Source organism: Capricornis sumatraensis, chromosome 18 (genome assembly GCF_032405125.1).
Source record: "Capricornis sumatraensis isolate serow.1 chromosome 18, serow.2, whole genome shotgun sequence".
Taxonomy (NCBI): domain Eukaryota; kingdom Metazoa; phylum Chordata; class Mammalia; order Artiodactyla; family Bovidae; genus Capricornis; species Capricornis sumatraensis.
Genome location: NC_091086.1, coordinates 73624802 through 73696890, shown reverse-complemented (window position 1 = coordinate 73696890; position 72089 = coordinate 73624802).

Genomic DNA, 72089 nt, shown 5'->3' with positions numbered 1-72089 from the left:
CTAAGGCATTGAAGGGCTGCAGGGACATGCTTGAGCAAACTTGGGCAAACTCCGGGAGACAGTGAGGGACAGGGCAACCTGGCGTGCTGCAGTCCGTGTGGTCGCAGTCAGACGTGATGTAGCAACGGAACAGCAAGGGGCGTGCTGGGGGGGACTCTGAGAGACATGGTGCATTTTAAACTGGAAGTCTCTGCCTTTGTAACAGGCAAGCCCAGAAGTCCTTCTGACCACGGCACCCTCATTATTCTTCCTGTGGGTGGGCAGCATTGCGCCCTCCCCAGAGACACACGTGTAGCTGAAAACGGGGTGCCTGATCTCACACGGTGAGGGGTGCTGAGGTGATGGATGGAATCAAGGCTGCTAATGAGCTGACCTTAAGAAGGGAGATTCTCCTGTGCTCTCCTGGGCTCCAGGTCACGTGTCCTTCACAGCGGGAGAGGGAGGCAGACAAGGATGTCCGTGACGCAACAGGAGGGGCTTTGAAGATGGAAGACCATGAGCCAAGGAGGCTGGTCCAGCCCAGGCAGCTGGAAAAGGCAAGATTCCAGGAAAGGAAGCTGTCCTGCCGAGGGTTTTAGCCCAAGGAGATGCCCAGGTCCGGCCTCTGACCTCCAGAATCGTGCAATGACATATTTGTGCTGTTTTAAGGCACTTCATTTGGATACTTTTTTATAGTGGCCATAGAAAACGAATGCAGAGCTTAAGTTTTGATTTACTGTAGTTTAAGCACAAGGAGCCCTGCGTGGCCGGTGGCTCCCTCACTTATCCGTACACGGAGGCTGTGTCAGTCAAGACGCAGACGGTCCTGCCTTCTGTGATCCGGTCTTGGGCTGAAACTGACTCCTGCCAGACCCGGAAATCTGCCTCCTGGCACGACTTGTCACTTCTTGTCTGGCGTTTCTGTACAACGGTTCCCACCCTGCCAGTTCCATGAGGATCAAGCGGTTGGCCCCTGCCGTTCCTGCCCTACGGGACACCCTGAAAGGAACTCAGGATGAAGCTCTGTGCTGAGGGCACAGGGGCTCCTAGGCCTTGAAGATGCACAGCTAAGGGAAGATTCCAGCGCCCCCTCCCCCCACCCCACCCCTCAGCCTATCCTTGCATCTCCCCAGGCGTAGAAAAGCTCTAAAGTCCACTCAAGAGTGTCCCTTGTGATTAACCATCATCTCCTTATTCTTGACCACATGTATTTTGCAGCCGAAAGATGCATATATTTACTAGCTCCTCCCCCTATGTCTTGTAAACAATTTTTCAGAGCTAACAGCCCTGGATACAGTAAGGTCCCCAAATAAAACTAAAACTCACTGTTCTTATGTTGCATATATACTTTTATCAGCCGACATCTCTTTTGCAACTGCTTCTGCTCTCTGATAAGGCAGAGAACAGATGAGAGACAGGTTCCCCGCGGGATGCAGGCAGAGCCTGGAGATATTTGTCACCAGGAGCTCCTGTCTGCCCCATGCAGGTCCCTCTGGGACTCTCAGTCACCACCGGCCTGTGCCACAGGCGGGTCATCAGAATGAGCTCATAAGACCCAGGGACGTCCTTCACCTGGATGACGGGCTCTGCAGGGGAGTAAGGGATGACCTTGAGGGTGCAAATGAGGCCCAAGGGTGCCATAGGCAAGGACCGGCCTCGCCTGGAAGCAAAAAAGAAACAAACCTGCTGGAAACAAAAAAGGAGCAAACAGAACAAAAGAAAACCCAGGGAAACTGAGAGAGAAGAGGGTCGTGACAACCGTACTGCTTTTACTGCAGTGGATGGAAGGACAGGAAGCTATTCCAGGTGCCTAGAGCACAGATGCCCTCTGAGTGTCAGGACCTGAGCCTCTCCCGCTGGGAGTGTCGTGATCTGCTTGTGAGTCAACAGTCTCCTGATTTCTGCAATTTCCGGGGCTTCCTGCTTCCACGCAATCCCCGCTAAGGTGGAACAAAAAGGCAAAGGTGTTTGCTCTTTCCATTAAAATGTGTTTAAGTGGGAAAAAACACCTTATTTTCTTCCAAGAGAGGTCTCATTAACTCTTTTTCTTTATATTACTATAAAAGCAATTGCTACAGAGCTCATTATTTTAAAAATGAGGAAAATTTCCAAGAATTATATAGAGGAAAAGGTACAGAAGGATATATAATCAACCGTTTGCATGAAGCACATCATTATTAATGTTTTCCCGCAATAGTTACTCCCAGTCAAGAGAGGTATTTAGGAAAACAGATTTGTGGCTAGTCTTGTAGGGTAAGGAAATTAGGGAAGACGAGTTTCAGGAAAAGAATGAGATGGGCACTTTACAGGAACAGATCACCTTTAATGAGGTGGGAAGGGACAGCAGTCAGATTAGTGAGCTGCTGCACTAACCCAAGAAAAGAGCAAGTGTATATAGGCTAGTGTGTGGAAAGCTACTGTCTTAAGGGGGCCTGTTCTTCTCCAAGGTTGTTCTGAGTAGTTACCTCTTAAACAGCTGGAACAAGGAATTCCGGAGACCGGCTAGAGGCTGGGACGGGCTGGGAACTGGGCGTAATCAACCTTAATGTCCATTTTTTTCCCTTCAGGTGAGAAAGTTCTTTGTTTTGCATACAATGGTGGGGAGGACCTGGAGGGAGTCTGCACTCCAGGCTGTTTTGAGCGCGTAACTTTCCTTCAGGTCTTACTCCGTGGGGCTTCCTGGTGGCTCAGAGGTAGAGAACCCGCCTGCCAGTGCAGAAGACACAGGAGATGTGAGTTCTATTCCTGGGTTGGGAAGATCCCCTGGAGGAGGAAATGGCAACCCACCCCAGTATTCTCACCCATGGACAGAGGAGCCTGGTGGGCTATGGTCCGTGGGGTCACAGAGAGTCGGACACGTCTGAGCATTCATGAGTGTGAGCACTTACTCTGTGGCTAGGTCAGGCAAGGCCATGGAAGTCTTGCCCCGGGGGTCAGGCTCTGGGAGTGTACTCGGTGGGGAACTGCAGGTGTGAAGCCAGGCAGAGGCGGCAGTAGAGGCCGCTTGGGAGGGTCCTTGCAGCTGCAGGTGGAATGTTGGTGATGCTGGAGGCCGGGACTCTGCAGGGACCTGGGAAGAGGTGACACCGGGGAGCTGCCGGGCCGCTGTAGGTGTGCAGAGCGAGTGGCCGCAGACGCCCCTGCGAGGGCACAGTCCCAGGATTCAGCAATTTGGTGAAAGGATCAGCGTGTGAAGAACAGGGAGACACACCCCCCGTTGACGGATTATAAAGGGTGCTGGGAGACAGGCAGCCTTGATGGGCATTTTCCAAGCCAGCTCCTCCTATGTCCCCAAGCAACTCATAAAAGTAGGACAGGTGAGTCCAGAGGGCGGCTGGACTCTGGGGACTCTCAATCTGCACCTCTTCTTTCCTGCTCAGAGCTACGGGAAGGGGCATAAGGAGCAAGGCAGCGGGCGACCGCAGGGCCTGCGCTCCTTCCTGGCGGGCCAGGGAGGGGAGCCGCTGTGCACACAGTGCCAAGGGCTTCCCAGCTGGACCCGCCCGCTCATGGGGGCATGCCCCCTGTTAGCGTAGGGCCTGTGGAGGTCCAAGGGTCCACACAGTCCTGCTCCAGGAGAAGGTTGGAGAAGGACTGAGGTAAACAGACTCCACACTCAGCCAGGTCCCATTCACCATGGGCAAGAATAGGGGGGCAGTAGGTTAGGCCAGTGTAGGGCCTGGTGGAAACCCACCCAGGGAGGGAAGAAGCCGCAAAGGCAAAGGCGGTGAATGCACGCTGCTGTCAATTTGGTATCTTTATGGCAACGATAAGCAATGCTGGGCAAGACCTTGAACTGAAGGTGTATCGCATCCAAAGAACACGGTCAGGTGAGGGGAAGACGTAACCTGCAGTGGAGACACCTGGGCACACCACCCAACCGAGTGACAGGGTCAACACCATGGTTAACCCCTGGGCATCCTGCATCCCTGGCGTGAAGGGACAAGATGGGCATCTCACTCTGTGCTGTCCTTCCCCAGATCCATCAGCCCATTTTCAGGGAGGAAATGTCAGACCTGCCCAGACTGGACATTCCACGGGAGACCTGACCACTGCCCTCAAGACCGTTGGTGGGCACTGAGGAAATGCGGCAGGTTGCTGCGAGGGGGCCCCTGAGTGTGGTCCTGGAACAGAGAGGAGGCGGGGATGGAGAACTGACGGCAACCCATTTAGCCTGGGATTTAATAATAATAAACCTGGGAAGCCCTATTCCCAGGTTGCTCAATGGTAAAGAACCTGCCTGCCAATGCAGGAGACTCAGGTTCCATCACTGGGCTGGGAAGATTTCCTTGGAGGAGGAGATAGCAACCTGCTCCAGTATTCTTGACCGGAAAATGCCATGGACAGAGGAGCCTCTCCGGCTAAAGTCCATGGGGTCACAGAAGGAACCAAACAACAACAACAAATGTACCAAAGCAGATTTTATCCTCTGTATTTTTTTATTTCTTGAGAATTTTCACTAATGTGCCATGGCGATGTCAGGGGCTGGCCATGGGGACTGCTGGGTAAGGGGTACCCAAACTCGGGACCAATTTCTGGCGAGTCTAAAATTATTTAAAAAAATAAAACATTTAATACTAAAAACAGTACAGTGTTTAAAGCACTCAACATAGCCTGGCATGAGTAAGAAGCCAATATATATTAGCTGCTCTCAAAACAAAAATATAAACCATATTAAAGAAAAAATAGTAAACATTTTAAAATTTAACCTCTTACAATATTAAGTATTAAAAGTCGCACTTTGGATTGGTTATTAGTCCAGTCTAGTTTTGAGTCAGGCCCCCCTCCCCACCGCAACGTGTTCTTAAGGCTAGGCCAAGGTGTATGTGCTTTATTCTGAAGAACTGGAAGGGCTTCTCTGAAACGTTTTGAATACAGGTGTGGCACATTTAATTTTGGAAAGGTAATTCTGGTGGTGGTTCATAGAACGAAGGGTGGTCTATTTAAGGCCACTGAGATAGTTGTAGTGACACACTGTAAGTACGTGATCTCCGATGCGGGCAGTGAAGTCAGGGCAGAAAAGAGGAAATTGATGGAGAGCTTGTAGGAGGAGCTCACGGGACTTGGTAACGGACTCAATGAGGGAGGAGGCGAAAAGCGTGCTTGCCACCCCTACGGATGTATTGGCACACCCCCTGGTGTCCTGTGATTAAGCCCGCCTTCGAGTACAACCATGGCCTGGCTCCCACTACCATCTGACACCCTTGGGTCCCCAGCAAGGCTGGCAGGGGTGGGGGCCCAGGACCTGCATGCTGCCTCCCCAGTGGGTGTCAGGGGAGCAGAAGGAAACCCGTGAAGTGATGGAGAGGTTATCACCTGTTCTGGAGGCAGAGTCCAGAAGCTGGACTCCCCCTAGAGAACTGGCGCTGCCTCGAATCCAACCAGGACGTCAGGCCCGACTGGTAAAAATACCTGCTCTCCTGGTGGGTGGCACTCTGTGGAGAGTCTCCGCTCCAGGGTTTCCCAAGGGGGTCAGGAAGGGATGATATTTAATTCAGACCTCCAGAGCCCTAGGGCCAGAGCGCTGGGCTGGAAAGGAAACAAAAGGTGGAGAGAAAGTTGCTTCTCTAGCGTCACTCCCAGGGTGAACCTCCCCTGCTGCTGCTGCTGCTAAGTCACTTCACTCGTGCCCGACTCTGTGCGACCCCATAGACGGCAGCCCACCAGTCTCCCCCGTCCCTGGGATTCTCCAGGCAAGAACACTGGAGTGGGTTGCCATTTCCTTCTCCAATGCGTGAAAGTGAAAGGTGAAAGTGAAGTCGCTCAGTCGTGTCTGACTCTTAGCAACCCCATGGACTGCTGCCTACCAGCTTCCTTCGTCCATGGAATTTTCCAGGCAAGAGTACTGGAGTGGGGTGCCATTGCCTTCTCCAAACCTCCCTTGCAGACAATCAAATGGAAGCGGGGTCTGAACAGAAAAGAGATAAAGGCTACTGAGGTGTTTTCCCCACCGTGCAAAACTGAGTCAGGAAGCAGGGTGAAGGGGAAGCATTTAAGCCTGGCATTGGAACCAGCTGTGAGGAGCTACGGAAGCAGAGGAACCAAGGTGGGGTGTCTCTAACAGATTTCCAAGCTGATGATACAGACGGCATTAAATGTTGGCAGTCATCACAGCCACACTGGGCAGAAAGTCTTACGAAAGATTGTAACGGAGAAGTGGTTAGGGTCAAAGCTGGAGGTCTGGGAACTGTCTACCAGTGTGCTCCAGTTTAGAGGCAAACCACTGAATTTGCATTCGCCTGAGCAAAAAAAAACAACAACAACAACAACAACCAACAGGCTTTCTCTGATGTTAGTGGTAGCAGGGCAAGCATACCTAAGGGCAGCCCTCGCCCCCTTTTTCCCATTAAATGTGTCTTCAGCTTTGAGTCCACAGTCTAAACAAGGAGCTGGGCAGTGTACTGGGTTCAAATTACTCACTAGGTCTTTCCTGTCTGTGTTTTCAAACAGAAGTCTTTCTCGGTAGCTGTTTTGGGTTTCCTCTCAAATCATCTCACGTTGTCACAGTGCAGCTCAGACGACAGGAAGCTTCTCTAGAGCTGCAAGGATTCCTCTGCATCTTTTCAGTGCAGATTTAGAAAAGCCTGATTCAGGGCTATTACAGTCGCTTACGGAGCCAGTCTAATTCACCTTGAAGAAAAGATTTAGACAGAGTTGTTAAATGAGCTCAGCCAAAGCAGAATGATCCAAAAAGGAAGGAAAAAAAAAAAAAATCACAGCCCCTCTCTGTGTGCTCAGTATAAAGGCTAAACACACAGTTTGAAGGGAAAGGGCAGAATGGGCTTGTTTCTTTCTGCCCAAGTGCACACAGCATCTTGTGTCTGAATCCATGTGGACTGCAGAGAATGGGACATGCAAATCCACCTTCCTGTGCCAACACTGGTAAAGGGATCGTTTCTGGGAGGAAATCTATACACACCAGGAGCCCAGCATCTGTATCCAGAGGCTGCCCCCTACAGACAGCCTGAGCCCAGCTGGCAGAAAGCACAAGTTCTGCACGTTGCTTCCTCTGTTCCTGAAAAGCAGGGGGAGTGCTATCTCACAGTTAAGGCACAGCCTTGATACACGGTGCTGTGTTCCCTGCAAGGACCAGTGGCAGAGACTTCCTGTCTGGTGTGTGGACTTTGCTGAGGAGCGACCACCTTGAGCCCCGCAGGATCCCACCTGGGACCACGCTCACGCTGATTTCAACCTCACACCCTGGTCCGAGGCAGTAGGAAAAAAGCAGGCATCTCAGGTTACCTTTGGGCTAGCTTTGGACACTTGCTCTTCTTTTATCCCATAAAGGGCCTTCTGTACCTTCGTCTCCTCAGCGCCTGCTGCCTTCTGTCTGCAACTGTTCAACTGTGGGATCAACTGTTCAGCTGTTGGCTGCAGGGATCAGGTGCACACTGAGTGGCGCTGTATGCACAAACAGTCTGAGGAGTCACTTCTGGGCACCGCTCAGATGATGTAGACACACTCATGCAAGCTTGATGCACCCACACGCCCTGATGCTAGGAAAGACTGAGGGCAGGAGGAGAAGGGGGCGACAGATGATGAGATGGTTGGATGGCATCACTGACTCAACAGACGTGAATCTGAGCAAGCTCCAGGAGATAGTGCAGGACAGAGGAGCCTGGTGTGCTGCAGGCCACGGGGTCGCAAAGAGTTGGACAGGACTTGGCAACCGAGCAGCAGCCACAACGTGCACACTAGACCCAGCCTGTGTGCAGTCCAGCTCCTGGCCTGTGTGTCCCAGGACAGCAGAGGAGTTTGGTGAAGGCTCTTCGGTCACTGGGAGCCCTGGTGGGCAGCCTCGTTGGAACAGAGAGGAGCCGCTGAGGGGCCAGGCGTGAAGAGGACCCACCGCGCATGCTGCCTCCAGGATGCTCTGGGGCCGGTCTCCTTCCAGGCTCCTCTCAGCACTCGGCCAGGGCAATGGCAGAGAGTGGGGCAGGGGCTGGGTCAGACCTGGCTGACTTGCCCTTCCTGTCTCCTGCCTCCCTTCCAAATTAAAGATGATGAGTAGGAGGAGGGGGCGGGGCGATGTCTCTCCCTCCTTCCTGGCTGGGGGCTCTGCTCCAGGGAATCTCAGGGTCCTGCCTGGAGAGGTCAGATCTGCAGGATCAAGTTTAGAAGAAACGGCCTCTGAGCCAATTAGCACTTCTGGCTGTGGCCTTGTTTGTAATTTATCTGTGTGCCCCACTGCTTTCTCTTCCTGGACCTGGTAGGATCAATTATCACATTTCTCCTGGTCCTGAGAAAATCACCACTGACTAAAGGAAGTGGAGGCCCTGGCCTGAATCCATACACACCTTTAATGAAACGCGCTCAAAAGGTTTTTGAGTATTTCACAGTGTTACAGGGAAAACGCAGTTAAGAACAACTCAGCATCAGAATTGTTTCTTGGGATTTGGGTCTATGTTAAGCTGCTGTTAAAAATAGTTGATTGTTCTCACATAGTTTTTTAATTTTCACTAGATAGTAATATATCCAAACGGAACCTAAATCAATCATTTTACTTTATTTTGCTAAAAACGATTTTTTGGGGTAGTTTTTCCTGGATATGTGTAAGTCACTGAATATGTAAATGATGGACATTCATTAATTCTTAACAAGAGAAAGTGCAATTTTGTTAAAAATAAACCCCTCTGAGTTTTGGAACATAGAAAAAAAGACTTAAAACCTGATACATATATTGATTAGACATTAGTTCTTTCTAAACATAAAATAAACCTTCAAGAGTTCATGCTAGACAATAATTAGAGATGCTCCAAATTATATAAAGATATCTGGTTCAGTATTTTTAAAAAGCAAACTTTAGAAACAATTTGTAGACCTCCCAGGACCCTGGTTTAGTAAATGGCAGTGCAATAGATACTCATTAAAAACCGCCTTGTAAGAGAAACAGTGCTGTGGACAAACAGATGAGTTCACTAAGTTAAAGCAGGCGGCGTTCACCTTACAACGTGAAGCTTGTAGGAAAAACGTATATACAACCAAGGGAAAGAGGGTACCTGCAATTTTTAAAAGGTGCTTGTTCTGGAGTCATTTAATGATCGATCACTTTCATTTTTCTTCCCCGCACTTTCTTTATCTTCCCCAAGTCTACATACACTGACTCAATGGACATGAATCTGAGCAAAGTCCAGGAGAAGGACAGAGGAGCCTGGCCTGCTGCAGTCCCTTGGGGTCACAGAAAGCTGAACACAATTTGATGACTGAATAACAACAATAACGAAAAAATACACACTAAATTTGGCCAGCAAAATATAATACAAATTAAGCAAAAATTACATTTCTTTATATATAGTATTATTTGCTAAACAGCTTTATAGGATACTGTTGACATTCATCATACCGTATCTATTTAAAGTGTACAGCTTGATGCAGTTTTGACGTGTGAATACACTTGTAAAATCGTGACCATAATCAAGATAACGAACCTACACACCACTGTCGAATTTCCTCATGCCCTTTGGCAGTCTGCCCTCCAGACCCTCCCAGCCCCCGCCCTGCTCCTTGCAGCTAGGCAACCATTCGTCTACTTCCTGTCTCTCTGTCATCTTCAATCAGCTTGTATTTTTCAGTGGTGTGTGCACTTCTTTGGTTCTTTCTTTCACCCTGTACAATTATTTTGAGATTATTCCAAGTTGTGATGTATTTCAAAGGTCATCCTTTTTCTTTGCTCAGTAGTTTCTCATTGTAGAAAGAAATGGCAACCCATTCCAGTAATCTTGCCTGGGAGATCCCATGGACAGAGGAGCCTGGCTTCTACTGTCCACGGGGTCGCATAGACTGGGACACAACTGAAGCTAAATAGACAACGGCAACAACAGGACTGTGTTGTGTGGACCCACCAGCTTGTGTTTCCTTTCACCTGTTGGTGAGCATTTGCATTGCTTCCAGTGTTTGTCCATTTAAAAAGGAACTGGGATCAGACTTCTGGAGTCTGGTGGCAAAGGAGTATTTCTTGAGATTATTTTGACCCACTAGACTTTAAGACAAATGTCTTAAAGTCACTAATGTCAATAGTGTTCTCCTTGGGAAGGAAAGCTTCAGTGCTGGGCGCAGGCTTATGAAGAAACGCCGAGTGTAACACAGCGAACTCTACTCAGTACTCTGCTGCTCACTGGGTTGCCTGCATTGTCTGCTAAGTCGCTTTAGTTGTGTCTGATTCTGTGTGACCCCATGGACTGTAGCCCGCCAGCCTCCTCTGTCCATGGGATTCTCCAGGCAAGAACACTGGAGGGGGCTGCCATTTCCTTCTCCAGGGGATCTTCCTGACTCAGGGATCGAACTCATGCCTCCTGCATCGGCAAGGGGGTTCTTTACCACTAGCGTCACCTGGGAAGCCCTAGAAAAGAGAGGACGTACACATTCGGTGATTTGATCCTTTCAAATTAGAACACTTTCTGTAGTTCACGGTTTTTGAGAAACAAGGGTTCAGGAGAAGCAGCGAGGCTCTTAGGTGGGATCAGAGGGCAAGGACCCATGAGATCTCGGATGCCCACGAGTGGTGGGTCTTTCTACCCAAACCAGACTAGTGTCCCTGCTGGGTGGTTACTCCCACAGCAGAGGAAGCTGGACCAGGGAGAAGCTGACTGTTGTGGAGGGAGTGATGGGGTGAAAGGTGGTGTCCGGGGTACCTGGAGGAGCAGACGATCATCAGTGCTCGTGAGTCCAAACTCTGATGCTGCTGTGTGGTCACCCACATAGCATCCGTTCCCATAGTAACGTTTCAAGGCACGGTCATTTCCAAGGACAGAGCGGGACCCCTTGGAATGCCACGTGTCCTCTTCACTGGCTGGTTTGGACTGGTGTTTCTGGAGAGCAGAACCTCCTCCCGAGGGCTTCCACTGCCAGGCTTACCTGGGTATGTGTTACACTCTTGGCTCATCTGTGCAGCTTGCACTTCAGGTCCTTTTAATTTCTAGAGAAAATTTGGCTAAAATATATCTTATGTCTCAGTACATACATTAGAAAGTAGACCAGAAACAGTCATACCATATCATTGATTACTTTAAAATTAGAATAAGTTCATCGTGTCTTTGTTTAACACACAGTAATAAACAAATTGTGATTCTTAAGCACTCAATAAGTGTAATCATTCATGTGTAATTGGATATATACATTTTTAAAACCTTTAAATTTAACATTATTAGTATTATTGTTTAATTTAATACTGTTAATCAGTAAAGCTGGTAAACAATGCTGTGATAGTTTCAGGTGAACAGCAAAGGGGCTCTGCCGTACGTATACATGTATCCATTCTCCCCTCAATTCCCCTCCCATCCAGGCAGCCGCATGACGTTGAGCAGATTTCCCTTTGCTACACAGTAGGTCAAGTCCATTTTATTAGCCTCATTTTTTTTTTTTTTACTGGCCCTTTATTGTCATGTGTTAGGTTCCCTGATGGAAATGTCTGTGAGTCAAGTGGGGTGTTTTGAGAAAGAAGAGGACAGTTGATACTTACTGCAGGCCCACCACCACAGGGATGTGCATTTGCTCTTGGGTTTCCTCTTTATAATACAGGGAGTGGCTGTTCTGAGCCCATTTTACACATGCAGACACTGAGGCACAGAGTGCTGGGGAAGCAATGTACCTGAGTTCACAGAGGTGCCCAGTGGAGGAGACTGCAGTCAAATCCAGGTCTATTGTATTCTAAGCCAGCGTTTTTATTTGATGAAACAAGCATTGCTTGAACACTGCTACGTATCAGGCACTGTTTAAGGTGCGGGAAATATAACAAAGAACAGAACAGGTTAAAATTTCTGCTCTCATGGAGCTTCCTCTCTAGTGGGTGAGACAGACATTAAACAAAATGAATAGCGTATGTAGCATTAAGTTGGGAAGGATGGTGGGAAAACATGGACAAGGGCTGCAGTTTTAGGAGAGGTGGCTAAGGAATGAGGACAAGATGTGTGGCCATCCAGGAGAAGAGCTGTCCAGGCAGAGGGCATAGCAGGTGTGAAGGCCCTGCGGTGGACGTGCTTTACGGGAGTGGCCCTGGCGTTTAAGAAAGGGTCTCAGTATATTAGCCTGAGAGAGACTTTTTACACATGGGGTTCCCTCAAGGACTTCTTAAATGACAGGATGATACTATATTAAAGGTGCATTAAAATATAAATAAAATTTTAAAAAGGATCAATGATGGTTTAAAAAGAAGTAAATGTAGCACTCTTCCAGCACTGTAATAATGTGTAAAATTTCAGTTCATTGAATAATTAATTCAGAACAAGTATGTATATAATCACAGTATATTTTCATATTTAGGTGTCCAGATACAAATCCTTCTTTAAGAGACAAGTCTTTGGAATTTTAAAACATAATTTTTTTTTTTGTACCTGCAGTATAAGCTTTCTGTTTTCATTATAATTTCAGCCAAGTGACATTTAGCAAAGCCCCAGGGAAATGTCTGCACATTATGTTGGCACGTTTGACTCTGCTTTCTCACTTAGTTGAAATGGCAGACCAAGAGAAGGACCTAGACTCTAGACTGAAGTCTGACCCGTCCACTTTGCTGTGCTGAGCCCAGGTCAGTGGGGCTCGCCCGCAGGAAAGGGCAATACCTTCCTCCCTGCCACGGTTATCCCAGTGACCTGCCTCCGTTGTGCATGGATCTTTGGGTTTCATCTAAGAGCTGGGAGTAGGGAAAACAGCCGCAATGGGACTGATCAGACCATGTCTGCGTGCGCCCCAGGAGGGAGGAGAGGCTTGTGAACAGCTGTGCAGAACAGCACGGCAGATAAGGGCGGCTGACCCGCCAGTGGCGACGGCGGGGGGGGGGGGTGTGATAGGAGGTGGGAGACAGGTTGTGGTGCCCCCTGGGGAGTGATGCGTTTCTGTTTGGAACTGAAAAGTGAACACGGGACAAAAGTGAGAAGAGCCGCTGACACACTGGGACATTTCAAGTTGCTCAAAAGGGTGCAGGAGCGGAAGTGCTTTGTGTGTATGTGTATGTGAGTGTATGTGTGTATTTGTGTGTGTGTGAGGGTGTATATGTGTGTATGTGTGTGTGAGTGCATGTGTGTGTTTGTGTATGTGCATGTGTGTGTTTGTGTATGTGAGTGTGTGTGAGTGTATATGTATTTGTATGTGTATATGTGTGTGTTTGTGTGTGTGTATGTGGGTGTGTGTATGTGTGTGAGTATATGTGTGTGTGTTTGTATGTATATGTGTGTGAGTGTGTGTGTGCATATGTGTGAGTGTTTGTGTGTGTGTGAGTGTGTGTGTGAGTATATGTGTTTGTGTGTGTGTATGTGTATAAAGTACAGAAAGAAGTGGGCGCAGAACAGTTCATGTAGGACCTCAGTATTGTTCTGCGTTTTCCAGGCTTCTCTTGTAAGCACTGCGGAAGACAATGATGTTCATATAAAATGGCATGTCTCCTTTGGAAGGCCCATTATGTGAAAAAAGCAAATAGTTCAATAGATTATGCTATGCAGAAATTAAATAAAGCACAATATTGGACTCTACATTATTTGGTGTACTTGTATGTGCTGAAAGTACAAAAATCATGGACTAGAAGGACAAACTCCTCTGAAAAGGGGGAGATGACAGGGGCCCAGAATTTATTAAAATCTGTGAAGGCAAAATGAGAAATAGTTGTTGATTTGAGTGGTGCATACATGGGTAATTGTTATTGTTATTTTTCTGAATTGTAAAACTTTTCAAGAAAAAAAAAAAAGAACATTGGTATTCCTGTAACTTTCAGCTGGGAAGAGGACTGGACTGGGAGGATCCAAATGGTAGCTAGAGATTAAGGGGACCCTGACAGCAGGCAGAAAGAGGTGCGCACCCTGGAAATAGCAGGATGAGCTTATCATGGCTGGTGATGACAGGGTGGAGGGAGAGAGGGAAAATGTTTAGAGGCACCTCAGTTTTAAAAATTTTAATTGTATTATTATTTGTAATGTTTCATTTATTTTTTAATGGTGGAAAATCGTCTTACAGTTTTGTGTTGGTTTCTGCCCTATAACAACACGAATCAGTCATAAGTATACGTATGTCCCTTCCCTCCTGAGCCTCCCTTGCCTGCCGCACCATCTTACCCCTCTAGGTCATCACAGAGAGCCAGGTTGGGTTCCCTGTGTGATTTAGCAACTTCCAGTAGCTGTCTGCTTTACACACTTTATCTTGGGTGATGGGTCATGGAACAATTCTGCATGGAGAATGGGTGAGCCTGAGCTGAGAAGTAATGACCCAATCTTCAAAGAGCCAAGTGTCTATAACACTTCTGGGTGGGGACGTCTGGTAAGTTACCAGGCGAAGAATTCAGGAGTCCAGGAGAGCTGCGGACCAGACGCTTAGATTCAAGAGCCTGAAGAAAGGGGAACATTTTCCAGCAACAGTGGACAGAGGAGAAAATGGTTTTGGAGACTTCTTAGCAGACGACCAGGCCTTTGATGGAAGGAGAGGGGAAACAGGTGATGACTCGCAGAAACTGCTGTGTTTATAGGTTGCCTAGTTGATTTCCCATAACCACTCTTTTGGGCTGTGGTCCCACTTTTCAGAGGAAGATGAGGGTCATTCGTCCATAGCCATCCCAGGAACACGGGTGGTCTGGCTCCAGGTGGTGGCACTCACAGGGACAGTGGGAATGGCTGAGTCCAGAAGGAAGAGGAGTCTTCTTGCTTTCCCCCGCCACCCACACTCATTTCTAGTTGAGCTTTTGTTCTCTGTGGTGTGAACCCTTGACTTCAGAGAATGTCAGCTGGCGACTTCCCGAATTTCAAACGCCAGGAAGTGTATTTATGCCCTCTGATCTTGATATCACATTAAGTGTTGCCACTGGCTCTTCCATGTATGTGACGCTGCACCCTTACTTTACAGCTGCTGCATAGAGAAGGGCCCAGGCAGTGTGGGCACTGAGTCTCCATAGCTGCTGCATAGAGAAGGGCCCAGGCACTGTGGGCACTGAGTCTCCATAGCTGCTGCATAGAGAAGGGCCCAGGCACTGTGGGCACTGAGTCTTCACCTACAGTGAAATCACGGGGGTTCCAAAGAGAACTTTCTCAAGCTTGCTCCATTAAGTGCGTACATGTGCACACATGCACACACACAAATTCAAGAAGTGTTAACTCACAAAGCCTACTGAATTCTAGATAAATATGTTTTCTGGAAGCACACTCCTTGCATTATTGGAATACAATACACTGGGGTGGTGGGAGTACATTGGAATGAACATTGGTGCTGACCTAGGACGAGAGAAGAGGGGTCATAGCAGCAGCATCTTCTCCATGTAAGATCAGATATATCCCCCCATCCTTCCGCAGTTCATTAAATTGTTAAGGTAATAAAAACTCAATAGCCTTGTTGACCAAAATTTGTCAAGATGGAGCTTATTTTTGTGACGTTTAATGTAAATTTTCTTGGTTTAAAATGGGTCATTAACTCTCTTTTCCCCATTACTGTATAAGAAAATGGCACTTTCAGCTACATTATAAATGTTAATAGCAGGAGAGATAATTTAAACAAAAAAGCAAGCAGAAGGGAAATTGTGAGCAGAATTATTTTAATTTTGACTTGAGTTCCATTTGAGTCCTTGTTATTTCATTCTAATTAGGGGAGGAAGGAGTTTTGAATTTAGACATTCTGTATTTCCTTCAGTAATTTCAGCTATTTCTAATCAATTTTGCTTGCAGTTCAATGCTGAGTACAAAGTATTAAATTCTGTATGTGATCCTGTCTTGCTATTTTCTGCATTTATATAGTACACATCTTAAGAAATAAAGAGAAGTGTGAAAGATGGAAATATAATTTATATTCTTTGAGATTAGAATTTCATTACTTATACAGAAGCACTGTTTTAGCAGTCATTTCTGAGTACTCCTTTAAACGAAATCAAAGTGTATCACATTTAAAACAGATATTTAAAAATGATAACTATAAGAGTATCGTGGTACCATTTTAAAAATTAAGAAGGAGAACAGGTCCTAGAATGAACCACTACCTATCTATTCTCTTTAAGTGACTTTAAGACTGTTGAAGTTCTCTTCCCTTATATAGACTCCATCTTCTCCCCAGTTGTTTGGCAGTGGGTTGAATGATTTAGATGAGGAGAAGTCCTATCTGAAATTTTAATCCGTAGAGACCAAAAGTTTCCCCATTTGATAAATTGATGATTGAGCATGCACTCGACATTACTCAGTCCATCAGTGTGAAAGCTAATCCCAGATGAAGATCATTTCTGCTGTCCAACAGCAAAAGAGGGCTAGGCTGAGAAAGCCTGGATGAGGAACAGGCATCACGGGATGCCTGGGCTCTGCTTATGGCCAATGACCAAGGAACAGAAGGTCCCCAGCAGGCAGCACCACCTCTTGGCACTTTGAAGACAGGTATCTGACACCTCACTGAAAATGGGAAGACACTTGAACTGACATTATATTGAGTTGGCCAAAAAGTTCGTTTGGCTCTTTCTATAATATCTCATGGAAAAACCCAAACAAAGATTTTGGCCAAACCAGTATTCTTTTCTATCTCTGCACAACAGGGATTGTGTGTAGCTTTAGGGGGAAAAAAAGGCAATGACATTCGTTATAACTTGAGAGTTGAAGGTTTTATATGTCCTATGGGTCATTTAGATGAGAAAGTCTTCACAGGTTGACCAGATGTCCATCTGTTTCTAATGGAGTGTGCATAAGCAGACCCTCTTGAGGTGCTTGATAAAAATCAATTCTTACCTTGTACGTTACTGACCACCATCACCCTGTTAGTCACTCAAGTAGGAGCCTTCGTTCCTTTTGCTCCTGAAAGCAATCCATTGTGTAGCTTACAAATGACTAGATTCGCTTTTGCCTTTTTTCTCTTCTTCAGCTGCTACAGATCCTAAAGAATGTTTGCTTTAAATCCTTTCATTGACAGCTCTGGAATTCAGGACACTGATAGGCTGTAAAAGACACTCACATTCTTATGTGGTCCCCTTCCACGTGACTGGTGTTATTATGTGGCCAGCTATGGCCAGCAGAGCCTCATCAGGTTTTGGGGTGGTCAGTTACACATTCCTCGGTACAGGAAACACCTTCCCTTTTTTCTGTCTTCTCTCTCACCCCACTGCACTTTGCAACAAGCCTACCTGCACGTCACCTTCTCTTACTCCTCTGTGGACGCGCCGCTTCTCCAATCAGAAGAATGCTCACCATTCCCTGTATAGTAAGCCCCCTGCATTGAAAGTTCGAAGATGCAAACACTCCCTTGTACCCCAGCTGCTGTACTTCTGCACTTTCCAAGGTGCTGTACCGTTGGGGTTAAAAACGCACCCTTCGTTTTTGTGTTTGTTCTTTAGTGTACTATTTGTGTGAAAAATACTATACCCTTATTACAGTACAGTACTGTATAGCCCATTGTGTTAGCTGGGTATCTAGGTTAACTTGGTTGGATTTACAAATGCACTCTCTAAACAGAACTTGTTTGTAGGCAGGAGACTTACTGTGCAACCATTTGGCTCCTGCTGTCTTTCTTCTGCTTGCTGTGGCTTCTGAATTATCAGTCAGTGTCTCCTATGAACCAGTTCATCTCCCAGAGCCTTAGTTTCATGAACTCCCTAGGCTGGCCTGCTTTGCTCCGGAGCCGGGGGGCACCTTCTTGCTTATCACTGGCTCTCCCCTCTCTGCTCCTGCTCTGTGGATTGCTAGCTCCCAGAGTGTCATTCTGTGTCCTCACAAGGCCTGGCACATACTGAATGCATGTCTCTTGAGCTGAATTTCTTAAGTTGTAAACCACGGAACACAGTGCTCTTATAAGTACAAGCGTCTCAGTGAGCAGGAGAAACCAAGAGGCCACATAGGGAAGTACCGGCAGAACTGGCATTATGTAAGGCAGAAAACAAAGAGCAAAGAAACAATGTAATAACGGTCTCCACATATTGCCAAACCCTCTGTAACACTGGTGCTTAACAAATGTGATTGACACTGGGCTTATGAGTTTCCTAATTTTTAAAACATAGAAGTGCAATGTTTTCAAAGACACGATTAAATTCTGCAAAGTATTTCCAAAGGGTAAAGAGATATATTTAGACAGTCAGATAGGCAAGTAGGTAGGTAAGTAGATAGATGGATGTAAAGATAATAGATGGATAGATTCTTAGTATAGCTTCTTGAACACTACAATTTGGAGAACTAGAGTTAAAGGCTGAATGAAAAACAAACTAAGCCTTGCACGTGAAGAATGAGGGCCGTGCAGGCATTTCTTTGGTGGTCCAGGGGTTAAGAATCTGTCCAATGCAGGGAGCGTGGGTTTGATCCCTGGTCTGGGAGCTGAGATCCCCGGAACCAAGGGGCAAGTAAACCAGCACACCAGTACTGAGCCCGCATGCTGCGACTAAGACCCAATGCAGTCAAGAATAAACGGTTGTTTAAAAGTACTGCTGGAAAACTAAAGATATTAAACACACACACACATATATATAAGGATGAGGGCTGTGCAATATTATTCCCCAGTCCAGGACACTCAACACTAAAAGGCAGATTTTTCTGAAAGGTGCTCCAATGAGCTGAGACTTCACTCTGCAGCAGGAACTCTCTACCTGGTTTTGCTCAGTCTGGGGCCTGGGCTGTGGGTCTTATTTCTGGTGTAATAAGCCACATGGTCCAGGATGACTTGTGAGTATGTTGGTGTCAAAGCAATATTGTTTTGGAAGCCTCTAATTGTTCAATCTCTGTGCTTTGCAGCAATATAAATTTCATGGAAAACAAAATAGAGGCTGCATAAGGACCCCAGTATAGCAGAAAGCAAAGAGGAACTAAAGAGCCTCTTGATGAAACTGAGAGTGAAAAACTGGCTTAAAACTCAGTATTCAAAAAATGAAGATCATGGCATCTGGTCCCATCACTTCATGGCAAATAGATGAGGAAACAATGGAAACAGTGACAGATTTTATTTTCCTGGGCTCCAAAAATCACTGCATATGGTGACTGCAGTGATGAAATTAAAAGACACTTGCTCCTTGGAAGAAAAGCTATGACAAACCTAGACAGCATATTAAAAGGCAGAGACATTACTTTGCTGACAAAGGTTCATCTTGTTAAAACCATGGCTTTTCCAGTAGTCATGTATGGATGTGAGAGTTGGACTGTAAAGAAAGTTGAGCACCGAAGAACTGATGCTTTTGAACTGTGGTGTTAGAGAAGACTCTTGAGAGTACCTTGGACTGCAAGGAAATCAAACCAGTTAATCCTAAAGGAAATCAGTCCTGAATGTTCATTGGAAGGACTGATCTGAAGTTGAAACTCTAATCCTTTGGCCATCTGATGCAAAGAGCTGACTCATTGGAAAAGACCCAGATGCTGGGAAAGATTGAAGGTGGGAGGAGGAGGGGACGACAAAGGATGAGACGGTTGGAGGGTATCATCAACTCGATGGACATGAGTTTGAGCAAGCTCCAGGAGTTGATGATGGACAGGGAAGCCTGGCTTGCTGCAATCCATGGGGTTTGAAAGAGTCAGACACAACTGAGTGACCAAACTGAAGGACCCCAGTGGGGCTTCCCAGGTGCCGCTAGTGATAAAGAACTTACATGCCAATGCAGGAGTTGTAAGAGACTCAGGTTTGATCCCTGGGTCAGGAAGATTCCCTGGAGGAGGACATGGCAACCCACTCCAAGATTCTTGCCTGGAGAATCCTATGGACTGAGGGCTCTGGCAAGCTACAGTCCTTAGGGTTGAACAGAGTTGGCTATGACTGAAGCAACTTAGCACACACATACAAGGACTTCTGGAGAAGAAAATGGCAACCCACTCCAGCATTCCTGCCTGGGAAATCCCATGGACAGAGGAGCCTGGCGGGGTACAGTCCATGGGGTCGCAAAGAGTCAGACACGACGGAGCGACTAACACAACAAACAACAAGGACCCCAGTGGCAAAGAATGCCACAGCCCATCACTCTCTGTTCACGCCACGGAGTCTGCTTCCCCAGCCCTCTGTCATCACATGACTGTGCAACGTCAGTCTGAACACCTAAGTCTCTTCCTCCCCTCAGTTCAGTTCAGTTCAGTCTCTCAGTCGTGTCCGGCTCTTTGTGACCCCATGGACTGCAGCACTCCAGGCCTCCCTGTCCATCACCAACTCCCGGAGTTTACTCAAACTCATGTCCATTGAGTCAGTGATGCCATCCAGCCACCTCATCCTCTGTCGTCCCCTTCTATTCCTCCCTTCAATCTTTCCCAGCATCAGGGTCTTTTCAAATGAGTCAGCTCTTCACATCAGGTGGCCAAAGGATTGGAATTTCAGCTTCAACATCAGTCTTTCCAATGAACATTCAGGACTGATTTCCTTTAGTATGGACAGGTTGGATCTCCTTGCAGTTCAAGGGACTCTCAAGAGTTTTCTCCAACACCACGGTACAAAAGCATCAATTCTTTGGCACTCAGCTTTCAAATTTGCCAGCAAATTTGGAAATCTCAGCAGTGGCCACAGGACTGGAAAAAGTCAGTTTTCATTCCAATCCCTAAGAAAGGCAATGACAAAGAATGCTCAAACTATTGCAAGTTGAACTCATCTCACACGCTAGTAAAGTAATGCTCAAAATTCTCCAAGCCAGGCTTCAACAGTACGTGAACTGTGAAATTCCAGATGTTCAAGCTGGTTTTAGAAAAGGCAGAGGAACCAGAGATCAAATTGCCAGCATCCACTGGATCAGCAAAAAAGCAAGAGAGTTCCAGAAAAACATCTATTCCTGCTTTATTGACTATGCCAAAGCCTTTGACTATGTGGATCACAATAAACTGTGGAAAATTCTGAAAGAGATGGGAATACCAGACCACCTGACCTGCCTCCTGAGAAACCTACATGCAGGTCAGGAAGAAACAGAACTGGACATGGAACAACAGACTGGTTCCAAATAGGAAAAGGTGTACGTCAAGGCTGTATATTGTCACCCTGCTTATTTAACTTCTATGCAGAGTACATCATGAAAAACTCTGGGCTGGAAGAAGCACAAGCTGGAATCAAGATTGCCGGAAGAAATATCAATAACCTCCGATATGCAGATGATACCACCCTTATGGCAGAAAGTGAAGAAGAACTAAAGAGCCTCTTGATGAAAGTGAAAGAGGAGAGTGAAAAAGTTGGCCTAAAGCTCAACATTCAGAAAACTAAGATCATGGCATCTGGTCTTGCCACTTCATGGGAAATAGATGGAGAAATAGTGGAAACAGTGACAGACCTTATTTCTGGGAGCTCAAAAATCACTGCAGATGGTGACTGCAGTCATGAAATAAAAAGATGTTTACTCCTTGGAAGGAAAGTTATGACCAACCTAAACAGTGTATTAAAAAGCAGAGGCATTACTTTGCCAACAAAGGACCATCTAGTCAAGGCTATGGTTTTCCAGTGGTCATGTGTGGATGTGAGAGTTGGATGTGAAGAAAGATGAGCGCTGAAAAATTGATGCTTCCTCCCCTACAGCTTATGTAACTGGGGCCTTTCCTCTGCCCTTGCCCCTGGCAAGGATTTTAGTTTCAAATGGATTTTTAGATTAGGTAAGAAAGGAAGTACAGAGATACTAACTACTCTTAAAACTTCTATATCGATTTGTAAAACAAATTTCAAGCAAAACCCTTTATCAATGACGGTTTTAATGAGCATGTAATTCCAGAAGACACAAAACAGTTTTATTTAGCATTATGAAATTAGTAGGCATTCCCCTGATTATTATTTCTTTGCCATTATTAAGCAGATTAAAGCATGACTCTGTGAATTGAGGAAATGGGAGAAATTCATGAGTAGATGGAATGGACTTTTAATAGGATTTTGAAGTCAAACAGCATTAAGATCTTCAAGGAAATAAGAAGAGCTAAGGGGTTTAACATATGAAATGGTTTAAGTCACCTTCAAGGTTGAGAGCCCCATAGACCTAAATGGATTATTTCTCCTTCAATGTTCATCCCACAGCGAATTCCAAAATGCTTTTCCATTTTACTCAATTACTGCATACTTTTAAAATACGTTAAAATAAGTGGGTTGGAATGGCTTTCCAATTAGCTCACCAGACCTTCCTCGATTAGACCAGGATCCAGAGGCCCCAACACTCCAGCTGGGATGGCTGCTAATCAAAGGGTAAATAAAAGATTTCTCGGGAAATCACACTACAATCCAATACCGTAAATAGTCATTGTTCTATCAGTGTTTATAACATTCTAAAAATGTTGTCAAAGCAGATAAAACAGTTGTTTTAGGTGCCTTGTATCTTCTGTTTTGGAGAAGGAATAAAGACTGTGTACTGTCACTGCTATGTTTAAAGTGGAGACCCAACCAATAATGACCTAGGACATGAGCCTCTGCTCAATACTATGTGGCAGCCTGGATGGGAGGGGCGTCGGCGGGTGAATGGATACATCCGTATGCATGGTGAGTCCCTTTGCCATCCACTTAAAAAAAATAAAAATCTTGTGGGGGTTCCCTGGTGATCTGGTGGTTAGGACTCAAGACTTCCACTGCAGAGGCCGGGGTTCAATCCCTGGTCAGGAAAGTGAGGTCTCAGAAGCCACGCAGCCAAAAAAAAGGAAAGGAAAGAACAAGAAATTGCGCTGAAGTCTTGGTCCTCACTCCTCCTGGACAGCCTCACAGCCATGCCCAGCTTGACAGCATCTCTAAGCAGGAGTCCGCCTCGCTCGTTCTGATGACCAGCCTCATCTGTCCACTCCCACGTAAACACACGTTCTGGAGACGTGTACAGGATGTGAGATCTGACCGCCCTGGACACAGAGCTCACCCTGCAGTGTGAACACGTGGCGGGAATTCCCCTGGACCCAGTCAGCACCGTCACAGGCTGGTAGGAAGCCGCTGCTGCGGGCTGAAGCCCCACGTGCTCTTACCTGGAGAATCCTGTGGACAGAGGAGCCTGGTGGGGTGCAGTCCATGGGGTTGCAGAGTTGGACATGACTGAGAGACTAACACACACACACACACACACACACACGTGCCCTCTGTAGGTTTTCATACGCGACGTCTCCTCTGTCTGGAACACAACTGCCTCCCATCTCTACCTGCCATAAACAGCCCACCCTCAATGCTACATCTTTGGGGCAGCCCTGTCACTAAGCCCTGGAAACCTGAGTGAGACACCCTCCCACACGCTCTCATAGCAGCTGGGCCTTTCCAGTCCTGCTTGTTCCATCACCTTGGGCATCTTCACCAGCCCTACTGATTAGTGTCCTGGAGCAGGACTGATGTATCCATAGAGATCACAGCAGAGCTCTGTGCTGTCAGGCCCATAGCCGAGAATCAGGGGTGGCATCAGAGCCCCTGGTGTGACCGAGAGACGGCCTTTTCACTTGAAGTGAAAGGCACTGCAAATGCAAAATGCACCCGGGGCAAGACCTAGACCACAAAGAGGTATGCATGATACTCATCAAGTCTATTATCACATGCTGAAGTGACCCTATGTGGGATATATTGGGTTAAATAAAGTATATTAAAATAATTTGCTTGTTTTAAATGTCTAATGTGACTACTAGAAAATGTGAAATCACGTGCATGGTTAGCATTGCGGTTCTGCTGGGGACACTAGAATGGCACAGAGCAGGTTCTCTATAGATGCCGGATGAATGTCTAGACTTCATCTTTATTTTGTAATGGAGAGTTGGGTGGGCTTCCCTGATAGCTCAGTCAGTAAAAGTCTGCCTGCAATGGGGGAGACCTGGGTTCGATCCCTGGGTTGGAAAAATCCCCTGGAGAAGGGAAAGGCTACGTACTCCAATATTCTGGCCTGGAGAATTCCATGGACAGTCCATGGGGGTCTCAAAGAGCGGATACGACTAAGCGACTTTCACTTTCACTAGAGTTGAGTATAAAATACACAATTTAGATCTGATTAATGGTGCAGGGGAAAAGGACAATCTGTTTTGACCAGCAAGATACATTTGAGGGGGGTGGGGGGGTCCAAATGATAGTATGTAGTGCAGCATGGAACAGATGAGTCTTCTTGATGCAGACTTTTTAACTGGACCCTTGATAACCTTTTTGCCTCTTTTTCGACGTGAAATTTCATCACCAGTCTAGGATTTGGGCAGCAATGGGGTGCACGATCCCTGTGAATTCCTTGCTGCTACAAATCCTCATTCTCAGCAGCTCTGCTGACCTTGAGCCCTGTGTTCCGGGGACTTAAACTTCCTACCCATGACCTAGAGGGTGATCTTGGTTAAGGAACCCATCGGACTCAGCGATCTGGCCATGCCCCATGCTCTCTTGCAAGAGGAGGTTTCTCTTTCTGCTCTGATCTCCCCGCTAAACCTGCCGAGGGGCTCTTTCCCCTCTGCATAGTTTAGCTCTCAGCCAGGGATCTAAGCAATTTTTGCTCTGAATTTCGGTCTCGTTCCTGTGGTTTCTGTGCCGGCAGAATTTCCTTTTTTAATTTCCAGCTGCTCTCCCCGTTCTGAGCTCGGAAGGCTGCTATCTTTAGCTGATGAAGCTCAGCTTTGCCCCCCGCCCTTCCTCTACCACCACACCATTGTTTGCAGTCACAGGAGAGTGGGCTGGGCAGCGCCCTCAAGCCAGGGAGCAGTCATAAATTTGTCACTCAACCATTTCCAGTTACTTCTGGCTGAGTTCTAGTGTATCCAATGATTGTTTGATTTATTTTGAACATTGATATCTGCTAGGGATTCACATGACCTACTTCATTTTTTTTTTTTTTTTACCATTTCCATAAGCAAACTTCCACTTCCAGTTTTCATGGTAGGTGGACAATGACAGTAGCCAAAACTTGGGAAGGCTGCATGGCCAGTCACTTGCCTGGTCAAGCACAAGGGTATGGGTCACACTTCCAGGAAGCCAGCTAAGCTACAAGAGGTACTAGCTCAGAAGAAAGGAAAATGGAGTAAATAGAAGGAGAGAGAGATGGTGAATTAGTCAGCTTGAGCTGCCAACACCATAAAATATCATCAACAGAGTGGCTTCAGCTACAGGAAATCTCAGCTTCCAAAGGCTGGACACCCACCATGAATACAGCTGCAGATTCCGTTCTCACAGTGAGTCCTCTCTCCCTGAGACAGCCACCTTCTCATTGTGTCCTCATGTGCTGCAGAGAGAGAAGAAGCAAGATCCCTGTCTTCTGTTCTTGCTATTGCTGTTGTTTAGCTGCTCAGTCTTGTCTGACTCTTTGTGACCCCACGGACTGCAGCTCGCCAGGCTCCTCTGTCCATGGGATTTTCCAGGCAAGAGTACTGGAGTGGGTTGCCATTTTCTTCTCCAAGGGACCTTCCTGACCCAGGGATTGAACTTGCATCTCACAAATCCCATCACAGGGCCTCATCCTCAACCTCGTCTGAATTATTTACCTCCAAAGGCTCCCCTCCAAATACCACCACACAGGGGCTTAGGACATCAGCATATAAAGTTGTCAGCAGGGCACAGTTGGGTCCCCAATAGATAGACAGATCATTTGGGATCCTAAACCCACTGCCGTGTTGGAGGCTTTAGTTTGTCACAGTAATATCCTTCTTTCATCTCTCCCCAGGAACTGAGGGTAACCAGAATGTGGAGAAGCTGTTTCCAAGAACAGCAAAACCTCAAGGTCATCGTGCGTCTGAGACGTTGACTCACAGCTGTATTCATCTTCAGAAATTCCCCTGTAGGGAGAAGTCTCACCCATGGGGCTGAAAGGCCGTCTCCTTTCCCTCAAGTCGGGGGGCAGCTCTGAAAGGCCATCCTATCTCTACCGTCTGCTTTTGCAAACTCAGTGCATTTAAAACTCACCTTCTCTCCCCTCCACGTTGTCACACGTCACTGGCTTTGGGGGCCCCGTGTCATATGTCAAACTCGCACTATCTGCTTTACATCTGGTAATGTGTATGTTTCAGTGCTATTCTCTCAAATCAGAGGGAGGTGGCAGGGGGTGCAAGATGGAGGGGCATATGTATACCTATGGCCGATTCACACTGATGTATGGCAAAAGCCATCACAACATTGTAAAGTAATTATCCTCCTGTTAAAGTAAACAAATTGAAAAAAAAAAACAACCACAACTTTGCCTTCTGCTCAGTCCTGCTGCTTCCCTCCCTCCCCTTCAGGGCTGTTGCTAAGAGCAGTCCCTGAATATCTGTGCTAAGTCTGCGGCAGGGACCCCTACCTGCCACCAGGGCTGTGAGGAGCCTTGGTCAGAGGGTGAGCAGAGGGTGAGCAGAGAACGCTAGCCATTCCCATTCTGCACGCCTCCCTGTATTCAAGCCCTTCAACACACAGTTTCGTAGTTTTCTTACTAAGGAGGCGCTGTTTACTTCATTTACTTTTCACTGGCTGATTGTGGCCCCGTTGCTTTGCATAGTAGGCTGCTAGCTGTGTGCTTTATGCAAATCGCTGAAAGCTGCCTTTGGATTCGACTTGGCCCTTGATCCTCTTTTATCTCCAGGAATTATGCCAGGAAAAGCCCTTTACAATACTACACAATTGAAGATACTGTCCCTCTGAACTTGAGACCAGTTCCTCTCATTACAGAATCCTTCACCAGCTCTGTTTGGCAGGTCAAGCTTAGTGGAAGAAGTGCATTTTTTTATCTGCATAGAAGATGGACGATCACACAATCTTTCGCTGAATCAGTATTCTGCTGATGACAAGACTCAAACACAGAACAAGAGAAAAGAGGGCCCGCAGGTCCTGCTGGATCATCCTGCAGCGGGGCAGGAGGTGAAGCAATGTCACCGTCACCTGGAGAATAAGGATGGATGCTCCTGGAGTCTCCCTAATTGAGGCCAGTTCAGTTCAGTTCAGTCGCTCAGTTGTGTCTGACTCTTTGTGACCCTATGGACTGCATCACGCCAGGCTTCCCTGTCCATCACCAGCTCCCAGAGCTTGCTCAAACTCATGTCCATTGAGTCGGTGATGCCATCCAGCCATCTCATCCTCTGTCGTCCCCTTCTCCTCCTGCCCCCAATCCCTCCCAGCATCAGAGTCTTTTCCAATGAGTCAACTCTTCGCATGAGGTGGCCAAAGTACTGGAATTTCAGCTTCAGCATCATTCCCTCCAAAGAAATCCCAGGGCTGATCTCCTTCAGAATGGACTGGTTGGATCTCCTTGCAGTCCAAGGGACTCTCAGGAGTCTTCTCCAAGAAGTAATTTTTTATCTGAAGAGATAAACAAGTACGTGACTCCCTCCTTGACAAATGTACATAAATTTGATTGTCAAATAAATATTGTACAAATCCTATGTCATCTAACTCTGACTCTCAGTCAGTATCCCCTGATAAACACTAACTTGTTTTTCGGAGAATTCCATTTCAGAACATGACATTGATATGCGGAGGACACTCTGCTCTCAGAAACCATTGCTAGCAAACAAGGCATTTGAGGCATCATCAGTGGTTGCCCCTCTTAGGGTTCTCTCTGATATGTTCTGACCTACAATTTTGAAGGTAGTTTTTTTATTTTTCTGAGATGTCCCACTTTAATGCAAGTCTTGTACACAGTCCAAAGGGATTACACGCATTTCTTTTACGTGCAGAGGTTCTCCCGGATTAAATAAAATGGCAGTTGTTTGCCTGGCAGTTCTGGCTATTGCTCAGCTGTGTGGTGCTAACCCATGCAGAGCTGGTGAATTATCTGATTATTTTGTTAGTGAGCATCACATGATCAAGATCTCACCTGTATGAATGTTAGTTTGAGTCAGCACGTCCTTTTTCAGTCTTGGGAGAAGGGAGCAGAACTTGAGAAGGGGAATCAACACAGAAAGAGGAAATCCTCGGGTCTAACGGAGAGACAGTGAACCCTAATCTGGGAACCAGGCACGGGGGCTGGGATGATCATGCTGATTAATAAGAGGCCCCGGTGTCTGAGTCTGGACACTGCACGTCCCTCCCATCCAGGAGGAGGATCCTAGAGGGTGGCTCAGTGGTTAAGCATCCACCTGCCAACGCAGCAGACGAGGGTTCAATCCCTGGGTGGGGTAGATTCCCTGGAGTGGGAAATGACCACCCACTCCAGTATTCTCGCTTGGAAAGTTCCTTGGATAGAGGAGTATGGCAGGCTACAGTCCATGGGACTGCAAAGAGGCAGACACGACTGATCGCCTGAGCAGCAGCCGCTGACCCCCACCCTGGACGCACCCCTCTGTGCAGATTCAGGTCCCTCCATGTCCCCTCTACTCTTCTCTCCATGACCCCTCCCGAGCTGAGCTTCCTCTGCGTCCTGGTTTCAGGAGATTCTCACGTCTCCATCTCTTTTCTCTACCATAGGTGAGTTAAGTTGAGACAACAATACCCAGATCCTGCGGAGTGGGATTAGATGGAATAACGCGGGCAAAGGCGTGTCCTCAAAGGCCAAATGCGATTCAGCCGCAGGATGTGTAGGAGTGAACGTCCCCTCTCAGCAGCAAGTCTCAGCTTCCTGCGTATCATTGTGAGGCTTGGCATTTGCTTGTGCTTGCAGTGAGTTATCCCTTCTCTGCACTTCAGCGTCGATGTCTGTGTGTGGGAAAGTAGGGATAGTAAAATGTTAACGGTGTAACCATCACACAGCATCACACAGCCGTTGTGCGATGTGCCTCGTACATGGTATGACCACTATATGACATGACCATTATATGGGATGACGATTTGGCATTCATGACAAAACCAGCCAATTTCACTGTTTGAAGTTTTTTTAAATAAAAAGTTAGGGAAAAATTAAATCCCAAAGCAATCTTTCATCGCTTCTGAGACTTTTTGTCTCTCCCTTGGTAGTGATGGTACTGAGGAAGCACGGTTGCAGTCAACAAATGCTGCTGCTGCTGCTGCTAAGTTGCTTCAGTCGTGTCCGACTCTGTGCGACCCCGGAGATGGCAGCCCACCAGGCTCCCCCATCCCTGGGATTCTCCAGGCAAGAACACTGGAGTGGGTTGTCATTTCTTTCTCCAATGCATGAAAGTGAAAAGTGAAAGTGAAGTTGCTCAGTCGTGTCCGACTCCTAGAGACCGCATGGACTGCAGCCCACCAGGCTCCTCCATCTATGGGATTTGCCAGGCAAGAGTACTGGAGTGGGGTGCCATTGCCTTCTTCAATCAACAAGTGAGTGGTTCTCAAAGTGTGGCCTGGGAATCCACCCTGAGACCTTTGAGGGATCTGCAGGGTCCAAACCATTTCCTTAATAACAGCAACTTATAACGCTGAGATGTTATTTGCTTTTTAAAGCTCCTCCTTTCGCAAGTGTGTAGTGGAAATGTTTAAAGGCCACTTGACTGGCGGCATCTCCGTAGATTAAATCCAGAAGCAGCTTGAGAATCCAACTGCCTTCTATTAAGTTAGGTAATAAAAAACATTCCAAAAATATATTTAAAAAATCCATCTTCTCACTAATTTTTGGTTGTTTTGGAAAACATAGTTATTTTTCATGGAAACATATGATGGAAACGTATGATGGATGTTGACATGCAACAGTTCTATTTTGCCATTTTAAACCGCATAGACTGACTTTTTATAAAGGTCACAGCTTCACTAATGCTGTGAGCAGCCATTCTCAGCAGTGGTAGATGAAGCCTAGATCGTTTCGATCATGGAGTTTCCCTGGCAGAGCCTACATTAGTGCTGTTTGCACAGCTGAAGTTAGGGAGGCCTCGGTACATGGTAGGAGAGCAAGTGGTCCTGAGAGCAGAAAGCTTGAACATCTCTGTAATCGCCATTTATTTCTATTTCATGAAGACAGAGACACGCATGAAGGTCAGGAGGACCTCTCCTGGCCCTGCTCCCTTACAGCACCATGCTCCTTAAACTCTCATGAAAGTGAGAATGTTAACGGTACCTGCCTCACATGGATGGGGAAAGATCAGAAGAGTTGGCAAGTAGAAGGCCCTTGGAGATGGTGAGTGTTAGAGGCGTATTTGCAGAACAGAAAGCAAAGCTCGTATTCTGATCGTTTTTGCATAGTGTATTTCACTCTTCTCATGCGTCACGGCCTCCTTGAGGAGGAAAGATACAGCTTCATGCTTGCCTCACAAGTGTGAGGGCCCTGCTGGAGCCCTCACACGTTACGCCTGAATTACTGCCAGGTGGAGGTGATAAAGTTTCCCCCACCGTGTGTCCAAGTTCCTGGCACAGAGCAACTCCCCCACACAAAAGTATTCCTGTGAGAATTAATACATACACACATTAATGCAAAGTCTTGCATTTTATCTAGTTGGAAGTTGAATGATAAAAGTTCTCAAGGAGCCTTTGTATATTATTTTCATATGTGCAGATATTAAACAGAGCCACACTTGAAACAATGCATCTAAAAGGGGTTCAGAAGGAAACTACTTAGTAAAGGAAGAAGAGTGATTTCCAATTAGAATGCCAAGTGTTTACAGTAAATAGATGCTTCTAGACACTCGGAGGTGCTTGAAAAGAGTGTTCATCTAAACACTCTGAGCATTTGCTTGAAATATTATTTCCACTACACAAGTTTGTTTAATAGGTGCTCTTCAAATGAAGGGCTACATTAAATGTGAGTTCTCGCTCTGACTCAACCATTCAGCTCAGAATAACCGTGGGAGACAAACCTGGACATTATGAAGTCCCCATGTATGCAGCATGCATGGAGATAACTGGTGCAGCTGACCAAGAGCACGTGCGCAGAGACATCAGCTGTCAGCAAGCCCTGCATACTGAAAAGAAAAAGCTCTGTTCCTTCGGCTGCCGCATCCAGGAACCTGAGCCAACAACCCAGCTCTTTTCACAATATAGAAAAATAGAAAAGGAGAGGGAGAAGGCTAGGGGACATGGTTTCCTGTCCCTGATTCTAGCTATGCACATGAAATTTTGCAGGAAAAGGTTGATGATTAAAATATATCTGATTTCCAATCTCTGCAGTTTAGAATTGCTTGTTACAATGCTCAGGCTATGATGGCGAATTTGCTAAGCACACCGAATTCTAGAAAGAGCTGACAAAAATAAATTATGGATAGAGCATGCATTAATACAAATTGCCTTCATTTGCTGTACATTAATTTCAAAATGAAAAGACATCTAAGAAAGCAAAAATATTTTCAGGTCTGATGCCATTATTTGAGTCAGCTTCCATGGAATGGCGGTAATGAATGCTGGACCAGCGCAGAAATGGTTCTATTAAAGAGCTCATAAGCGCCAACCCATAAATACTGCTGACACTGATTTCCACTTTGGAGAACTTCTGCTTATTTTATTCAGAGATATTTTTAGGGACCTGAAATCTGTTGTATTTTACCAGACACTCTAGTTCTCTCTGCCCTGTCAGTTGGACCTCAGTGTCCAAATGTTTTGTTGAAAAAAGATATCTTGTAACATTCATTTTAAGTGCGACCTAAGAATGTTATGATGCTGGAGAAGACTCTCTCTCCAGAGTCCCTTGGACTGCAAAGAGATCCAACCAGTCCATCCTAAAGAAAGTCAGTCCAGAAAATTCATTGGATGGACTGATGCTGAAGCTGAAACTCCAATACTTTGGCCACCTGATGCGAAAAGCCAACTCATTGGAAAAGAACCTGACGCTGGGACAGACTGAGGGCAGGAGGAGAAGGGATGAGCTGGTTAGATGCCATCACCAAGTCATTGGACATGAGTTTGAACAAACTCTGGGAGAAGGTGAGGGACAGGGAAGCGTGGCGTGCTGCAGTCCATGGGGTCGCAAAGAGTCGGACATGATTGAGTGACGGAACAACAACAACAAAATGGTTTTGTTGCCTTCTTGCTTTATCTTAGTTAAATTCCTTATGCTCAAACACGTCCAGGAATGTTTCCGCTTGTTTTGAACATGAGATGAAATGTTCAGGACTTCACCACATGGCCACCCCATCCCATAACCGCTTCCTGACTTTGCGCCAGAACACCTGTCTCCTCTCCCAAACTTGTCACCTCACCATGTACATATAGGTATCTGCTCACTCCTGTTGACTTAAAAAACAGCCATAACCTAAAAACTGAGAGTTATATTTTATTTGGTGAGAACTTTTAGGACTCCAAGCCTGGGAGACAGCATCTCAAGGGACCCTGAGAGAACTGCTCCGAGGAGGCGAGGGGAGGAGCCAGATTATACAGAAATTTTATAACAAAGGGCAGGTAGCCTGAACATCAAGAGATTATTGTTGAATAAAGGAAACCGGATATCCCAAATCAAGGAATTTAGTGCTTCTCTATGTTCGGGAAGGTGCGCCAGTCTGGGCTCACTGAGGTTGCTCCTTGCACACGCAGCTCAGCTCTCTGGGACCAGTATCCCGTTTTTCACAGCCGGAGCTCCTCAGGGCTCACTGTAGGGAGTGGCTGTAGCGTGCTGGCTCTTGGATGGCAGGCGTTCTTCCCCTTCCTAAGGGCTCTGGCCTGTACATCAGGAGGGCCAGAATAGCTGATGACTGTGACATCCTTGTTTACTGATACGGCAGGAAACACTCCATTTCTCATTCCCCTTTATCAGAGCCAAGGTTAGGCTTATGAAAATTAATCCCCACTTCGTAGGAGCCGTGACCAGCATGGAGCAGAGGACAGGGGGCATCCCAGGCGTTGCTGGCCCCGCTGCCTCCTGTCAGGGAGGACACGCGCCGCTGTCTGCGGGGCCATGAGCTCCGCCCTCAGTGCGACTCTCAGGTCCTGTCTCGCACCTGATTTTGCACGAAGCACTTGTTTTGACTCCAGTTATTTCTGCATATTGTCTCCCCTGATTTTGACCTCTGGCCTTTTCTGATTTATTTCTAGCTTCCATGAAATGAAAATATCTCCTGCCATATCAATAAACAAGGAATGCCAGAGCCAGCATTGATTTCTGGCCTCCAGATGAGAACGAGGGCTCCCCGAACTGCGATCCAGCAGGTGCTGCCACCCCCCATGGTGATTGCTGAGGGGCTAGAGGAATGCAAGAAGCAAGGTCGACAAGGAAGCAGGCTTGGCCCCAGATAGCTAAGTGCGTATGAAAGGAATGCATCCGGTGAGCCCAGAGGCTTGCATTCTCCCATACACAGAATGCTAACTTCCTCAGCTTGACACCTGATCTTTGACATCCAGACTGCCTGCTCCTCGTTTTGCAAGCTTGTCTATCGCCTAACTTCCCCTCCTGCTTCCTTGGAGTAGTTTATTCAAAGCTACTGAGATGCTGTCTCCTGGGCTCAGAGTCCTAAACATTCCTACCAAATAAAATAACTCTCTTACTTTCAGGTTGGGACTATACTTTTTAGTCAACACCTCCACCAAATATCCCTGATCCTCCATGTTCATGAACACTTTTCCTTAACATTCTAACACCACGCCCTCAGGTTTCATTTCATTTCCCTCATTGTCATGGGTTCTACAGAGTCCACTTTGCTTTCTGAATTGCCCTAAAATTAAAGTAGGAAAGAGGCTCTCAGAAAAAAAATCATAAAGTCCTGAATATTCATTGGAAGGACTGATGCTGAAGCTGAAGCTCCAATATTTGGCCACCTGATGTGAAGAGCTGACTCATTGGAAAAGACCCTGATGCTAGAAAAGATGAAAGGCAGGAGAAGTGGATGACAGAGGACGAGATGGTTGGATGGCATCCCTGGCTCGATGAACATGAATTTGATCAAGCTCTGGGAGTTGGTGATGGTCAGGGAAGCCTGGCGTGCTACAGTCTATAGGGTTGTAAAGAGCAACTGAACTGACTGAATTGATATCATCTATATATCTCACTCCTTAAACAAACCTCAGTTCAGTCACTCAGTCAAGTCTGGCTTTTTGTGACCCTATGGACTGCAGCACGCCAGGCCTCCCTGACCATCACCAACTTCTGGAGTTTACTCAAATTTATGTCTATTGAGTCAGGGATGCCATCCAGCCATCTCATCCTCCGCCATCCCCTTCTCCTGCCTTCAATCTTGCCCAGAATTAGGGTCTTTTCCAACTAGTCAGTTCTTCACATCCAGTGGCCAAAGTATTGGAGTTTCAGCTTCAACATCAGTCCTTCCAATGAACACCCAGGACTGATCTCCTTCAGGATGGACTGGATGGATCTCCTTGCAGTCCAAAGGACTCTCAAGAGTCTTGTCCAACACCACAGTTCAAAAGCATCGATTCTTTGGTGCTCAGCCTTCTTTATAGTCCAATTCTCACATCCATACATGACTACTGGAAAAACCATAGCTTTGACTAGATGAACCTTTGTTGGCAAAGTAATGTCTCTGCTTTTTAATATGCTGCCTAGGTTGGTCATAAGTTTTCTTCCAAGGAGCAAGCATCTTTTAATTTCATGGCTGCAAACCTACTCTCTCCTTGAAAAGTCTTTGCTTATATAAATTTTTCCCTCTACATTTTCCTCAATCCACAAGAACTTGAATTTTAGTGGTTTCAAATCACAATTTGTTCTATGAAGGAGAGAGAGGCAGGGAGGGAACAGAGTAGACACTGGCATTTGAAGAAAGACACAGCCAGTGGCCTAGAGTCTGCACAGATGTTTTTAATGAATAATAATAAATATGGGAAGCCTAGGCGACCCAGTGTTAAAGACTCTGCCTGTCAATGCAGCAATTGCAAGAGATGTGGGTTCGATCCCTGGGTCAGGAAGATACCCGAGAATAGGAAATGGCAACTCACTCCCGTATTCTTGTCTGGAAAATTCCATGGACAGAGGAACCTGGCAAGCCACAATTCATGGGGTCACAGAGTCAGACACAACTGACTGCACACACACACACAAACGCAATAATAAATATAACTTGCTGAGTATTTACTCTTTAAAAGTGGACTATAAGCAATATTGTTCAGCTTTAATTTACGTGTTTATTATTTATTATAGTGAACACAAAGCCTTATTAAGTTTCCCTACCAATTTCCCCTGAGAGGCTTTCAATTCCTCAATCCATTCCACTCTTCTTAATTAAATTTACTTCAGCCAATGTTTATTGATTATCCATTCCATCATTCTCACTACAGTCGAAACATAACCCTGAATAAGACATAATGCCTGTCTTTTAGAAGCCTGCAGACTACAGGGGGTTTTGGAGAATTGGACAATTGGGATTCAGGGCTACTGATGCTGAAGCTGAAGCTCCAATCCTTTGGCCACCTGATGTGAAGAGCCGACTCATTGGAAAAGACCCTGATGCTGGGAAAGACTGAAGGCAGGAGGGGAAGGGGACGACAGAGGATGAGACAGCTGGATGGCATCACCGACTCGAAGGGCATGAGTCACTGTGGACCTGAGTCTATGTGGATAGTGCTGAGTTGCCACATGACGTGAGAGAGGGCAAAGCCTGGAGGACGTAGGGTCTGTACCAAGAGGACATACTTTTTTACCTTCTACCTTCCATCCAGCTGATTTGAAAAGGGGCTGCCCTGATGTCACACCTCTGTGCAATTTTAATGAAAGCTTAATTTCCTGGTTGGCCCTCTCATAGCTCCCGGATCATCGCAGCGCTGCAGCCATACACCGCTAGTTCACACAGGCAGCCTGGGATGCTCTGTTGTGCGTGGTCCTGTGGGCTAAAAGCTGACTCACAGTTTTCTTGGGGAAAATAAAGAAAGCTACATTGGATAACACCCCATGGAACACACTTGCACTCATTTTCTATTGTTGCTGTAACACATGCCGCAGAATGAGTGGCTTAAAACAGCGTAAGTGTATCACCATATACGTCTGGCAGTCCGAAGTCTCACTGGGCTGGAACCAAGACATCGGCAGGGCTGTGTTCCCCCTGGAGCCCAGGGGAGAGCCTGTCTTTCTGTTTTTCTAGTTTCTAGAAGCTACCTCCGTTCCCTGGTTCATGCCCCTCCCTCTGCAAAGCCAGCTTTAGCAGCTTCAAATATCTCTGTGGCTTTAATTTCTCTTCTGTCCCCTTCTCTTACTTACAAAGTCCCTGCTGATTCTATTGGGTATCTAGATAATTCAGGTTGATTGTCCAGTTCCAGGATCACCTGATCAGCAACTTCACTTCCATCTTCACCATAATTCCTCTTTGTCGTATGATCTAACATGTTTGCAGGTTTTGGAGATTACGACGTGGACGACTTTGAGGGGAGTGTTATTCTGACTACTGCAACATTTAAGATTCTTCTCTTTAAATATTTCAGGAACCCAAATGCATGTCTGTTTTAAAAACCTGAATAGGTTCTGTTTCTGGTGATGTTGTAACATCTTCTTTCAGGTTAATCTACTACTGCAAACCATCAGAAAATCTTGATAAAGAAACCCCTCAGATTTGCTTAAGTGAGTCAGAGAACTATATATAGGAGGCCAGAAATTACAGTGTCCTGGAGAACTCACTGAGATGAGTCCATCATTCTGTGACACTAGACTCTGTAAAGAATTTGTTTATTCATAAGTGTTGTAAGACCCAGAAATCAAAAATCTGAGTAAGAAACAGGAGTCTAGGCACTTGAGCTAAGGTTGGCTGCTGATACAAAAGTTGGAGTTGTGGAATCTAGAAAAATGCTAGAGAGGATCTTACTTGCAAAGCAGAAATAGAGAACCAGACTCGAAGGATAAGCATATGGACACCAGGGGGGGAAAGGGGATGGTAGGATTAGTCGGGAGACTGAGAATGACTTATATATGTACTACTGATTAAATGAAAGTGAGCCTCACTCAGTCGCGTTCAACTCTTCGAGACCCCATGGACTATACAGTTCATGGAATCTTCCAGGTCAGAATACTGGAGTGGGTAACCTTTCCTTTCTCCAGGGGATCTTCCCAACCCAGGGGTCGAACCCAGGCCTCCCTCATTGCAGACAAGTTCATTACCAACATTTTCCAGTGGGTTTTCCTGACCTAGGAATAGAACTGGGGTCTCCCGAATTGCAGGTGGATTCTTTACCAACTGAGCTATCAGGGTGACACTGTGTATAAAATAGATAAATAATGAGAACCTACTGTATAGCAGAGGAAACTCCACTCAGCACTCTGTGTTGACCTAAATGGGAAGGAAATCCAAAAAAGAGGGAATGTGTGTGTGTGTGTGTGTGTGTGTGGTGTGTGTGTGTGTGGTGTGTGTGTGTATGTGGTGTGGTGTGTGTGTGTGGTGTGTGTGTGCTGTGTGTGTGTGCGTGTGGTGTGTATGTGTGTGTGTGTGGTGTGTGTGGTATGTGTGTGTGGTGTGTGTGTGGTGTGTGTGTGGTATGGTGTGTGTGTGTTGTGTGGTGTGGTGTGTGTGTGTGGTGTGTGTGTGGTGTGTGTGTGTGTGTGGTGTGTATGTGTGTGTGTGGTGTGTGTGGTATGTGTGTGTGGTGTGGTGTGTGTGTGGTGTGTGTGGTATGTGTGTGTGGTGTGTGGTGTGGTGTGTGTGTGCTATGTGTGTGTATGTGGTGTGGTGTGTGTGTATGTGGTGTGGTGTGTGTGTGTGGTGTGTGTGGGGTGTGTATGTGTGTGCGGTGTGTGTGTGCTGTGTGTGGTATGTGTGTGTGGTGTGTGTGTGGAGTGTGTGTGCTGTGTGTGGTGCATGTGTGGGTGTGTGTGTGGTGTGGTGTGTGTGGTATGTATGTGTGGTGTGTGTGTGTGGTGTAGTGTATGTGTGTGTGGTGTGTATGTGTGTGTGTGTGAGTGGTGTGTCTGTAGTGTGTGTCTGTGTGGTGTGTCTGTAATGTGTGTCTGTGTGTGGTGTGTCTGTAGTGTGTGTCTGTGTGGTGTGTGTGGGGTGTGCGTGGGTGTGTGTGTGGGGTGTGTGTGGGGTGTGTGTGTAGTGTGTGGGGTGTGTGCGGTGTGTGTGTGGGGTGTGTGTGTGGTGTGTATGTGTATATGGTGTGTGTGTGTGTGGTGAGTGTGTGGTGTGTCTGTAGTGTGTGTGTGTGGTGTGTCTGTAGTGTATGTGTGTGTGTGTGGTGTGTGTGTGTGGTGTGTGTGTGGTGTGTGTGTATGTGGTGTGTGTGTGGTGTGTGTGTGTGGTGTTTCTGTGGGGTGTGTGTGTGTGGTGTGTGTGTGGGGTATGTGGTGTGTGTGTGTGTGTGTGTGGTGTTTCTGTGGTGTGTGTGTGTGGTGTGTGTGTGTGTGGTGTGTGTGTGTGCATGTGTGGTGTGTGTGTGTGTGCGTGTGTGGTTTATGTGTATGTGGGGTGTGTGTGTGTGGTGTGTGTGTGTGTGTGTGTGTAGCTGATTCATTTTGTTGCGCAGTATAAACTAAGACAACATCACAAAGCAACTATACCTACAATAAAAAATTCATCTAAAAAACTTGGAGTTTGAAGTTACCAAGGCATCCAATATTGAGATGCAAAAATCATGGAAACAAAGGAAATGCTTTCAGGTGAACAAGAAGCTTTCTGTTCCCCTCAGACCTTTGCTGAGCTTTAAGCAGCTGCTGGCAGAGAGAGAAGGGAAGGAAGACTACCCTCAGCCTTCCGAAGACAAGGTGGCCTCAGAACCTTCCAGGTTCACAGGAAGGACCCCGGAACCAGAAAATAAAAACTCAGTGTCAGCCGCCTTAACCTGAGTCTGGACTGAAGTCATCTGCTCATGATCCAAGTGCCTCCTAAGAAAAGATATGCACATTTTTCTTAGAGGAAAACAGCCACAGTAAGAGACTCAGTAAGAGACCCATGTATTTCTGTAGCTTCTCCACTCTCAGGGTCTAGCATTCTGTAGACAATCGTCAGGCCTGTCCTGAGGCAGAAGGAAACAGCTAAAAGCCAGGAGAGAAAAGAGAAAATGGAAAGGGGTCTGGGGAAACCCTTGCTGTCTTGGGTGACTCCCTCTGGGGAGAGGCAGGGGTGAGGCTGTCCAGCCTCAGGGACAAGCTTGGGGACAGGATCTATGTCCCCCAGCCAACATCCCCCTCACCTCCTTTCGTCCCAGCTGACAGCTGGCGGCATGCAGAGGGGAGACTACACAGAAACTGCCCAGTGGGGTCCCTCCAAAACAATGGGAGAAAACAAAGGATTATTGTCCAGCACACTGAGCTCTGGGAAGATGTGTTAATTATCATTAGATAGGCAATACAGCACCCCAAAATACATCTGCATATGTCCATCAAAAGACCTGCATGTAACGCTCATAGTAACATCCTTTGTAATAATGGAAAATTTCCCCAAACTAAAAAAACTCAATGACCATCCACAGTGGAACGGATAAGTAAATTGTGCTATAGTTATGCCAAGGAATACTACAGAGCCGTGAGAATCAATCAAGTGCTGATGCATGGAACAGTATGGATACATTTCACAAATATAATATTGATCAAAGACTGTGTAGTAAGTGGAAGTGAAAGTGTTAGTTGCTCAGTCGTGTCCGACTCTCTGTGACCCCATGAACTGTTGCCCACCAGGCTCCTCTGACCATGGGATCATCCAGGCAAGAATACTGGAGTGGGTTGCCATGCTCTCCTCCAGGGGATCTTCTCACCCCAGGGATGGAACCCAGGTCCCCCGCTCTGCAGGCGGATTTCTTACTATCTGAACCACAGGGAAGGCTACTGAGTGGTTCCATCTATAGAAGGCTCAAGAGCAGACAAAACTGATTGACGGTGATGATGTCAGGAGAGTGACCTTCCGGGAGGGTGTAAGTGGCCATTGAGAAAGGCATCAGGACTCTTTCCAGGAGATAATAAGATTTTCTTTCTTCATCAGATAGTGGTTGAAAGAACTATTCAACTTTTGACAATTTATCAAGATCTATAATTCCTTTTGATAAACAGCTCATAATATCCCTGTATATTTATGACAATGCGATTGAAAGCATACACAAGCAAAGAAACCTCAGAATATTTTGGACAAGCAGTAACTCTTCTAGAAATCTCTCCAGTTAAAAAATCGAGCGGAGACGTCTTTGGCAGTCCAGGGGTTAAGACTCTGCTTTCCTGTGCAGGGAGCACAGGTTCGATTCCTGGTCAGGGAACTAGGATACTGCAGGCCATGCAGAGCAGCCAAGAAAACAAGCAAGTAAATAAATAAAATGCAAGATAAAAGAATATTCAATCATAGTATAAAAAATTTAAATAAATAAAAATAGAGTAGCTTGGTCTGGAGATATAGGCCTGCTATTTGATGGGAGAGCCTGGGAAATCAAAGAGAAGGTGTTTTCCACTGTTTGGCTGCTGCTGCGGCTGCTGCTAAGTCGCTTCAGTCATGTCCAACTCTGTGCGACCCCATAGACGGCAGCCCACCAGGCTCCCCTGTCCCTGGGATTCTCCAGGCAGGAATGCTGGAGTGGGCTGCCATTGCCTTCTCCAGGCTCCAGTAACTGCTGCCTTCCCTGAGAAGCAAGCAGGCAGCGAATGGTGATGAGGGAGCGCCTCCACCAGGCTCTGTGTGATGCATTGCGGAGCATGACGAGCCTCCTGGCTATTGAAGTCTGCACACAGAACGCCAGGGATGCCTCAAGATGGTAAATCTCTCCCAGGCCCAGGATGGCTGGTAATTGCACGGAGCTGATTCTGTCGCACCGCGGAGGAGGCTCTGTGCTACCCGGGGGGCAGAGCCTCGTGACAGGAGGACCGGAGGACTGCAGGGTCTTTCCTGCTGCAGGATCTTCAGGTGATTTATGTGAAGGTCGTGGAGATAAATGGGCCTTTCTGAAACTTCATCCTGAAAAATTGCTTTCAGTCTGGCGACTCAGAAATGCCAGCCAGCCTTCAGCAGACTCAGCTCTGTCCTGGATCAGAACCAAGGTTTTGCCTGCTTTCTGGGCATCTGAAAAGCATAATCAAATCACATGGCTTTCACACTGAAAATCATAAAACGGCAACTCCAATACTCGGCTGATCACTAAAATACCAACCTTAAAATTACTTCATGGGCTTTGGGAATAAATTAGTTCCTTTGCACCTCATTGCGTTCTGTTTCCCCAAATTAAATCGTTCTCAGAGTCTCTGTTGCTCTTAAAAGTTACGCAACAGCAGATGTTTTTTGTCCTGCATGAGGTTGTGTTAGTAGCTCACTTGTACCCAACTCTCTGTGACCCCACAGACTGTAGTCTGCCAGGCTTCTCTGTCCCTATTGGAGTGGGTCGCCATTCCCTTCTCGAAGGGATCTTCCTGGCCCAGGGATCCAGCCTGGGTCTCCCACATTGCAGGCAGATTAATGTAATTTTATTAATCGACAGGGAGGTGGTTGAAGCTACTCTTGTTGAAAATATGGAATCTCTGCAAAGTGCACCATGAACGCTACACCCCATTAGCTAATGGCCATTGCTTCCAGCAAAAGATAAAAAATACAGCAAAAACTCTAGAGGAAATTGGCTTCATCAATTCTAAAAAATAGTTTCTTTTCAATGCAGCTATGTGAAAACATCAAGAAATAGATATTAAATCTATGTTTTTTCCCTCTACTGTTTGTCCCCAGCATCCATCTATTTTCGAGACCTGGGAAAATTTCTGTGTTGATTTTTTCTTTTTAATCTCTTCTCCTGTGAGAAAGTGCATTTTAAATATCAGTTCAGTTCAGTTCAGTTGCTCAGTTGTGTCTGACTCTTTGTGACCCCATGGACTGCAGCTCACCAGGCCTCTCTGTCCATCACCAACTCCTAGAGCTTGCTCAAACTCATGTTCATCAAGTCGGTGATGCCATCCAACCATCTCATCTTCTCTCATCCCTTTCTCCTCCTGCCTTCAATCTTGCCTAGAATCAGGGTTTTTTTCCAGTGAGTCAGTGCTTTGCATCAGGTGGCCAAAGGATTGGAATTTCAGCTTCAGCATGATTCTTTCCAATGGAAATTCAGGACTGATTTCCTTTAGGATTGACTGGTTGGATCTCCTTGCAGTCCAAGGGACTCTCAAGAGTCTTCTCCAACACCACAGTTCAAAAGCATCAATCCTTCAGCGCTCAGCTTTCTTTATAGTTCAACCCTCACATCCATACATGACTGCTGGAAAAACCATAGCTTTGACTAGACAGACCTTTGTTGGCAAAGTAATATCTCTGCTTTTTAATATGCTGTCTAGGTTGGTCATAGCTTTTCTTTCAAGGAGTAAATAGCTTTTAATTTCACGGCTGCCGTCACCTTCTGCAGTGATGCATATTTTAAGTATAATGTGTACCTAATTGATTTCTAGTTCATGTGCAAGTTCAGGAACTGCTTCTTTAGGAAAGTTTTTATTCTTAAATTCTGACCTGCAGTGAAGAGGGACAGTCTTCTATTAGTTATATAATGTAAAAGAGTGAATATTTAAAAGGCAGGATGTCTATTTTTTTCTCTCTGTTTCTAACCCTAGTTCACTGTGAAAGTGAATTTTAAAAACTGGGCTTTACAGCCCAACTCAAAAAAATCACGACAAAGTTTTCATTCATTTCACCACATATCACTAATCTGATATGGACCAGAAAAAACACTGGTTCCAAAGGCATAAATAGGGATGAAGCTGCCCAGTCCTTAGGGCAAGGAGGCTCTTCAAACAGTCTCGCATTATTGAAAGGTAGATAATTCGATCCAAAATGTAGAGATTCTATAAGAATTGGGGAGCTTTCTTTGACTGAGAGTCTTACACACACACACACACACACACACACACACACACACACACACACACACACACACTACTTTCTTCATCCTGTAAATAGTTTGTTTAGTTCTGTTTGCTGTTTAAGAGAGAAATAGAATAAGTCTTCTTATTTGGTTTGCAAATTAGTAATGGGAAATAGCAATTTCCAGTTCAATGAATATAATATTTTAAAATTACAAGTTCAGTTAAGTAGAGTATAAGACAGAGAAAAATCTAGGAAGGAGGAAAGTTGATGGTAGAAAATGACACAGACTGGGAGGATAGAGGACAAGCCTGCAACGTAGCGCTGGTGACAGCCCCACAGCTTGTCCGCGCTCCGCGGCTCCGCTGGCGCATTGTGTGGCATCCACCAGACGTCGTCAGGCATGAGGGCACGGTGAAGGAGCGGCACAGCGTCTGCGGGGCGTTTTAGAATTAAAGGCACAACTCTTCAGCCACGGCACCCACATATCCTCAAGGCCAACCCTACACCCACTCCCTCTTCAAATTAGTTAAGAAACAAACAAGATCATGAATGAAATACAGCCACAGCAAACCTGAGTTTGTGAACCCTTTTTTAATGTAGCATCATATATCCACATGCCCAAACCCAGCATCTGGAGAGCTGAGATTTGATATCATCTGGATGATTCCCAAGAACCCGTAGGGGTGGATCCAGGGAGATAAGCTTTCCCACACCCTGTGTGCCTGGGTTTCAATTCCCAACAAGCCTCTCAGTAAGAGCCAGGGCCTCAGACCAAAGGATGAGCCAGACAAGCCTCCGAAGCACCAGCCAGAGCATGTTGGCAAGGCATTCGGTGACTCTGCGTGTTGCCTTTCAGAAAGTGTCTCTGGTTTTCAAGATCAAATAGCTGTCTTCTGTTACGGCTCCTAAAGTGAAGATGCTTGTGCTGAGTCGCTCGGTCATGTCTTACTCTTTGCGACCCCATGGACTGTGGCCCGCCAGGCTCCTCTGTCCATGGGATTTTCCAGGCAAGGATACTTGAGTGGGTGGCCATGCCCTCCCCCAGGGGATCTTCCTGACCCAGGGACTGAATCTGTATCTCCTGCGTCTCCTGCATTGGCCGGCGGATTCTTTACCACTGCGCCACCAAAGTGAAGATGAAGTGAAGTGTGAGGTGTTAGTCACTCAGTCATGTCCAACATCCCCATGGACTGGGGCCTGCCAAGCTCCTCTGTCCTTCGGAATTCTCCAGGCAAAAATGCTGGAGTGAGTTGCCATGCCCTCCTCCAGGAGATCTTCCTGACCCAGGAATCGAACCCAGATCTACTGCTTTGCAAACAGACTGTTTACTGTTTGAGCCACCAGGGAAGTTTATAAAGTGAAGATAGATCTCTGCTAAACTGACTTCCTAGAGCCCACCTCCACAACGCATGTTCACAGATACATATACAGGCACACATGTGCACACACACAGGCAGTCACACACATGCGTGTATATACACAGGCATGCACATATGCAGACCCACACAAGTGCACACAGATATATCCTAATCCTAGCAATCAGAGCATATCCAGGTAACTGATGACGGGAGGTAAGTTGTTTCCATACCATATGATCCACTCAGCCTTCCTCTCTCTATCCCTGCATCTCTATCTCTATAGAAAGTCTGGAGCAATGGCACTGAATGGGAAAGATTTACTCATCCACACAAGGCTGGCGGCCTCCCTAGTGGCTGAGCATCAAGAATCCGCCTGCCAGTGCAGAAGACGTGGATTCGATCCCTGATCCGGGAAGACCCCACATGCCTCGGGGCAGCTAAGCCCATGCGCCACGTCTACTGAGCCTGCGCTCTAGAGCTGGAGAGTCTCATCTGCTGAGCCCACGACTGCACCTCCTGAAGCCCTCGCGTCCTGCCCCGGTTCTGCACCTCCTGAAGCCCTCGCGTCCTAGCCCAGTGCTCTGCAACAAGAGAAGGCCCTAAGGTGGGAAGCCTGGGTGCTGCAGCTAGAGAAAAGTCTGCGAAGCAATGAAAACGCAGCACAGCCAAAAACCGACTCAACAGACATGAGTCTGAGTAAACTCCAGGAGATAGCGGAGGACAGGGAAGCCTCACGTGCTGCAGTCCATGGGGTCGCAAAGAGTTGGACACAACTTAGCGACTGAACAACAAAAGCAATTTAAAAACAAAACAAGGCTGGTACGCTCTTCCTTATGCTAATATGTGCATATGGAACACCAAGGCTCTGTCTTGTCTTCAGTTCTAAAATGCCTTATGCCCTGCATGGTCACATAAGCATCAGTCACTCTAAATGTCCTAGAAAAATAGAGTAGAAACTTTTTCTATCCACCTTAAGGACACTGCTCTCCATCAGGGAGAGGAGCAAACAGCATCCATGACGCCACATCAGAGCAGGTCCTCGCTTCTCTGCGAAGTCTGAATGATTTGGAGTTGGACAGTTGCAGCCAAAATGCGCCTCCCGACATCCAATGCGAAAAGATGTGAAAGGAAGCCTACAGCTTTGTTCTTTTATGAGCATGTTTCTATGTACTGTTTTATTAAATTCTGCTCAAAGAACCTGAGGTCAGGCACCAAATAAGCCAAGAGCATGAAGGATCAGTTTCTTGGCATCATGGTCAACTAATTCAGGATGCTTCACCTCCAGAGCCGGTGGCATGGGACTCAAAGAAGGAAAGAGCTTCCATGCAGGGGTGACCTCTTTCTGCGGGGGGTTAATGAGGGGGTCAGCACTGACAGGTGGACGTAGGCAAGACAAGCACAGATGGGTGGTTTAGGTCATCAGTGACCTTGACCATGGCCATTCTGTTGGGAAATCGTGGTGAGATGGACAGAGAGCTCGTCCTGCTCACTTCCACTCACAAAACACAGAGACACATGGACATAACTGCACATGGATTCCCAAAGAAAAATTAAACAATGTCTGTGTGATGATTTAGAATAGTGAACTGCCTTCTGAGCAGTATCTCTGACTCCCCTTGGGTTCCTCTGTTCTTGCTTTGCACAGCACTAGAATGTTCCTCCTACAAAGACAGTTAGATTGTGTTCAGTTTAGTTCCATTCAGTCACTCAGTCATGTCCAATTTTCTGACCCCATGGACTGCAACACGCCAGGCTTCCCTGTCCATCACCAACTCCTGGAGTTTACTCAAGCTCATGTCCATTGAATCGGTGATGCCATCCAACCATTTCATCCTCTGTCATCCCCTTCTCCTCCCGCCTTCAATCTTTCCCAGCATCAGGGCCTTTTCCAGCGAGTCAGTTCTTTGCATCACATGGCCAGCGTATTGGGGCTTCAGCTTCAAGATCAGTCCTTCCAATGAATAGACTGTGTTGCGTGTGCTCAAAACTCCAGGGAACTCTGCACTCAGAACAGAAGCTGGCTCCTTACCTCTCTGAGCTCTGCTATCAGCCACCCACCCCTCACTCATGCAGCCACAGCTCTCCCACATGTTCTGAGTATCACCCCTGGCTAAATAAATGGTGCAGGTTTACATTACTGAACTCAGGCTTTGCTGCTCACTGCCTAAATGTCAATACTCCAGAGGTAAGTGCTGGTGGAAGGGGAAGTTTGCTTTATCCTGGAGGCCAGCAAACATGGAGAAAGTGGATGCATGTCCAAAGGCCAACCCCTCACTCCCAGTTTGGGTCAAGAGCTTTTAAATTGGAGTTCCAGAGGTGCATACACAGAGGAAGGGGGCTGCATGCAGAAACAGCGCAGTCATCTTGAAGTTGGTCATGAGAGGTCTGACCAGCGTCATCTTGGTTGTTTTAAATACAGGGTCAACGTGTTTGCATTTCTTGAGGCCGGTTCTCAGAATTGTGGCGCTGATGTCATGCTACGTCTGGTCATCATGCAGCTGACTTCTACCTAGCGGGAGTTTCAGTATCTATAAAACGGCTCACAGGATATGGCTCGGACCATTATCTACAGGCCCTGAGGAGGAACTAAGGTCCTTGGTTACTGATTAAATTATTATTATTTAATCCTGTTTGACTGCTTTTCTTTGTTTCTTCATTTTCTCACGTCTTTGGTTAAATTTGTTCTTTGCCTAAAGTTTATCTATGGGTAAGAGACAGGCAAAGGGCATGGGGGGTGTCTGTCCTAGGAAGTCCTCATTAGAGTCCTTCTCCATTTCATTTACATGAGATAGTAAAAGTTCTCCTGTAAATATACAAGAAAAAAGACAGCTCGGTGGGAAAATGAGCGATGAGATGGACAAGGAGTACACAGAAGAGGAAATAAACAGTCAGAAATCTCAACATCATCGGCCTGCAGGAAAATGGAAGCTAAAACAACCTTACCTCATATTTTCCATGCAGCTGACTAGCAAAACACAGCAAGTACTGTCCCTTCCAGTCTGAAAGAAGATTCAGAGAACGAGATAAAAAACCCAGCTAGTCAAGATGAGGATTGCTACAGCTTTCTGAAATAAATCTCTAATAATTTGATAGACACACACCCTTTTCCCCAGCAGTCCCATCTTTTTAAAGAATCTATCCCGTTATAATCAAAGAACAAAAACATCCAATTAATTGCACAAGAATATTTTTGAAACATGAATTTTATGAATATGTTTGAATATCAACAAACTATAAAATTATGGCTAATTTGCATTGTTGTATAGCAGAAACCAATGCAACATTGTAAAGCAGTTTTCCTCCAATTAAAAAATTAAATTAAAAAAGCCACCTTTTCAAATGCCTACCTGAAAATATAGTCACAGTCTAAGGTATTGAGGGCTAAGGCTTCAACATATGAATTTGAGGGAGGGGTCATGATTCAGCCAGTGCTGGCTGGCTGTGTGTGACTCAGTCATGTTCGACTCTTTGTGACCGTATGGACTGTAGCCCTCCAGGTTTCTCTGTCCATGTCATTTTCCAGGTGAGAATACAGGAGTGGGTTGCCATTTCCTACTCCAGGGTATCTTCCCAACCCAGGGACTGAACCTGAGTCTCTTGTATCTCCTGCATTGGCGGGCAGATTTTTTACCACTAGAGCTACCTAGGATGATTCAGCCAGTATGTGGTTGTTTAGTTGCTAAGTCATGTCTGACTCTTTGAGACCCCGTGGACTACAGCACTTCAGGCAGGCTTCCCTGTCCTTCACCATCTCCTGGAGTTTGCTCAAACTCATGTCCATTGAGTCGGTGATGCCTTCCAAACATCTCATCCTCTGTCATCCCCTTCTCCTCCTACCTTCAATCATTCCCAGCATCAGAGTTTTTTCCAGTGAGTCAGTTCTTTGCATCAGATGGCCAAAGTATTAGAGCTTCAGCCTCAGCATCAGTCCTTCAAAAGAATATTCAGGGTTGATTTCCTTTAGGATTGACTGGTTTTGATTTTCTTGCTATCTAAGGAACTTTCAAGAATCTTCTCCAGCACCACGATTTGAAAGCATTAATTCTTCAGCACTCAGCCTTCGTTATGGTCCAATTCTCACATCAGTGCCTGGCTACTGGGAAAACCACAGCTTTAACTAGTAGCCAATAGTCTTGAATGTATTTCTTTAATTATAATTGTTCACAATAAAACAGCCCCTAGAGCAACATTTTCTAAACCATATATTGTAGCACAGAAATGGATTACAAAATAGTTTAATGAGTCACAAGCCAACTTGTAAAAAAGTTGAAGTTGGACAGACGTATCAGATTGAGGAGAAAATAGTACATTTGAGTCAGGGTTATTTTATGTTGCACACAACTTTGCTTTCAGTGTTATCTGTGGCGAGTGGCATGGATTGAAATGTCCCAGAGGTTCCCGTGTAGAACTCATGGCCAGTGAACTTTTAAAAGCCACCATGGTAGATAATTGGAGAAGGAAATGGCAACCTGCTCTAGTATTCTTGCCTGGAGAATCCCATGGACAGAGAAGCCTGGTGGGCTCCAGTCCATGGGGTCGCAAAGAGTCAGAGACGACTGAGCAATTAACACACACGGAGGCTCATCCATCTTTCCGGCTCGACAACTCGGACGGCCCTGCGGCTGCCTCCTCCACAAGCACAGCCCCAGAGACTGCGCCCTTGAAGGAGGCTACAGTCCTCCACCCGGAGAAGCAGCCCCGTTAGTGCTTCCACAGGCTTGCGTCTTCTTGGAAAAGGCACAGTTGGTTTTTGTTCCTCTTAAAAATAATTTGAGATTGAAAAGGGCAGGTAGAATATTTGAGATTAAGTGATGGGAAATATTTCTTAAGATGGAACTAAAAACAGAGTTCAGAGGCAGAGTCAAAACTCATAGAGACAGTAGACAAGTGGTTTAGGTGAATTTTTTTTTTTCTCTCCAAACTCCTCCGTGCCACCTAAATAATAAAAATAGTTCAGTTCAACAAACACTAGCCCGGCCTTTCAGTTCAAGAGCGCGTATTAGGTACCCTGTGCTGTGTGCTTTATGTGCCCATAGGCCCATGTTCCGGCTTCCCAGGTGGCATAGTGGTGAAGAACCTGCCTGCCGATGCAGGAGATGTAAGAGACACGAGTTCGATCCCTGGGTTGGGAAGATCCCCTGGAAGAGGGCTTGGCAACCCACTCCAGTACTCTTGCCTGGGAAGTTCCATGGACAGATGGGCCCAGTGGGCTGCATAGAGTCCATGGGGCTCTCAAAGAATCAGGCACGACTGAGCAACTTAGCACACATACACGTGTTCAGCACAGCCATGAGGTGGCAAGCATTTTGATCTCTGATTTTAGGAGAGAACACAGGGTTTAGACCATCACACGGATGCTCCAGAGGGCAGAGCGGTCGGAAGCCAGGACTCACAGCCCTGCCTTGACTGCTTCTATTCTGCCTCCTCCCCAGGACAGCCACAGAGCTGTGCAGCCCAGCACAATGAGAAGGCAGGGCCCTTCTTGATGACATTAAGCATTTCAAGAGGGCCACGAGCAGAATGCCAAGCAAACGCAGGATCCTCAGGAGCCCAGCTCCGTGTGGCTGCTGAGTTTGCACATGTGGAGCTGCCTAGGATGCCCTCAGGAGTATCTCTTTCCTCCAAAGTGCTCTGACCCTGTAGCTCCTTCTCCCGTGTCTTGCCTGCTGGGTCCTTCCCGGGCCATTGTTGCTGTCTCCAGAGAGAGGGAGGCACAGACGACGTGCGTCCTGGGACCAGTGTCAGCCCACCTGCCTGCCCCACGAGGGTCGGGTACCACCTCCGGCCCAGGCAGGTGCTGACACGGCAACTCACGCCCTCGCCGGTGATGTGAGACCCGGAGAGAAGTCCTCCTCGAGTGCTTTTGTTCTTTGGACAAAAGGGGAAAACAAAGCTTGTTCTGATGACATTTGCGTGTAAATGGAATATTTTGTTGCTGCTGTTTAGACGTCTGAAAAGCCCTCATGGTGTGGGGAGGAAAGGCAGGGGAGGGACCGGGGGGGTCTGCGGGGCTCTTAGCCTGAGCACTTGCTGCTGGACCGCGTCGAGTTTGTATGGCACTCTTTGTGTTAAGTGAGATTTAATGGAGCAGGTTTATTCCAGCAAAGTGAGCTTTAGTCTTATTTCTGTGTCTTTCATGTTGTTCCCGATGGACTTACTCTGAGAGTTTCTGTTCTCACCACATGCCCTAGGGGCCCTGAGTCCCTCTGGGGATTTACGTACAGCAGGCAAAAAAAAAAAAAAGGAATTAGTTTTCAAAATGTTTTAGATCGTCAAGGTCCCAGAAACAGGTTTCATACTGAGCCAGGACTTCAGGGTTCTTGTCACAGATGGAGAGGGGCTTGTTGACAAAAACATCCTTTCTCAGGCTTCTTTCTATGGAGGTGGTCATGGAGTCTTAGAGCTCTGCTTGGGCTGGGTGGGGGAAGGGGGACAGACAGAACAATGTGGGTTTTTCTCACATACACAAAGCAGATTATGTCTCGAGTGTGTTTTGTATCTGGTTCAGCTCAAATATTCTATTTAAACTGAAAGTGAAGATCACAATAATTTGGATCAGAATTTCTGTGCAAGCATTCCAAAAAATAGAGCGCCTCTTACCTTTTAAAGACTTACTTATATTTGGAAAATGTTTAACAAGATGAAAAGAGTAAGAAATTTCAAGAGAAAAAGATAACACGTAAACATATTACCAAGAAAAAATGGTTGGAATGAAAATCTGGCTAAGTATCTTATTTGCAGAGAAACTAAGTTGAATTTATCATGTTTATTTCCAAGAGATTGGACGAGAATTCTTTTCTGCAATTCTGCCGGTATGGTTTCACATGAACATTTCCATCTGCCTGTTGGCTTTTCATCTGAATATACAATAGGTAACCAATTTAGATCCCCATTGGAAGTGATAACTTTTAAAGTGCTTGAGTCAAAGACGTCGGAGAGTCTTGAATACTCAACCTATGATCCTGCAGTGAGTTTGAGTCGATATTTCCAATTAACTTGTGCATGGGATTGGGTGTTACCCAAGTGAGACGAGAAAGATGTGTGATATAGCAAGTGCAAATATAGACACTCTATTTCAGAAGACTCAGCTTGGTTTTATAACTCGTATAATAACAAATTTTTTGATTTTTTATCATGATGCTAAGTTTAGCTTTTTTGGGAACTTTGTTGTCAAAGTTTTCTTAAGGAAAAAACTCATCCCATGATGAAAGCAGGTGCAAGTCAATGCCACAGACGGGGGGGCTGGGCACACGGTGGAGGGAAGATCTGTGCTAATCTGGACTAGTGTCTCCTCGGGACCTTCATCAGACTTGGGTGTAAGGCCACCTTGCGTGAGTGGCATTTCTAGTGGTGATTTGTCATGCTTTCTGTTGGGTCTTCATGATGGTCCTCTCTGATGGAAATGAAAAGCCCACAGAGCAACCTGAGATTTCTTCCTCCCAGTTCTTGAAGGTGGCATGGCCTTCCACTGGCTTTCAAAATTTAAAGCATAGAAAACAGTGAATTAGAAAAGCATGACGAGCATGCCCGAAGAGAAGGAGGACATGCCGAGTTATCCCGATATCTGGGAGCAGACCTCCCAGGGCTGTGTCAGGAACATGTCCTTGCTTGTGATCTCTGGGCCCACCTGGCAGCTGCTGCAACTCTCAGGAAAATGAGCATTTCCAAGCCCCTCTTCCTCGTCCCCTGTGTGTCCCCAGCGCCGGATCTGTCCCTCCCTGTCCTTCCCTCTGCTCCATCCTCCTCCCCCAGAGGGACTACTCTTCTTCGCTGAGGGACTGCAGCACCTGGGTCTTTGCAAGGTGTCCAAAATCCCAGTTGTCTTCCTTGACCCCAGTCCCTTTCCCGCCAGATGGCAGTCATTCATTGGCTTGCTCTTTTCTTGTGCCAGGAGCCTACTGTAAATGCTGTCGATTGCTCCAGCGTCTTCTTGTGGAAAGTCCAGCTCACAGGCTTGTCTTTGGGGTCCTCCGAAACTCTTCTGTTGGACTTCACAAGCTGAGGTCCATGTAGATGATCTGAGTGGGCCATCCATGTGATCACAGGGCTCCCTTTCAAGAGGGAATTAGGGTCCGTGGGGGAGAGGCGGCAATGACAGTGGTGGCAAGGACTGGAGCGAAACAGGCAGGAGCTGAGGCATGCGGGGGCTTCCTGAAGCTGGAAGAAGCAAAGGCTGAGTCTTCGCCTGGAGCTTCTGGGAGGAACCAGCCCTGCCCGCACCCTGATTTCTGCACCTGAAGGCTGGCTTCTGCAATTGTAAGATGGTAAGTGTTCATTGTTTTAAGCCACCAAGTTTGCAGTGGTCCATTATAGCAGTTGTAAGAAAAAAATACTTGGGTCAAAAGTAGACATGATGTACAGAGAGGTGATCACTCTTGCTCACTCTGTCCAGCTACTTGGGAGATGCTGCTGTCCTCGGAACTCAGACTGTTCTGCAAACCCAGGGGCTGTCCTCGGTACCTCCAAGCTGTCTTGTATTTTTATCTCTCGGAACACTGCCAGAGCATACTATTCGTTTTTCTGGCCAAGCACGGCTCGCTTCAAAAAGCCATTTGTATGTTCAGTAATGGCCGTTGGAGAAGGCAATGCAACCCACTGCAGTATCCTTGCCTCTGGACGTCCCAAAGCCAGAGGAGCCTGGCGGGCTATGGTCCATGCGGTCGCAAGAGTTGAGCGCGACAGCGACTAAGCCAGCAGCACCCATGTCTACCCCCCGTTTCTACTCTAACCGCTGGATTGCGTCAGCGTTACATCCGCGGTGCTCAGTTCAACCGTCTTTTGCACTGCTGATTCTCCGAAGCTGGGTTTACCTCCCACAGTGGCCTCCCAGCTCCCGTCAGACACAGTCCTCGTGCTGAAAACAAGCGCAGGGGCAGCTTCAGAGGCCCCCCGCCCCAGACGTCCGCCCTGCAGCGTTCACCCTGCTGCTGTGCCCCTAGTGCCCCCCGCCGCCTTTCCTGGGCAACCTCTCCTGTCAGGCGCATGGAAGAACTCCTGGGCTGTGGGGGTTGCCTGGTGTTTCCTGATGACATTGACATTCTGCGTGTTGGCAAGAATAGTACGGAAGTGGCGTGCCCCTTGACATTCTCCATCGCCGGGAGACTCAATTGGAAGGTGCCCTTCTCTAAAGAGGAAGCTCATTACACGGGCAGTGGAAAGGAGGAGAGGAGCGTGACCTGGAATGTTGAATAGGCTGCCATCCCCGACACCTTGTCCAGTGACACAGCTCAGGGAACCTTCTACTGAAATGGGGATCTTGAACTTCTGTTTTCAAGAGTGATGTCAAAAATGCCCTTGTCTGAACAGAAACTCCTGTGTTCAGGTATCTCCTGAGCCCTCTGACTTTGTTTCATGGGATCCCTTCCCACTGAAACTGCCTGATCTCTTTTCTAATGGGTTTCAGGATGTTTCTGGTTTTCCTTTTAACCCCCAATTCCCATCACCTTCCCTGGTGGTCAGATGAATGGGCACGTTGTCATAGTTCCCTTTTAGGTTAGAAGCTATGACCTTGACTTGTCTAGGTGACATAAACACACAGACTCCAGGCATATAGGCAATCGAGGAATTGATTCTTGCTCTCTCGATCTGACGGTATTTGCAGTTCAACTCAGAATGCGAGAAACTCATTGCTTCTTTGACACTCTGGGATTGCTGATTTTGCCTTTAGCCAACCATCTTTGGGTATGAAAAATGCACTGAGGATCTTACAAATCAAAACACCAACCAAAAGTTTTCCCTTTATAGCATAAATGGTTTTTTCTATTGTGATATCCATGATGACTTTTATAAATAAGTGGTCGGCAATTGGGAGGCAGAGAGTTGAGATCCCTTCAAGTCCCCAAGTCTTCTAATTGAATGGGCAGAGTGGGTACCTGTATTGGGTCATCAGAGGTCAGTGAAGACCTTCCCTCTATCTAGTCTCTGTGTCCTTGAGCCCGAAGCTGGTTCCAAAGAAAGCCCCAGGCTCTACCTGTCTGCAGTTTTCTGCCCCAGGCCTTGAAGATACCACAGGTGGGGAGGTCAGGAGAATGTTGACGATGGGCTCAGAGAAGATTTTAGTTAGTGAAGGATCTCAAGGAGAAAGAGGCTCTCTGGGTTCTGCTGCTCTCCCCAAGGGCAGGTGTGTCAGCAAGAATTAGAGTGCTTTGTCTTTGCCATTATCCTGGAAACATGCCTCTTGGGAGTAGAAAAGAGGGTATGAAAGATGAATTAGTGTCATAAGAAAGTACAATCCAATTACGTGAATTTTGACATAATTGGACCCACATGAGTGCTGCTTTCATTGAAAGATGTGGCAGGCTGAATAATGCCCCCAAATGTCCAGACCCTAATCCCTGGGATCCATGGACATGTTTTGCCATGGAAGAACTTTGTAGATAGAATTAAGGTTACTCCTTAAATATGGAGATTAGGCTGGATTTTTTTCCCCATTGTAATTGTGTGAAACTTAAAAGTGGAAGAGGGAGACAGAGTAATTGTCAGAGGGATGTACCATCAAAAGATGAAGCAAGAAGATCTGGAAGCATGTGAGAGACTCAGCCCTTCATTGCTGGCTTGAAGGTGGACAAGGCAGGCAGACGGCCCCCAGAAGCTGGAAACGGCCTTCAGCTGGCAACCAACAAGGAAATGGGCCTCTATCCTGTTGCAAGGAATTGAACTTTTCCAACCTTCCGGATTAGCAGGAGACAGACTGAGTTTTCCCTACCTCCTCCGGGAGGAACCACGTCTTGCCAAACTTGGATTTTAGCCGGGGGAGAGCTGTGTCAGAGTTCTGGCCCCCAGAACGATGAAGCAGTAGCACTGTTGACTTAAGTCAATGATCTGGCTGATTTGTGACACAGCTCAGCGGCCTGCAGGACTGCACACAGTCAGTACAGATAAACAAAGGAAAAGGACCTTGTGTCTCACATACAATTTCCCAATCTAAGGTGGGTATGAAAACACTGAATCCATGGGCTCTGTCTTGGGGTTTGCTAACACAAATTGAAATTGCTGAAAATGGAGCCTTTGGGTAAACAGGTGTTGCCACAGCTAACTGGCCATCCATTGAGAACTAGCATCCACTTGGGCTGGGAAATAAGAGCTTGTCTGTTTTTCTTGTCATTTTCTATTATTTCCCTATTTAATTTTACTTTTTTTTTTTTTTCAATAAGCATGCTGTTTTAGAAAACCAGCATGACAATTAGAGGCCCGTCATGTATTTTGCCATTGTAGTTGGAGATCTGAAAACTAGTTCATTTTTCTCTCACTTTCTCAGTGACAGTTCCCTAAACTGCTACATATTTTTGGACCCAATGGGACTCCCGGGCCTTATTATAGTCTCTGCCATGAACTCCTGATTTTCTGTGTAATCTTCTCGTTATGCATGTGTTTCAACTCTCTTTACCTACTGTCTAGCATATGGCAAGGTAACCTACTTCACAGAGGTCTCATCTCTTTTTCTGACCTCAGAAAACAATTGCTCTCCCAGATAAGCCAGGAAAGCTCTAGAAAGTTCCCATAAGGAGGAACATCAGGGGAGATGTTGCCCCCCTTGGGCCAGACCTAGAAGGCAGGCATGGCCCATACCCTGCCTGTGCTCTCAGAGCCCCTCCTTCTTCAGAGCAGCCCTGCCCTTAATCTCTGACACCCCGCTCCCCTTTGCTGCCTTCTTGGGGTCTTCTTCTGGGGCCCCAGGAGAGGTCCTGGACCCTCTCAAGCTGAACCCCTCCACACAGTCATTAAGACCATAGACAGCGTTCAAAAACTATTGGCTTTATTTTTGTTGTTTTGCCAAATCCTAATTTTATTTTATTTATTTACCTTTTAGAGACGCGGAGGTAGAGAATAAATGTATGGATACCGGAGGGGAAAGGGGGGCGGTGGGAGGAATTGGGAGATAGGGGTTGACGTATGAACACTATTGACACTCTGCATAAAATAGGCAACTGGTGAGAACCTACTGTGGAGCACAGGGGACTCTGTTCAGTGCTCTGCGGTGGCCTGGATGGGCAGGAAGTCCAAAAAAAGACTGGATAAATGTACATGTACAATCGATTCACTTTGTTGTACAGTGGAAACTAACACGGCTTTATGAAGCAACGATATTCCAACAAAAATTAATCAAAAAAAGAAAACTCTTGGCTGTAAATCTTAGTTAGCTCACGATTGCTTTGAGGAATGACCAGCGTTGCCATGATGGCAACAGCCCCAGGGAACCCATGGCCTTGTCCTGATGATGCCAAATTCGTCTCTAGTTCATACACAGTGTCCTCCCCGAGTGTCTTGGGCAGCCTGTTAACACACCTTACACTTTCTGTGGATTTGTTTGCTGTTGGAGATGCCTGTTTCCACCAGGAACTGGCTGTAGTCTCCAGCCAGAGGCTGCAGGGTTTTCATTTCAGTTTTATGGCTATGTATTTGATTTCGTTCCTTGCCTTGATTGATTTTCATTGAGGATGGTTCCTCTGAGAAGTGTATTGCCCCTGCTTTGGGCATCAATCTTATGGGTCCAATTTTATTTAATATAAGTGATTTTTAAAAATAGACTTTATTCATATAAAACTATTTTATGTTTATAGAGCAATGATCAGGTGAAGAGAGTCCCCCCAGACCAGTCTCTTCCTCAGCACAGTTTTCCCCTATTATCAAATTTTGTGTTCATGTGGTTGTTGCTGTTGCTCAGGCCCTAAGTTGTGTCTGACTCTTTTCAACCCCATGGACTGCAGCATGCCAGGCTTCCCTGTCCTTCACCAAGCCCCAGCTTGCTCAGACTCATGTCCCTTGAGTCAGTGATGCCATCCAACCATCTCATCCTCTGTCTTCCCCTTTTCCTCCCTCCTCTAATCTTTCCCAGCATCAGAGTCTTTTCCAGTGAGTTAGTTCTTTGCATCAAGTGGCCAAAGGATTGGACTTTCAGCTTTAGCATGATTCCTTCCAATGAATATTCAGGACTGATTTCCTTTAGGGTTGACTGATTTGATCTCCTTGCAGTCCAAGAGACTCTCAAGAGTCTTCTCCAACACCACAGTTCAAAAGCATCAATTCTTCGGCATTCAGCCTTCTTTATGGTCCAACTCTCACATCCATACATGATTACTGGAAAAACCATAGCTTTGAGTGGACAGACCTTTGTTGGTAAAGGAATGTCTCTGCTTTTTAATATGCTGTCTAGGTTGGTCATAGCTTTTCTTCCAAGGAGCAAGTGTCTTTTAATTTCATGGCTGTAGTCACCATCTGCAGTGATTTTGGGGCCCAAGGAAATAAATTCTGTCACTGTTTCCATTGTTTCCCCATCTATTTGCCATGGAGTCATGGGACTGGATGCCGTGATCTTCATTTTTTGAATACTGAGTTTTAAGCCAACTTTTTCACTCTCCTCTTTCACTTTCATCAAGAGGCTCCTCAGTTCCTCTTTGCTTTCTGCAATAAGGAGCAACCTAAACTTTTATTTCTTAAGTGCCTTACACTTCAATGATTCTGTTTTTAGCAGGATGTTGCAGTTTTCCATCTATATTCACCTCCAGGAAAGTACTGAAGTGAACACTGGAGATTGCCTGGGTTTTAAACAACACCCGCTAGGTCTTCCTGGCGATCAGAGTGAATCACTTACTCCAGCAAATACAGAATCATGTGGCATCAAGGCAGCCGTAGTCTCAACTTGGATCCAGTGGAGCCGTTGCTGTGTGGCCTGGGGATCATTCCTCCCTTAGAGACAGTGATTCAGTGTGATGTTTCAGCTTGACTGGGACAAGGAGGAGCCCAGATATTTGGTCAAAGCACACTCTGTGTGTGCGTGTGTGGTTGTTTCTGGATGAGATTAACATTTGCATTGATAGACTCAGTAGTGCGTCTAGCCCTCCCTGACTTGGACAGACCTCATCAACTGGCAACCTGAACGGGAAGAAAAAGGCTGACACTCCCAAGAGAAGGGGAGGAGCCCTCCTTCCCGGCTGCCTTAGCTGGGACTCTGGTCTTTTCCTGTCCTTTGGACTCACACTGAAACACTGGCTTTCCTGGGTTCTGAGTTCACTTTCAGACTAGAGCCGCACCATCATCCTTCCTGGCTCTCCAGCTAGATGAATGCATTTCTCAGCCTCCATCATTGTGTGAGCCGATTCCTTATAATAAATCTTTAGCTATAGATCTTATTGATCTGTTTCTCTGAAAAACCTTGATACAGGAACTAAATCCCAGGATTGGAATTCAGGAGGGACAAGGGAAGCAATTATATAAGGCATAGAATTTAAGGGACACACCAAAAAACTCTAATAAAGGTAAATAATATTTTATTGCAATATTCTAAAAATCAATACTGATGCCCAAAATCCGTGATGAACAGAAATACTAAAATTTGAAATGAAGCCACAATCCAATATCAGCCAAACCACACTGGAGCCTGCAAGAAAAAGATGTACTTTTATATATGCGATTCCATGCATTTTGTTTTTATGGATGATTCTTTCTAGAACATTAAATTAGTTGAAAAATTATTGAAGAATTGAACATAGGCATATTGGAACTTGAAACATGTTTAAATATGATATTTATATCAAAAGCAGAACTTATTATAATGTTACTCTTCTGGCTTTAATGGAAACAAAATGCATCAATAATATTTTCAAAATCAACTTCTTTATCTCAGTTTCAACTGAGAACTGCTCTGTAAAACAATTTCTCTTCACCAAGTGACAATTTTAAATAAAGTTTAATTATCCCAGGTTACTAATTCTATCTTTATTTAAATTTTTGATATTTTATTCATCATAGATATATTTTTAATTACATTAAAGTATTATTTGTATTGATGATGAGGTTTTGATGCTCCTTGAATTTTACACGTGAGGCAGTTGCCTCAATTGCCTTACTGCAAACTTGGTCCTGTTAAGAACCCTTATTCAGTGAAGTTTGTTATTAGATGTTAATACTGAGAGGGAAGGATAAAAGGAGCAGCCCCGATTTTTAACCCAGACATTTCCAGATACATACATATTGCCTCTGGGAGAAACAGTGCTATATAAGGAACTCATGGATTTAGAGAAACATTGCTTCCTGTGAGATAGTGCTCCAGATTTTTACGATACTGTTTCTTGACTGGAACCATAACTAAAGACTTAGCAAAGCCATTCACTGTTTCACCTGACCACGTGTTTCTGTATCACTAAGACCAGGGAATTCCGGGCACGTGAGCCCATCGCTGTCTGACTTGCTGGGACATTGCTTGCTCCTTTAGGAGAGTGATGGTGAGGTAGCGTGTTGGTGGACCCGGCAGTTCCCACACCCACAGACGTGGTGCTGGCGGAGGCACCGCAAGTCAGAAACTCAAACCCATATCCGTTTCTACTTGGGAAACGACCAATCAGCGCTCCTTCCACGATGGAAGGCATTTCACATCATTAACTTGGCGCAAGCATTCGGATGGTGCCCTCAAGGGATGACGGCCGTGTCAGGGCACAGCGGTACTGTCAGGGTAGAAGCTCCTGAGTGACAGGGGCCAGGCCGGCATCAGTGAGAGGAATCCCATGTTGCCGAGCCGCGCGTTGCCTTGTAGCGAACGTCTTGCCATTCCGTTTGGTGCCGCTGTGGCTGACGGAAGAGGACCCCTGAGGGAACAGGAGTCTTGTCCACCTCTTTTTCCCTGTTATTTTCGCGTATCTATTCTCCCCGAAACTCCCCTCCCATCCAGGCTGCCGCTTAACTCCGGGCAGAGTTTCATGTGCTGTAGAGTAGGCTGTTGCTGGTTATTCGTTTTAAATACAGCAGTGTGTCCATGTCCTTCGCAAACTCCCTAACTATCCCATCCTCCTCCCCGCCCCCTCCTCCCCCCCCAACCCCCCCCCCTCGGCCCCGGCAACCATCATCTTGTCCTGGAAGTCCACAAGTCTATTTCTGTTAGATAAGTAAGTTCCTTTGTATCGTTTTTTTAAGATTCCTCCTATACGTGATGCCACACGATGTTCCTCCTTCTCTGTCTGACTTCACTTAGTGTAACACCCCCTAGGTCCGTCCATGTCGCTGCAAACTTGTCCACTTGGTTTTGACAGCCTCCTTCGCAGAGAAGCCCCCTGCTATGTATTCACAGCTTCTAGGCATCTTCACAGTCTGGGTCCAGCCTCAGAGGCCCATCCTTGTACCTCTGCCCCAGCTTTCAGCCAATTCATTCCAAATGCCCCACCTCCAGGAAACCCATTCACTGAAGCTTGCAAACCAGCGCGGAACTTTGCTCTGCTCTGCTTTAGTTGAGAAAAACGTGGACCACAGACTGCATTGCTTAAAGCGCTGGCCGTGGGAAGAATTTATCTTCAACCCCGGTCATTTATGAACATCTCTCTATGATGCTATAATATTGCAGCCGTCAACCACTGGTAAGGGCCACTAAGTTATAAAAATCATCTACCAGGTTGGTTGTTATTTGTATTCCTCAGTCAGGCAGCCATAGTAAACTTGGTGTGAAGTCTCAGGACTGGAGGCGACAGAGGAACAAATTCCATGAGACTCTGAGCCAAATGCTCATGCAACGTCCTGTGCTTCTGGAATTCATTCAAGGCCTGCATCTTATATGCCTCTGCCATTCGATGATGGATTCAATGGTGGGCATGTCGATCATGCAGCTTGCTGACCAAAGGGTTCAACAGCAAGCTGCAACATCTGTCTTAAAAACGGAGTGGTGGACTGAGGTTCTGTCCCACAAACTGGAGGTTCCATGCTGTGATCATCTGCTGAGGTCTGTGACTCTCTGCACCCAGTGTCCCTGCTCAGCACAGGTGCTCTGAGGATCACTGTTCCCACGACTCACATGGGAGGACACGGTAGCCATAAATGGACAGAAATATGGGCTTCCCAGGTGGTGCTAGTGGTAAAGAACCCGCCTGCCAATGCAGGAGACGTAAGAGACGAGGGTTCCATCCCTGGGTCGCGATGATCCCCTGGAAGCAGGCACGGCAACCCACTCCAGTATTCTTGCCTGGAGAATCCAATGGATAGAGGATCCTGGGGGGCTACAGTCCTTGGGGTCTCAAAGAGTTGGACACGACTGAAGCAACTTAGCAAACGTCATAATGTTGCCGGGGAACCAAAACTATCACCTTTATACTCTAACACGATTAAAACATTTTTAACAACTGTACTGATTTCTCCACCATACAAAGAACTTGAAACACCAGTTACCTAGTTATTTAATGCTTCATGAACTCATTAGACTGTGCAGTTGTTTGTAGTATGCAATGATATTGTGCAAACTCAGGTGCAAGTTATATTTTTCCTCTATACTTCCCAATGTAGCATAAATAAAGAGTGAAATAATTGGGAAACATACATAACTAATGCAAAAGACAGGCAATATTAACGTGAAGTTTTCTTAATGAGGAAAGAAAAGTTGCTTGAGTAGGTTTTAGTGATGACAGGGACAAGACAGAGCATTTTGTCACTGGTCCAGTTTGGTGGAAGGTGAACATGGACAAGAGTTAGCAGGTGAAAGAGTGAGTGAAAGGTCCGTGTGGGGCCTGACAGAGATGGAAGATGACTTCTCTTCTTCCTGTATGAGGTCCTAAAAGTGATTGATCCTAAAGTGTGTGCAAAGCAACATCAAAGCAATGCTGGAAAAGAGGAAGATAGAGGAAAGGCATGTGTGTGAGTTTGCTAGGGCAGCTGTTACAAGGTACCACTAACTAGGAGGCTTAACGTACTTGAAAGTATTATCCCACAGGGCTTCCCAGGTGGCTCAGGGGTAAAGAATCCTTTTGCCAGTGCAGAAGACACAGGTTTGATCCCTGGGTCTGGCAGATCCTCTGGAGAAGAAAATGGCAACCCACTCTAGTATTCTTGCCTGGAAAATCCCATGGACAGAGGAGCCTAGCATCCCTGGGGTGGCAATGAATCAGACACAACTGAGCTACTGAATAACAAAATTGTCTCACAGTTCTGGGGAGTCTGAAATAAAGGCAGAGCTGGCTTCTTCTGAAGTGGTAGAGAGAATCCGATCTGTGCCTCTCTGCTGGCTGCTGGTGGTTTGCTCACAGTCACGGGTGTTCCCTGGTTTGTGATTGCATAACTCCAGCTTCCTCACAGCATCCACCCTGAGAGCATGCCCGCCTCTGTGTCTAAGCTCCCCCGACTTACATGCTCACCAGCCGTACTGGAGGAGGGCCATCCCGATGACCTCAGCTTGATCCCCTGCAAAGAGTATTTCCAGGTGAGGCCATACTCACAGGTATGGGGATTAGAACTTCCATACCTATTTCATCTTGTGTATTTTCTGCTCGGTTGTAGAACTGGCCATTTCTCTAAGGAGCTCTTCTTCCTTTTCCTGGAGCATGGTACTAGCAGCTGAGATCTCGGTGCATGGTGTGCTCTCTGTGACTGGAGTGTCTTTCTAAGTGTTTCTAAGCCCTCTCAGCTGACAGATCAAGGAAAAACATGTGTGTACACTAACACGTGTATGCAACATACCTACAAATGCCCCCCGCCCCAGGTGGCCAGGCGTCTGTGTTAAAGCTGAACGTGTGCATATATTGAGGTCTCCAATCCTGACCCTTCACCACATGGATCCTCTTAGCCTTCTCCTCTTGCTTATTCTGTTAACTCACTCCATCACCTGGAAGCCAGGCTCGCACCATCCACCATCCACTTTGAGATCCGCTGGAATCTCAAAGCGTCGGGCGTGACTGAGCAACTTTCACTTTCACTTTACTATGGAAGAAAGTAGTGAGCATCCTACTGCAGAGCTAATCACAGTTTAATCCTCAGTTCAGTTCAGTCGCTCAGTCGTGTCCGACTCTTTGTGACCCCATGAATCGCAGCACCCCAGGCCTCCCTGTCCATCACCATCTCCCGGAGTTCACTCAGACTCACGTCCATCGAGTCAGTGATGCCATCCAGCCATCTCATCCTCTGTCATCCCCTTCTCCTCCTGCCCCCAATCCCTCCCAGCATCAGAGTCTTTTCCAATGAGTCAACTCTTCGCATCAGGTGGCCAAAGTACTGGAGTTTCAGCTTTAGCATCACTCCTTCCAAAGAAATCCCAGGGCTGATCTCCTTCAGAATGGATCTCCTTGCAGTCCAAGGGACTCTCAAGAGTCTTCTCCAACACCACAGTTCAAAAGCATCAATTCTTCGGCACTCAGCCTTCTTCACAGTCCAACTCTCACATCCACACATGACCACAGGAAAAACCATAGCCTTGACTAGACGGACCTTAGTCGGCAAAGTAATGTCTCTGCTTTTGAATATGCTATCTAGATTGGTCATAACTTTTCTTCCAAGGAGTAAGCGTCTTTTAATTTTATGGCTGCAGTCACCATCTGCAGTGATTTTGGAGCCCCCCCTAAAAAAAGTCTGACACTGTTTCCACTGTTTTTCCATCTATTTCCCACGAAGTGATGGGACCAGATGCCATGATCTTCGTTTTCTGAATGTTGAGCTTTAAGCCAACATTTTCACTCTCACTTTCATCAAGAGGCTTTTTATTTCCTCTTCACTTTCTGCCATAAGGGTGGTGTCATCTGCATAGCTGAGGTTACTGATATTTCTTCTGGCAATCTTGATTCCAGCTTGTGCTTCTTCCAGCCCAGGGTTTCTCATGATGTACTCTGCATAGAAGTTAAATAAGCAGGGTGACAGTATACAGCCTTGACGTATTCCTTTTCCTATTTGGAACTAATCTGTTGTTCCATGTCCAGTTCTAATGTTGCTTCCTGACCTGCATGTAGGTTTCTCAAGAGGCAGGTCAGGTGACCTGCTATTCCCATCTCTTTCAGAATTTCCCACAGTTTATTGTGATCCACACAGTCAAAGGCTTTGGCATAGTCAATAAAGCAGAAATAGATGTTTTTCTGGAACTCTCTTGCTTTTTCGATGTTCTAGCAGATGCTGGCAATTTGATCTCTGGTTCCTCTGCCTTCTCTAAAACCAGCTTGAACATCTGGAAGTTCATGGTTCGTGTATTGCTGAAGCCTGGCTTGGAGAATTTTGAGCATTACTTTACTAGCATGTGAGATGAGTGCAATTGTGCAGTAGTTTGAGCATTCTTTGGCATTGCCTTTCTTTGGGATTGGAATGAAAACTGAACTTTTCCAGTCCTGTGGCCACTGCTGAATTTTCCAACTTTACTGGCATATTGAGTACAGCACTTTCACAGCATCATCTTTCAGGATTTGAAAAAGCTCAACTGGAATTCCATCACCTCCACTAACTTTGTTCGTAGTGATGCTTTCTAAGGCCCACTTGACTTCACATTCTAGGATGTCTGGCTCTAGATGAGTGATCACACCATCGTGATTAACTGGTTGGTGAAGATCTTTTTTGTACAGTTCTTCCGTGTATTCTTGCCACCTCTTCTTAATATCTTCTGCTTCTGTTAGGTCCAGACCATTTCTGTCCTTTATCAAGCCCATCTTTGCATGAAATATTCCCTTGATATCTCTAATTTTCTTTAAGAGATTTCTAGTCTTTCCCATTCTGTTCTTTTCCTCTATTTCTTTGCATTGATCGCTGAAGAAGGCTTTCTTATCTCTTCTTGCTATTCTTTGGAACTCTGCATTCAGATGCTTATATCTTTCCTTTTCTCCTTAGCTTTTCACTTCTTTTCACAGCTATTTGTAAGGCCTCTTCAGATAGCCATTTTGCTTTCTTGCATTTCTCTCCCATGGGGATGGTCTTGATCCCTGTCTCCTGTACAATGTCACGAACCTCATTCCATAGTTCATCAGGCACTCTATCTATCAGATCTAGGCCCTTAAATCTATTTCTCACTTCCACTGTATAATCATAAGGGATTTGATTTAGGTCATACCTGAATGGTCTAGCGGTTTTCCCTACTTTCTTCAATTTGAGTCTGAATTTGGTAATAAGGAGTTCATGATCTGAGCCACAGTCAGCGCCTGGTCTTTTTTTTTGTTGACTGTATAGAGCTTCTCCATCTTTGGCTGCAAAGAATAGAATCAATCTGATTTCAGTGTTGACTGTCTGGTGATGTCCATGTGTAGAGTCTTCTCTTGTGTTGTTGGAAGAAGGTGTTTGCTATGACCAGCGCATTTTCTTGGAAAAACTCTATTAGTATTTGCCCTGCTTCATTCTGTATTCCAAGGCCAAATTTGCCTGTTACTCCAGCTGTTTCTTGACTTCCTACTTTTGCATTCCAGTCCCCTATAATGAAAAGGAATCTTTTTTGGGTGTTAGTTCTAAAAGGTCTTTTGGGTCTTCATAGAACTGTTCAACTTCAGCTTCTTCAGCTTTACTGGACTTGGATTATTGTGATATTGAATGCTTTGCCTTGAAAACGAACAGAGATCATTCTGTCGTTTTTGAGACTGCATCCAAGTACTACATTTCAGACTCTTTTGTTGACCATGATGGCTACTCCATTTCTTCTGAGGGATTCCTGCCCGCATTAGTAGATATAATGGTTATCTGAGTTAAATTCACCCATTCCAGTCCATTTTAGTTCGCTGATTCCTAGAATGTCGACGTTTACTCTTACCATCTCTTGTTTGACCACTTCCAATTAATCTTAGGAAAAGGTTGTTGCCAAAACATCTTACATGCTTTATAGTTTGCTATCTGGGGGATAGGCCAGTCTATTGGGAATTTAATATTTATAATCCTTAAAGCAATTTAAGCCAGAATGTTTAAACTCAGCATATATATATATTTTGAGATCTAACTGTATTGATTCATTAAAATCTAAATTGCTTGTTTAAACGTTTTATAAGGGTTCATCATATAAATGGACTAAATGTTAAGATTCATTGTTTTAAGGAAGGGCAATTACATTGCTCATTATCTGATTTAATGTTATACACCCTGTGAAATGTTTCGGCATCCATAGATTTTGTGAATGTCCCTCTTTCAGTACTTACTTACTATTTTGAATAGAAGTATTGCAATGAAAGCTTCTTCAAAGTTCTGAGGTACACTGAGACTGGGAAGCCTCTAGAGAGATGAGAGGCTGAAAGAGATGAGGTCTGAGCTGAGACCTACCCATGAGGCTGAGGCAGGCGATGTCCAGAGCTGCCAGGCCTGGAGGAAGCCCAGCCTGGCTCCGGGCATCGGCACTTGTGACTTTGTGAGTACACGTGGAGTGAGAGGACACAGTGCTGAGGCTGCGGGCGTTAACCGCACTGCAAAGGTCGATCCCCCAGGCTCTGAGTTGGAGACTGGCAGAGAGCATTTTCACAGGTTGAGACAGTGTCTGTCAGTGGAGGACATGCTGGCCCCTGAAGCTGAGTTCAAGGGCAGAACTCCTGTCCTGGGGAATTTCAGGAATAAATGCTTAAACCCACGGTGGTTGTTGCTTAGCTGCTCAGTCGTGTCTGACTCAGACCCCATGGACTGTACGTAGCCCGCCAGGCTCCTCCGTCCATGGAATTCTCCAAGCAAGGATACTGGAGTGGGTAGCCATTCCCTTCTCCAGGGGATCTTCCCCACCCCCTCATCTCCTGCTTGGCAGGCAGATTCTTTACCAATGAGCCACCAAGAAAGCCCTAGACCCACAGTCCAAGTTACAAAGATGTGGGTGAATGATGTCAGGGAAAACAATTCTGGACCTGGGATATGATGATATATTTTAGATCATTTGAAAAATCAAAATGAAGTGACTATGGTTCAGGCATCCAAAATGGAGCTGGTGGGCCCTGGGGATGTAGATTCAGGCACTTCCCTGCATCAGGAGAAATTGAACTTTCTGAACGGCACCAAACTCAAGGACGCAGGTAGCCATTTGGAAGATGTTATCAGCTAGTCCCTTCAGAAACACATAATCGTTTCAACCCCAACCAAACCGTGCTTAACAAGCGCACTTACTTCTTACAATTCCAATTCTAATACTTTTTTTTTTTTTTTTAATACTGCTGACCTTTTTCTTCCTTTATTTTGGCTGTGCAGAGTCTTAGTTGCCGCGTGCAGAATCTTCATGGTGGCACTTGGCCTCTTTAGCCTGTGGGCTCAGTTTCCCAACCAGGAGTTGAACCCATGTCCCCTGCATCACAAGGCAAATTCTTAACCACTGGACCGCCAGGGAAGTCCCTCCAATCCTAATTCTTGACAAACAACTTACATAGCCTTGCTTTTTCCCTTTACGAGCTTCCCCCATCTTGAAGTCCTGTGGAACACAATGCAAGTGTTTTCCAGGCTGTAGTCCTAACAAACCCCAAATTAAAACACTGGTTTTTGTTTGTTTTTGCTTCAGTGAGATGTCTGTGTTTGAAATTCTTGGTTAACAGCAAGCAGAGCCTTTGTTCTAAGGGATTAAGGCAGTAAGGGAAGGGCTCTGTTGCTGTAGGGAGAGTGTTCTGATCCTAACACCTGCAGGTGTCTCATAGGGCAGGCGTCCAGGAGAAGGGGAGTCAACGGGGTGACAAAGAACCAGGGGTGGGGGCTGGGTGGCATGAGGGGACAGCTGATCAGGGGACGTTTTCCTTGTAGGTGGCTGATCCTTGGGAAACATGGTAAACTGGCTCAGTGAGGGTGGGTTAGAGTTCAGAGGCCTGGGAGCTGGAAAGACACGTCAGGAACTTTTTTCAGATTGGTCGGTGAGCATAAAGAATTCTGCTGATCGTTTAGAGGCAAAGAATGGGAACTGAGAAGTACGTGTTGGGACTTTTCATAGATAAACAAAGGGGGATCCCAGAGTCTCATCTTCGTCATCTGGAAACGAATGGAGCTTTTTTTTCTGAAACTTTTTATTTTATATCAGAAGGAGTAGGGCTTTGCAGGGAACTCTTTCCTGGATCCTGGAGGGCAGGACATACCACTCTCCTGCTCCCACTGGGACTGACTTCGGAAGCTAGAGTAGAGGGGGCTAGGTCCTGGCGGTGGAGCGAAATGACACCTGGACCAAGAACCAGGTGGGGCCCAGCCTGAAGCAATGGACAAGACACAGCGTGATGGGGTCAGCCTGAGGGGCCCTGAAGCCCTCCTACAAAGCGGGGTCCATCACAGAGAGTTCCTTTCGTTGCTGTTCAACAAACTCTTAGAACAGAAAATGACAATATACATCCACGGAGAGAGCAAGCATGAAGATATTACAAACACAGGAGCCTCTCATTTCCCTAATCTAATCCACTACTAAGTTTTTGGGAAGCAGAAACCAGCACTTCATTTTATGTTGAAAAAAGTATAACGTGTCTCGTGGCTCCAGCCCAAGTAAAACCCCTGCCCGCCAGTTTCCCCAAATGTCGCTAAAAGACATTTAAACTTTTAAATAAAACTACACTGAAGGCTTGTGCAAATTATAAAATAGTTTTAAAGCTATTTACTTAGTTTTTTGACATTTAATGCACCGATAGAGGCTCGCCTACAAAATACAATATAGATACAGATCACGTTTTCTTCCTACACTGAAGACACATACTACCTTGACACTTAGAGAAATTACAGTCACTAGGATACAACGGATGCTAACAGCACTCAAACAATCAGAAGGCAGAGAAACTAACGCTAGGGTTCTTATACTAGTGGGAGAGTTTGTTGTGTTGGACTTGAGCTTGAGGAAGAGAAGACAGAGGCTCTGGGGTCACAGATATTTGGGGGTGGAGGGAGCAAGACCGGAGGGGTAAACTGAAAGTTGTTTATACAGACTTTGAGGTGTAGACAGAGCCACAGGTGAACAGAACCCAGCATAATTGTGACATGAGTGTAAGGCTCTTAGAGATGTGACTCTGTGCTTGGAATTGCACTTTGAATGTGATACTAGCAGTCATGCTCTCTGCAGGAGCTACGTCCTTTGACTGATGTACTGAATTCTTTCATTGCTTTTTTTTAGGTGGTGCTTAATTTTAACATTTATTTAAGAGCTTATCGGTCTTCTCTACGTTACATTTTTTTCTTCTTCTCAAAGTGTTTATAAGTTTCTTTTGACCTTTGATGATCTTCAGTTTTATTAGAGTGCACCTCGATACATATTTTTTAAAGTGCATCCTGCAAGCACTGAATGCACGCTTCTGCCACATGCTCTGAACACGCGTGTGAACTGTCTGCTTGCTTGAAATTCCTAAGCCGTCATCACTGCAGACGCTGCTGCTCACGCTGCAGCCAATGCTCCGTCCTGTGCGCTGGAGGGTCTTAATTAGCCTTTAACCCTTTGAGGATCCTTTTCACGTGTTCTATCTCTATATTTCTTAGTATTTAGGTTCCATATTTTAGTAGTCTTTTAAACCTCTAATGAATCCAGTACTTATCTTGTGAAACTATATTTTTATACTTTCTAACTGGTCTTCAAAAATCTCTTTCTGCTTGTTTCATATCAGCCTTTCTGCTTTACCATTCTTATTTTGACTCTTAGACATCATTCCTTCTTTTTCTGAAGATTGTTCCATTGTTTGTGTATTCTTTTGAGTGCCGGGGCTTCCCTGATAGCGCAGTTGGTCAAGAATCCACCTGCAGTGCGGGAAACCTGGGTTTGCTCCCTGGGTTGGGAAGATTCCCTGGAGAAGGGAAAGGCTGCCCACTCCATATTCAGGCCTAGAGAATCCACGGGCTGTATAGTCCATGGGGTTGCAAAGAGTCCGACACAACTGAGTGACTTTCACTTCCACTTTGCATGCTTGCTTCCTTTGGTCAAGTTTGTGAAGCTTGGATTTCCATGGATTTCTCTTCTTCATGTGCATTGGGGCTGGTGAGCCTAAGTCCATCTCAAGGAATGATCTGTGTGTGATGTGTCAGTGGTGTTTCTGGCGTGTGCGTGTGCTATGTATTGCGTCAGCATATGTGTAGTTTGGGGTATTGTGTGTGTGTGATGTGCTGCACGTGGGATGTGTGCTCTGTGTGTGGTGTGTGGTGTGTATTTTGTATGCACTGAGTATGTGAATGTGGTGTGCGGACTGTGGATTGTGTTTTGTATATTGTGTGTTGTGTGGGGTGTTTCTGGTATGTGTATGTGGTGTGTGTGGTGTGTATGGTGTGGGGCATGTGCGTGTGTGTAGTGTGATGTTGTGTGTTTTATGTGCTGCATGTATGGTGTGGTATGTGTAGTCTGTATGGTGTATGTGGTGTGTGTGTGTGTGTGTGTGAATGGTGTGTGTGTGTGTGTATGGTGCCTGTATGTAGTGTATGGTGTGTGTGTGTGTCTGTGTCTGTGTGTGTGTATGGTGTGTGTGTATGTGTATACTGTGTGTATGTGTGTGTGTATGGTGTGTGATATGCATGGTGTGCGTGTCTGTGCATGTGCGTATAGTGTGTGTATGCGTGTGTGCATGGTGTGTGTGTATAGTGTGTGTATGGTGTGTGTGTAGTATGTGTATGTGTGTATGTGTATGGTATATGTGTGTATGTGTGTGTGTGTATGGTGTGCATGTGTATCGTGTATGTCTGTGTGTAGTGTGTGTGTGTGTGTAGTGTGTGTGTATATGGTGTGTGTGTGTGTATATTGTGTGTGTATGGTGCGTGATGTGCATGGTGTGTGTATGGTGTATGTCTGTGCTGTGTGATGTATGCTGTGTACACTGTGTGTGTGGTGTGCATAGTGTATCTGGGATATGTGGAGTGTGTGTGTCTGTGTGTGTATAGTGTGTGCTGTGTATGGTGTGTGTATAATGTGTGTGTGTATTGTGTGTGTGTGTGTGTATGGTATGTGTGTGTGGTGCGTGTATGGTGTGTGTATGGTGTGTGCGATGTGTATGGTGTGTGTGTGTATGCTGTGTGGTGTGCATGGTGTATGTATGGTGTATGTGTGTGTGGTGTGTGCTGTGCATGGTGTGTGTGTGGTGTGGTGTGCATAGTGTATCTGGGGTATGTAGTGTGTGTGTGTCTGTGTATGTACAGTGTGTGCTGTGTATGATGTATGCTGTGTATGGTGTGTGTGTATGATGTGTGTATGTGTGTGTGTGTATGGTGTGTATGTGTGTGTATCTGTGTATGATGTGTGTGTGTGATGTGTATAGTGTGTGTGTGTGTGTATGGCGTGTGTGTGTGTATGCTGTGTGATGTGCATGGTGTGTGTATGGTGTTTGTCTGTGTGTGTGTGGTGTGTGCTGTGCATGGTGTGTGTGTGGTGTGTGCTGTGCATGGTGTGTGTGTGGTGTGGTGCGCATAGTGTATCTGGGGTATGTGGTGTGTGTGTGTCTGTGTATGTACAGTGTGTGCTGTGTATGGTGTGTGTGGTGTGCTGGGCATAGTGTATGCGTGTATCTGGTGTATGCGGTGTGTCTGTGTATGGCGTGTGAGTGGTGTGTTTGTTTTCTTCTCCTTGTTCACACAGATGCTGCTATTTCCTGCCTGCCCACCAGAGTCTGCATCAGAATGTTCCTGCCTGAGGCCCCGCGCGTCCACCCGCAGCCCTGCAGGCCCGCCCCAGGAGAGCAGGCCTCACTCTGTCCCTGCTCATCCAGGCCTCTCACCCACCGTCCTGCAGGAAGGCTCTCCCATCACCTGTGTTTGCCCCGCTCAACCCCTTCTATGCACCTGGTCGCTCAGTCATGTTTGACTCCGGGTGACCCTACTGACTGCAGCCCACCAGGCTCCTCGGTCCACGGCATTCTCCAGGCAAGAACCCTGGAGTGGGTTGCTATTTCCTCCTCCAGGGATCTTCCCAACCCAGGGATTGAGCCTACATTTCTTGCACTTCAGGCAGATTCTTGACTTCAGGCAGATTCTTGACCCACTGAGCCATGCTCCGCAGAGACGCTCTCCTTATTATTATTGTTTTTTGCTCTCCTTACTTTGAGTGACGTTATGCTCTTTTAATATGTGTGTGATGTACGTTGCACAGGAGAGAGTGCATTGAGGCAGGCCCCCAAGGACTCGGAGGGTCTTCTGACCAGACGCTTCCTTCTGAGATCTTTGCACGATGTGCTTGGAGCCAGGCGGCCCCCGCTAACCTCCCTGAGGCTCTGTCCTGACACCGAACAGGGACTGCCCTCGGTGGCATCTGCCAGATGACCAATTTTAGAAATTAAACCCACAGGGACAGCGCTGTAGAATCCTGCCAAGTGTAGGTCTCCATCACAGTTAGATTGCTAATCTGATGGTTTTCTTTGTTTCGATGTTACTGACAACCAGGCTGATTCCCTTATGCAAAGCATGCCGACCGACACCACCCACCCAGGCCAGGCACCATAGTAACTATCTGCGTGAGTTGTTGTACGACAGGAGGTCCTGGTAAGGAACATGGAACTAATAAGCCACCACCAACCAGAAGAGTTCAGGAAAGGTCAAAAGGAGACCCCACATGTCAGACCACCTCCCAGAATCCTCTCTGGTGTCCATCTTGGCTGAACAAGGAGTGCACCACCAGGAAGGACTCTGAGTCAGAATGATTGGCTAAAGTCAACCCGGAAACTAATCTCATCATCATAAAACCTGAAACTGCAAGCCCACGTGGCAAAGCAGTTCTCCTGGGTTCCCTTACCCTCCTGCTCTCCACCTTGGCGCCCTTTCCAAGAAGATTTCTTGCTTTCTCAGTACATGTGTCTCCTCGGACAATTCACTTCCGAGTGTTAGACAAGAGCCCAGTTTTGGGCCCTGGCAGGGGTCCCCCCTTCATGCAACAATTCTGTCTTGGAGATTTGGAGCTCGGTTTGAACCCACTCCAGTATTCATGCCTGGAAAA